Genomic DNA, 68699 nt, shown 5'->3' with positions numbered 1-68699 from the left:
GTGTGTCGCCGCCACCATCGTCCGCATCTTTTTCCTCGATTGCAAATCAGACGTCTAACCCATTGTCACTTGCTGTGGCTAGAGGTGTGTGACTTAGAATTTTGTTTAAAATATCATAATACGGGAGAGTGGCTGTGTTAGATCCACTGGTCGCATTCTGCCTTTTGTTTTTATAATACGCGGCCTTCAGGTTCTTCCAGCGAACGCGAATTTGTTCTCCGGTTCTAGTATATCCGGCCTCGGACATTTCTGTTGTAACGTGCCTAAAATGTCACCGTTACGGTGTTTTCGTCCATCAATAAATTGCATAATATTGAGGTCGCGCAATGTCTCCAACATGACCTCGGTTTCTTGAGCACCCCAAAAGTGCGTGAAATTCTTTGTTTTCTTGTTTGTCGTTGTGGTTTCCGACTTGCTATTTTGTTTCCGGAGTTGTTATTGTGTTTATGGTTTGCCGTTTATTTTTAGATTTGATGTTACGTTTACTAATTTGTCATTTTGATTCTGGATTTGTTATTTGGTTTTCAGATATGTTTTTTGTGTTGCGATTTGTTGTTATGTTTTGCACTTCTCAGCCACCGTAACTATCACTTGGAAGTGAAGACAGAGTAGAATACATTTTACAGAAGGACTGGTTACAACAGGATGTTTGTGGATTTAAATCAGCGACCTGTTGTTTATTGCCTCGACGCTAACCAATAGATCCCTCTGGTACTGACCTTCTTCTGTGGTTTGGCATTCATGCTCTTGCAGACCTCTGGAATTAGGGATTGTGTTATTTTCAGTCTCTGTAAAGCACGCAATTAAAAGAGATGGCTTAAGAACAAACCGACATAAAACTGTCAGAGTTATGTCTGTTTTGTCTTTCCCCCGTTGATCTGTCATTTGGTTTAGCCCTTCGTCATTGTGATTCCCTGCACCTGTCCTTGTAATTATTAGTCATCTGTGTCACCTGTGTTTGTTAATTAGTCTGTCTTTAAGAGTCTGTGTTTGAGTTCAGTTCTTTGTCGGTCCTTCTGTGAATTAGATGTGTGTGTATGTTCCTGCCGTGTTCCTGCCTTGTTCCACTCAGAGATTTATATTAAATATATTGTATTTTGTATATATCGTCTATCGTCTCGTCTACTCCTGCACGCACCCGTGACATAAGGACCGACCAACAACAGTTTACCCGGCACCTCTCCCTGCGTTTATTTTCCGTTTTTGTATCAGTGTTTTATTTTTTTTCCCCTCATGGATGACCCCAACGTCTTCATCATCCTCCTGAAGCAGGGGAAACGCTCTCTCGAGGACCACACCAGAGACTTCATGGTCCTCGCTCCAGCTACGCACTACCCGGACAGCTGCTTGTGCACGTTCTTCCGCAACGGATTAAATGATACCATCAAGACGCAGCTGTCCGGGGAGGGTCCTCGAGAGAGCCTTGCCGGATTTATCGAGTGGGTGCCGGATTCTACATCTGTGACGGTGGATTGCGACGTGGAGCAAGTGAGGGGAATGGAGAGCCCTGCCCACTGCAACACCGCTGGGGGTGAGCTGGACAACTCTGGGGACCTTATTGACTTTTCCGAAGTTTTGGATTATAAATCGTTTGACTTAATAGACTTTGTCACTGAGCCACTGGCTGGCATGAACTTCCCTCCCACCCGCCCTCTTCTATCTGAATCTGCCTGGTCCCCGCTGGTTCCGCCCAGCCGTCCTGAGTCCCCGCTGGTTCCGTCCAGCTGTCCAGAGTCCCGGAGTTCATCTGCCAGTCCCCTTGCTCACCCTCAGCCCACCATCTATGCAGTGGGCTCGCCGCAGGGATGCCAACTCACATCGGTGGCATGGCTGGAGGTTCCCTCAGCTCCGCCTCCAGCCTCTGAGCCCAGATCTCCACCTCGGCCCTCCGACCCTGCGGTTCCACCACGGCTCTCTACGCCCTCAGCTCCACCGTCGCCTGTCGGCCCACCAGCTCCACCGGGCTCCATCGTCCTTCCGGCTCAGCCTTGGTCAGTCATCGACCATCCGCCGCCTCGGGACTCCACTCCTCTGGCTTCGCCTCGTCCCTCTGTCCCTCCGGCTCTGTCAGGCTCCTCCTTCCCGTCCTCTGTCGCTCCGGCTCCGCCGCGGACCTCCGGATCTCCGCCTCCGCCTCGGCCGCCTGAGCCTCCTGTTCCACCTTGGCCCTCCGGTTCCGCGGTGTCGCCCTGGTCCGTCAGCTCTCCACCTCCACCTCGGGTTCCTCTGCCAGCTGCTCTGCCTCTGTCGGTCGGACCCCTGGAGTCGGCGGTCCTTCCTCCACCATGGCTCCTCCCTCCGTCGGCTCCTCCATGGGCTGTCATCCTGGCTGCGATCTGGGTCCTGTTCTCCTGCTTCAGGTCCCTCCTGTGTTCTGCCTGGCTCCTCCCACCGTCGTCGCCCCCTTGGACTGTCTTTTTTGCCCTTTGGACTTTTGTTCTGGTCCTCCTCCGGGGGTTGCGTCCTCCGTCGGAACCCCCTCCTTCAGTGACTCTGGTTTCCTGGTTTTTCCGCCCCTCTCGTTTTTTCTTTTTTCCACGGCGCGAGGACGCGCCTTTCCGGAGGGGGGCGTAATGTCAGAGTTATGTCTGTTTTGTCTTTGGTTTTTCCCATTTGTCTTCCCCCTGTTAATCTGTCATTTGGTTTAGCCCTTCGTCATTGTGATTCCCTGCACCTGTCCTTGTAATTATTAGTCATCTGTGTCACCTGTGTTTGTTAATTAGTCTGTCTTTAAGAGTCTGTGTTTGAGTTCAGTTCTTTGTCGGTCCTTCTGTGAATTAGATGTGTGTGTATGTTCCTGCCTTGTTCCAGCCTTGTTCCACTCGGAGGTTTATATTAAATATATTGTATTTTGTATATATCGTCTATCGTCTCGTCTACTCCTGCACGCACCCCTGACAAAAACACAGATATGATACATTTAATATAATCACTTAAGTTTGAAATTTCAAATCCATTTTACTCACCCTCTGTATTAAAGGTAAGCTCCTCCAAAGATTTTCCTTTGTAGCAATCAGATCCTTTTTCAAGACTCAAAAGCAACTTTCTAACTTTTGCAAGTTGAATTGTATTTTCAGACAGTCTGTAGTACTCGCGGTGCACTCTAATGTCGTGTCCCAGGAATTTGGCCAATTGGTCAAGTTCATTGTTTTTTAAATTCATTATCTGACTCAGAGTTGCTATTTGTTTCCTTAATTTGGTCGACGTAAAGCTGCTGGGGTCTTTTGCACCACACATTTTAGAAAACTTCCTCAAACAATCTGATCCGCGGATGTGCGTTAAAGCCCCCACCCTTGCAAAAACATAAGGATTGGCTTCGTCGATGCCCACTGTGCTCCTGCTTTCATTTAGCATGTCCAAGGACTCAACAATGTCCTTCGTGAGCAGGACAGGTACTTTCTTGCCTCTCTTTCCTCAAATCTCTAATCGAGTCAACTCACTGCACAACTCTCGTTCTAATTTAGTCAGAGATTTTACCACATTTTCATTAGGAGGCTTCACGTTACGAATGCAAGGAGCAATTTGGATGCCTCAACTTCACGTCTCAGATTAAAAAGAATGATTTGACAGAGCAAAGTCTCAGCCAAGATTCTTCAGTCAGCGCCATTCACGATTTCTTTGAGTTATTCTTTTGAGTCCTGCTCCACACTTTTGAGATGCTTTTGTAAAGCCACAACATCTTCCGTGAGAGGGATGGTGTCACCCTTATTCCACTTGCTCTCCTGCAAAGTGTTGAGGGCCTGACTCAAAATGTTGGTACACCAATGACTGTCAATTAGCTTGATTAAGTTTTTCAGCTTCTTCTCAGTGTCTCTGTCCCCTGCCATTAAACTTTGTCCCAAACTAAGCTCACAGGCTTTCTTCAGCGAGTATCCGATCTTCAGAGCAAGAGAGGGGCTTTTAAAGGTATTTAAATTCGGTTGACAGTTGCTCACTGTTTTGCAAGCAGTGATGGCAAGGAGAAAGTTCTCAGGATTACAGAGTTCTGTAACATTCCTCACTTTTTGGGATTTTGCCGTTACTTCAATCACAAAATGATGTACTGATGCTGTGACTTATCATGACCACACTTTGTATAAAGTGAGTCAGCATAGAGACTAATCAAACTGTCCTTCATAAATGTTTCTGTGATTTCATCTTGTCTCATACCTTGGAAGAGAGATCTAATACCAGAAGAGCACTTTGCTGGGGTTGGAATCAGAGAGGCTGCAGCTGATCTCAGTCGCTCACCTTTAGTTTTTTTTTCGCATCCCGCTGTCCCCTACATGTCTTGGAGTGTTTCCAAAGGTCTTTTTTCATGAAGAAGTCCAGACAATCTGGGCAGGGAAGGAAATCATAAATGTCTGCATCTGCAGTTGGTTGTCGCCAAGTGATGATCTCGCCATGTCCGTTTTTTCAAGACTTTGATGTTATGATAATAATTACCCTGGTTCCAAAGCTGTTTAAGAAGAATTCTTCGTTTCTTTGAACATTTGTGAAAACTCAAGGCTTTAGCAACTTCTTATTCACTGGAATGACTTCTCTCAAGATGTCTAGCAATCTTGCCTTGTGCCTTTTCACAGAAAACACAGAACTGTTTTTTGTTCTAAATACGTTTGCCTTCAGGATTTCGCTGACTTCTTTTGATTATCATTTTTCTTGCACTTTTTTGCTTTGCCTTCTAGACTTTTTTAGATGAATGAAATATAGTGTATAGTTTTATAGTCTTTCGAATGGTCTTTTCAACCTCTGTGTCTTCTGAATCAAGGCCATCATCATCAGTAGACTCCTCCGCTGAAGGAACATTCACAATGCTGTTATTTAGGAAAGACCACAATGGTTAAAATATATATATTGCTTAAAAAATAATAATAAATCACTCCATAGTCTATATGTTGCCCCAAAGACAAAACACTTTCAATCCAAAAACGAAATGGGGTCATGTACTGAGAACTCCTCCGGCTTTGCCTTGTCCCTCTTGTCTCTTCCCTGGCTCCTCTCTCCATCTGGTCTGCTCTGGTTCCTCCTGTTGTCTCCCTGGCTCCTCTTGTTCCCTCCCTGGCTCCTCCCTCCATCATCTCCCCCATGGACTCTGTTCGTCATCCTCCTCCCAAGTTCCCACCAATGCCTCCCTCTGTTGTTGTTTCCACGGCGCGAGGATGTGCCTTTAGGATCAGTGGTTCTCAAACCACGTTCCTGGAGGCCCCCCAACACTGCACATTTTGCATCTCTCCTTTGTCTGACACGCCCATTTCAAGACTAGGAGTCTGCACTAATCAGCTAATGATCTGAATCAGGTGTGTTTGATTAAGGAGACATGGAAAATATGCAGTGTTGGGTGGCCTCCAGGATCATGGTTGGGAACCACTGTGTTGGATTATTCCCTGTGGTTTTGTTCATTAATAGTGCATTAGTCATGTGTTCCTGTGCAGTTATTAATTAATGAAGGAACATTATTCTAAAGTGTTAGCCTGTAGGGAACTATTTTCAAACTAATATAATTGTATTGTGAATTTTTCATACTTCATCTTGTACGTTTAGTGGTGGTGTCTCCAAACCAGATGCAACATCCTTGTCCTTACGAGTGTACGTATCAAGTCCAGTAGCTCTTATGGTGTTCAAAGAGGACAAGTGTACCTTATCAATGCTAAATGTTTGGGATCGTGTTTAACTTTCATTTGCTGTATGGTCACTTTTTCTCATATGTGTCACTAAGAGTGACAGCTGAAAGGATTCACCTATAAGTTCTGAATGTAACCTGGCAAATGCCGGTAACTGGTGTCGCATTCCTTCATATTTTGTTGTGTTAAATGCATTTCTAACAAGACATTGTCATGTAGTGATGCAGCTTTTTTTTTTTTACCTCTAAGAAAATTACTTTTAAGATGTTGCTGTTTAGAGACCTTGTTAAATTCCCTGCCACAGGAGTCCTCCTGAGCTTACTGTACTAAACTTGGCTCATTCCTTTATGGATGACTTTTACAATTTTGGCCTGGTGTTTTCAAGTGTGTTCTTTTAAATGGCTGATTAGTCCATGGCGATAAACAGTCATTAAAAACCTTTATCTGCATGTTTGTTGGTTTTCTCTTCATCGGAAAGATGTACTGAGCTTTGCACGTAAATGTGCAAACTGCACAAAAAAAAGGAGAATTACTTCCTACAGCCATGGCTGGACTGGCCATCGGGCATACCTGGCATTTGCCCGGTGGGCCGATGGTGATTTTGTGGGCCTATGTTTTTTTTGTTTGTTTTTTTTTTTAACATATAAACTATTAAAAGGTGGTGGATTGGCCAATTGGTCATGATCGACTCTGGGCTGGACCAATTACAGCCGAGGAGGTTGGATGACCCCTCCCCCTTGCTTGGGCAACGGCTCTCATTGCAGATCACAGACTAAGTTTATTTTCGTTTTGCTTGCTAACTTTTTACAGTCAGTTACATCTCGTAACTCGTACTGCGTACTAGCTAGAATGATGGATTTTCCATGCTACTGGGCGGGTGCTATGATGTTACTGATAGTGAATTTTATTTTGTTCATAAGGTTAGTTTGTAGGGTTATGAACCGCCCCGTAAAAAAACGGAATCGTCCCGTATTCAGAAAAAAATATTACGTGTTCCGTATTGAGGTGAGCGGGAACGCGATTTGTCCCGTACTTCAGCTAGAATGAAAAAAAAAGACAAAGCTGGAGTTATTCTGTCTTTACGCTGCGCAGCTGCTTCTTCTCTCTGCCCCTCCCCTTTCCTGATGCTCCTTCAATCATGAAACTGATCAATGATCAGCTAATGATCGGCTTTTCTGTCACCAGTCCCGTCTCTCTCTCGTTTATTTATCGCCCACTGTGTGCTAGAAAGAGGAAACCAGCGGATGTCGCGCTAAACAGCAGCAGCACGTTTAATAACTTGTTAGAATTGTTTTAATATTACTTTTTAATATGAGCTGATGTTTGCTGGAGCCACAGCTGTAAAAGCTGCTGGTCATAATATCGATTTGGATATCAGGTGAGAGGGAAAAATGAAGATGAAACCAGGAGATGTCCTTACTGAATCGTCAGAGCTGAACAGGTGATGGAGAAACAGGTTTACCTTTTAGGTGACATGAATGAGTTGAAGGGAAGTTATGAACTGTTTCAGAGACACAAATAACACCAGGATCATTTTCTAAAACTGTAGGGGAAATACTTTTCTTTTTTATTCTCATTTAAAATGTCTGGCTTTTAATAAATAATTATTTATTTATAAATAATTATAATTATCTGAATCTTACAACCATTTGGATTTAGTGGTCATAAAATCCATAAATCATTATCATATATAGTAAATATTAAGTGTAATATATATCCTAGTAAGCTATACTTTTTCCTTTGGGAAGGTACCATCTGTGCAGTGTGCAATTCTGTTGAAGAAAGATGTTGAATCTATTTAATTATTGTAGAAAAATAATTGATTTCTGTGCATTTGTTTTACACGTGCATTAAATTAAAGTCGATTAAGCATCATGAGGGTGGGGGGTGGTTCCTATATTTTTTAGGTTGTTTAATATTTGAGTGTTCATTATTGATAGTTCAATAAGCAGAAACTAACTGATGAAACCAAATGATTAGGCTAGAATTCATTGTAAACCCTCTACACTTGTAGATATAATTTAGATTCTTGTGAATGATGATTGCCTGTATTTTGCAAGTATAGAAAGAACCTTTGCATGTTCGTGATACAAAATTAGGACTCAGGTCCTAGTATAATAATAACAATAAGGCTTGATACCAGGAGCTTGAGAAGCCACTGCATTGTTGTGCACCGCCATGACATAATTTAGTGTTTGTGTGTTTCCAAACAATTTAAAATATTTTTGGGCCTTAATGTTATAACTATGGTATGGTATATAACCTTTGATAGTTAAATGTTAAAAATAAACATATTGCATTTGGTACATTATTGTTATATTGATAATATTAGTCATATTTTATTTATGTTTGATATTATTAAACAGTAATTAAGCAATTTTATCACTGATTATTGTAATGCAGTCTTTTGTCACCTTGTTATTAAGCAACTTCTCAAAATCTCAACAAATTGAGAGAGATGGAGCAGAAGAGGGAAATAGAAGAGCAGGAGAGAGAAATGGAGCAAGAGAGAGAGTTGGAAGAGCAGGAGAGTGAGAGCCAGGGCATAGATTACTTTGCTCGCCCTGAACCTGCCATATTATAGGTATTCTTAGATTACCACCCACAGCAGAACACCAGCAGTGCAGTTGTGATGAGGGTGTTCAGCTGTAAAGATGGCACCAGCAGGAAGTGGCTTACTTATTGCAAAGAACACCATTTATTGTTCTGCTTTGTGTGTCTGGCATTTGCAAGGCGGACTGACACCAGCGCATTTATAACAGGCATGAGTGACTGGCGACATGTACATCTGCGCACAGAGGAGCATGAAAAGAGCACTACACACCAGACCTGTGCTGAAGCTTTTTTCCTAAGGTGCTCAAAAGACAACATCAGCAGCTTGTGTGATTGATGCACTTGGCCATCCATTCAGGAGAGCATCGCCAGTGATGTCCAGAAAGCTGGGATGTTCTCTGTTCAGCTAGACACAACCCAAGACATCACAGGTTATGATCAGTGTTCAGTAATCATCAGGTATGTTACTGAGGCTGTGCAGGAGAGGCTTGTCTCCATTGTGAGGTGCAAAGCATCCACGGGGCAGTACTTTGTAAACTTGCTTTCTGGAGTTTTAGAGCATCTGAATCTGGACAAGGCCATGTCCATTGGGAATGCAACAGATGGTGCTTCAAATATGCAGGGCCAGTACAAAGGCGTTTTAGCACCAATGACAGCCCAGTCTCCAACTCATGTGCATGTGTGGTGCTATGCACACATACTTAATCTTGTGCTTGCTGACACGACACAAAGTGTCATTGAAAGTGGATCACTCTTTAATTTACTTAATGACATAGCTGTGTTCATCAAGGAGTCCTATCACAGGGTTAAATCTGTGGGAGAAACAAACCCAAGAAGAGACAAGACACAGATGCCTCAGTCCAATAGGTGAGACATGGTGGTGGGCCAAGCACGATGCCCTCCAAAAAATCTTTGGACATTTTGGAAAACCAGATGATGGCCTCTTCGTTGATGTAGTGCTCACGCTAGAAGCCATTGAAAAGAGGGAAAAAGAGAAACCAGCTGTTCGCGCCAAAGCACAAGGCTTTAAAGTGTCTCTTGAAGCATGAAACTGTCTTAACAGCACAGATATTTCTTAGAGTGTTTGAGCAAACAACTCCTCTGTCGAAGTACCTCCAGTCAAAGGGGATGGACATTCTCTCTGCCCATCATGTGGTGACTGCCACACAAGATAGCCTCAAAAGTATCTCCAGGGACTTCCCAACTGTGAAGGCAGCTGCAGACACATTTGTGAAACAGACAAATTTGAAACTTGATGAGAGGGAGGACAACACAAACATGGAAGTGAAGGCTGCGCTACTTGAAAAGAGACCAAAGAAGAGAAAAAGCATGGCCGGAGAGATGACTGAAGAGTTGCAAATCAATGCTGAGAAATCATATGAGGTGAAAGTGCACAACACCATCCTGGACACAGTGATTGAAGCAATCCACAGACGATTTGTCACACATTGCCCTCTTCTTGCGGATTTGGCATGGTTGGACCCCAGGAAGTTTAGCCAGGTCAGAAAAGTTTCTATGCCTTCAAAACCTCAGCACATGTCTCCTCAAATTTGACAGCAGGGCTACAGTAAATAACCTTCAGTCAGAACTGAAAAGTTTTGCTGGACAGTGGGAAAGGCTTAAGACATCACATGTAGATGACTACAGGACCAGAACAGCAAATTACAGATCTGAAGAATGGGATGAAGAAAGTGAAATTGTGACCAAAAGCTGTGATTCTTGCAAAAATTGCCCACTGTGCTGCTATCAAATTCTCAAGCGGTTCAACATGCTGTCTGATGCCTATCGTCTTCTTGGGCTGGCTTACAAGTACCTGCTCACCCTCTCCCTCACTCAGGTTGCCTGTGAAAGAACATTCTCTACACTCAAGTTCATTAAAAGCAGGCTCCGAAGCAGCCTGTCTGCAAACAGGCTGGAGATGTTTATGCTGATGGCCACTGAAAAGGACATTCTCATGTCATTGGACTCCGACATGGTCATTGACAGGGTAGCTGAGAAGAGTGACCTGCTGAGAAAGCTGCTTTTGTAACCTCTTGAGGTGAAATAAAATGATCAAAACATTCCTAATTATGTATCAGTTATCGGTTTAATTATTTAACATTGCTTGCCGTTTTGTACAGCTAAAATAGGAATGAAAAGTCCAGACAGCCATTTTAAGGCTTAGGTACAGTTTTTCCCAGTGAACTGTTACTCGCCCAGTGTTGCGTCATTGCAATACAGACATATAATTAAGGTAACAGTTAAAAAACAAAACGTTTTTAATAGGACTGACCCATATCAATATTGAATTGGAACAGATTGGATCGGATTGTGTAAATTGATTCTAACTCTTGAGAATCGGAATCCAAGCAGCAGGAGTGGAGCAGGGTTAGGGCCTTCTAAACAGTGGAAATACTCTGCAATAATTAGCTTTTTAACCCCATTCCTGGAGTTCAGAGAGAGCTCTAGTAATATGCTAAAGGTCAATCAAATCTCTGCCACCAATACATTGATTGCAGATTGTCCAAACCTCCAATGTCAAGAAGATAGACCATCTAGCAATTTCACACCACAATTACAGGACAGCCAGTGCACACCAAAACACCAAAGCAAAACAGAATACACAGACAGGTACAATGCACAGCACCTAGAAGGTCAGTTTCATTTGGAAAACTGTCCTGGCTCGCCTGCCGGTGTGTCTAGTTGGCCAGCCTCCCCTATGCCTTCTCACATTGGCCAGCCCTCAGGACTCCCTGCTGCAGGCTCTGATACAAACTTACAACAAGACGACTGTGCTGATAACCACCCACAAGCCAGTCAGTCGAAGAACTGACGAAGAACGAATGATTTCAGCAGTAGAGAAGGCATCCATCCCTGCTCCACAAGTACAAAATGATGATGAAGATGACCTTTTTCTTCGAAGCATTCTACCAGCCCTCAAAAGGCTACCTGCACAAAAGTGGTCAGAGGTGAAATTTCAGATGCATCGTATCATTTATGAAGCTGAGATGGAAATAAATAGGGCAGTTAATTAGTGATAAAAAAAATAAAAAAAGACCCCCCCAAAAAATTATGAAATCTTTGTTTACTCAGTTTTATGTTAACGTATACATACAGGCATACCATATTTTTAATTTGTTATTTTTATTTGTATGGCAAATACTTAAAAAAAAAGACATTTCAATAATATGTGTCCTACTATATGCAATTAATCAGCATGACTGAGCAGAACTCAGAATACTGAAACACATCCATGTTTTGGTAATGTTGTTATATCAGCTTTATCAGAAAAAAGGCTTCCTTCTACACTCAAAAAAACTACTGGGTAATTTTAACTCAATTCGGGGTAAAATATGGAGAAACCCAACCATTGGGTTAAAAATGTAATATAAAAATGTAACCCAACAGCCGTGTTTGTCATTATTTTATCCACATTTGGGTTGAAACAACCCAGCAATTTATAGAGTGTATATCTACCTCAACAGTACTGCTTATAATAACACAACTGATACTGATGCTGAACATTAAATTTTGAAATGTATGGGACTTGTGATCTTAAAGATATTTTGTCTTTTGATATCACTATGGCTTTTGGTCTTACAAAGTTACTAGCTACTCAGCATTTCCACTATTTTGTTATGGAGAGATCACATTTTATGTGATTAAAGTTGACTGTAAAGGTGATTTGAGTTACATTTACAGCCCTTTTAAGTGTAACTGACCAGTGTAAACCACCAAATCAAGAATACATACAATGTATATCACTACAGGTCATTATGAAATATTTGGTATGATGCGGTTGTTGTGGGTGGAAGTAATGAACATAATGTTTTTTTTTTATTATTATATTAAACAATATAATACTAATTATATTAGCGGGAAAAATTATATCCGTCAGATAAGAACAAGATATATTTTATTTTCATGGAATATAAATCATAGCGCGTTTCAGAAGATAAAAACCGCGAGTTGCAGTCCGGAAAATATAACAAATTGTTTTGGGGACCCCAGTTTGAAAACCCCTGTATTAAGACAAAAAAAGTGTAACTTCTTACTGCATATAATAAAAGTAGTGCAGGGGTGCCGTTTAACTGAAAAAAATTAAAAGAATAGGCTAAGCTAGTACGTTATTTTACACATTTGATTTCTTACAGTGTAGAGGTAAAAAAATGATACACAAATAGATACCATATACAAGTTCTTTAATCAATACTGTTTAAACAACCATCATGGTTTAAAATGTAACATAATATAAAGGTGAACAATGTAATAATTAAAAACAAAAAATATATATAAACCAAGAGTGGGAGAAAATCATACAGAAGAAATGAGCTCGAAAGAATTTGGAATGAAATGAGAGTGAGTAAATATATAAGTATAATAAAAAATATAAGTATGAGTTAAATGTTTCCCCAGAACCCTCTGCACACAAATACGTAGAAAATGCATCCCTGATACGAATGGCAACACGTGCAGCATTGTTGCTTCCCAGTCTTGGAGCTTCCTGCAGTGCTGCTGACCCTTCTTTTGGATAAGAAGTAACACATGGGTGGTTTCTGGTCCCTCTTTTAGACATCCTCAGAAAGCTATGGAGGATGCAGGTGGCCTTCACACACACCTCTGCCTTTGCTGGGTTGATAGTAAGCAGACGACGGTACATACGCCATTGGCTTGTTAGTATGCCAAAGGCACACTCCACAGTCAACCTGGCACGACTGAGACGATAGTTAAAAATCCGTTTTTCCCTGGAGAGACTGCACCCAGGAAAGGGACGCAGAAGGTTTCTCTAGAGGGGAAATGCTTCATCCTCCACAAACACATGAGGCAGTTGAGTACAGTGCTGTGATCCTGGTAATGCACAGTCATCTGGGAGATAGAGTGTGCCATTTCTCAGAGCTTACCAAAGGCAGAGTTGGCCAGGGTCCCACTATCACTGTTACGTCCATATCCACCAACATGGATAATACGGAACAGATAGTTGGCATCCACAACTGCAAGAAGCACAAGAGAAAATGTACCCTTGTAGTTATGAAACATAGACCCTGAGTTTGGAGGGGCCTGGATGATAACATGTATGCCATCGATAGAAAACCTGCAGCGATGTTGCTCCATTCCTGTGTGGATGGCACAGGCATATAGTCATCCAACAGGCACTCCCATATAGCCTGGGACACTGCCCCAACAATGTGTGCCACTGTGCTGACACTAGTGATGTGACGTTTGACACCGAAGCTTCGAAGCTTGTATCAAAAAAACCAAAACATCTCACAGTGAAGCACTGTACCGGAGCTTGATTCGTTTTGTCCATAACCACGTGACCTGTGACGTCCGAAGCTTCGTTTTCGCACACAACCACGTGACTGCTTCATATTCTGATTCAAATAACGCGAACCCTTTTGCGCAGGTATCAAGTGTCATTCACTTTTTGTTAAGAATAAATCATAATACGAATAAATATTTACATGTGTAGTTTTGTGCATATTCATTTTGTTGTTATACTTGCTTCACAAGCACTTCTAATTAATACTAATTTTAGTCAAAATTATTCTTAATTTACTTTTAACATATATGCCTACATGAACCATGCTTATACTTGTATCATTTTATTAAAACGTTTATTTACAGATCAATTCGAGTAAAATTACTGTTTTTCTGACATAGTACAAATAGATCTGTTTAATGAAACGGTCCAAAATTGCTTTAAGATCTGGGACGCGAAAGCAACTTTTCCCACCTTTGTCCACAAGATGTCATTAGTGTGCAACATGTTGAAAAGCTTCGAGTAACGAACCTTTTTACGATCCAGTTGAGGGGAAAGCCTCTGTGCTTCGAAAAGCTTCATTTTCCCCATCACTAGCTGACACCCACACGGTAGCTGTAGCAACAGAAATATACACGGTTACAACAGCTGTGCAGTATATTGTCACAGTCTAGGCGGGTTGAGGAGTGGAGATGGAGATGAGAACCGGAGTAAATGAAATATAAAGTTTATTAAGAAAAACACTGAAATTACAAACAAACAAAAACCAGGAGCATGAACAGAGAACATGTAACGTTATCGACGGACAAAGGGGAGTGATTAGACAGAGACTTAAATACACAGAAACGGGGGCGTGGTAACAAACAAGATAATAGGATGACGAGGGGGAAATACAAATATGGGCATGATCAAACCAAATGGAACTAAACACTAGGGGGAGACAAGGACTAAACCATAAGAATGAGAACCATAGGGGAAAAACACTTGGGAAACAGAACAGAACAGGACAAAACACAGACATGATCCTGACATATATGTACTAAAATTAATTTTAAACAAAAGAATTGTTGCTACAACTACCAAAAAAAACATCCATCCATTCAAAACACATCCATCACAGGAATCCCACCTCCCAAAAACACTAACCTAATAAAAAAAAGAAATACCAACATAATACAGCATTAAAAATGAACAAGTCTTTCCGTTTTCTCATCTTTCTAGTAAAAATGCAAAAAACAACAACTTTATTTCAACATTTCATTTAAATCTCTATACTTATGCAAACATAATGGCAAGTATTAACTTTACAAATGTAACACAAATAAATTAATCTGTGTTACAGTGGTGCGTGCAGGACGAGACGAGACGATATTAACAAATAACAATATATTTAATATAAATCTCCAAGAGGAACAAGGCAGGAACACCGAGAGCTTTCACACACATCACAAAACGTTAAGGACTGACAGAGAACTCTTCTTCTTCTTCTTCTTCGTCTTTTTTAATGGCGGGTGGCAACCGGCATTTAAGGTGCATATCCGCCACCTACTGTGCTGGAGTGTGGGCCAGAAATGTAAGCATCTAATCACGGTATGACTCAAAACAAAAAAAAAAAAAAAAAAAAAAAAAAAACCTTTACTTTACCTTCTTCCTACCTTTAATTACTTTACCAATCAATTAAATCCTTTTCATTAAACCAGTTTCTCTTAAAAAGTTAAACAAATCTCCCATTATCTGCTCTCCGATTTTAAAAAGATTTTTAAGGCTCAACATGTTTTCTCCAAACTTCAGTACTTCCTCTTTTAATTTTATCCTTTGTTTTTCATATTTGACACATTCACTAATCACATGTTCCGCTGATTCCTCTCTCCTTCCACAATCACACATACCTGAAGGGTGCTTTTTTAATAAATACATAGTTTTATTTAATCCAGTATGTCCTAATCTCAACCTCGAAATAATGCTACTTTCTCTAGCACATCGACCTGTAGGTTTCCTTTTCCCCACTTCTTGCATAATATTGTATAAATGCCGCCCTTTCTTTCCTTCATCCCATTGTCTCTGCCATGTCTTCATAACATTTTCCTTTATTTTAACTTTAACTTCAGCTTTACTTACTGCCACTTTTGTAATTCTGTCAAGTTTCAAAGCTTGCTTAGCCAACATATCTGCTGTTTCATTTCCTTCAATCCCCCTATGAGCTGGAATCCACATAAATCTGACCGCTGCATTAATATGCTGCAGTCTGTATACAGTCTCATATATTTCGTACACAATATCAAGTCTGTTATTAGATGATACCGACTGAAGAGACATTAATGATGATAGGCTATCAGAGCAAATTAAAACCTTGGCAATTTTGTTTTGTTCCACCCACTGTAATACCCTTAAAATAGCTAACATTTCCACAGTAAATACTGTCAGATGATCAGAGGTTCTTTCCTTAACATTTACCTTTAGTTCTGGAATAGTGAATGCAAAACCGGTAAAACCACTCTTAGGATCTTTTGAGCCATCCGTAAATGCAGCTATAAATGAATTATATATAGACCTTATTCTATCCTCCACTTTTTCAACCCAGTTTCCTTTCCCATTAAGTCTTTTTATTTCTCCTTGAATATAGAAGTCTATAATTAGTGGTGAAAACAACCAAGGCGGCGTCCTTGAACAAGGAACAGTAGGACTGAACTTACTCTCCTGCAATTTCATTTCAATTGCTATTTTACTAGATGCCCAAGCAAAGCATTCTGTCTTAGCCTTCCCACTTTCCCAACAAGGGGTAAGACACTTAACTGTAGGATGCCATCTTTCATTATGACCTTTTAGATTGGCCCAATAATTCATCATCAGTTGCTCAAATCTTAAGCTTAATGGTAGCTCACCCACCTCCACTTGCAATGCGCAAGCCGGTGAGGACCTTATTGCTCCACAACAAATTCGCAGTGCTTGATTTTGTATACTTTCCAGTTTCTTTAGTGTTGTTTTCGACGCAGATCTAAACACTATACTTCCATATTCCATCACTGGTCTTATTAAAGCCACATACACCCCTCTTAAGGCTCCTTTACTAGAACCCCACTCTATCCCAGTTAAGCACCTCATTATATTTAAAATCTTCTTACACTTTTCCTCTACTTTCCTTACCTGCTCTGTCCAAGTTAGTTTAGAGTCAAATGTTACCCCTAAAAACCGAAAGGAATTTACCGGCTCAATTTGATTTCCATACAGTAGCACCTTAGCATCTTTATCCCTCTTTTGAGTAAAAACCATCATCTTTGTTTTTTCCACTGAAAATTTAAAACCCCATGCATAAGACCATTCTTCAATTAAACCTACTGCTTCCTGTATCTTCTCTTGTACTAAAAGTAAGTTCTTGCCATTTTTCCACAGGGCAGCGTCATCAGCAAATAATGACTTCCCAATATCATACTTTATTTTACTAAAAATATCATTGATCATAATAGAGAAAAGTAATGGGCTTATCACACTACCCTGCGGGGTCCCATTATCTACTTTAAATTTATTAGACACTGAAGCACCAATTTTAACCTGAATATACCTTTCAAATAGAAAACTTTTGACCCAATTAAAAGCTCTTCCCTTAATACCCATTTTATCTAATTTAATCAGTAGCCCCTCTTTCCATACCATATCATAAGCTTTTTCCACATCCAAGAAAACTGCCATAACCGATTCCTTATTTATCAAAGCTTTTCTAATTTCTGTTTCCAAACAAACCACAGGGTCCATTGTTCCCCGTCCTTTCCTAAAACCACTTTGGTAGGGGGATAAAAGACATTTACTTTCTATATAAAATGTCATTCTTTCTACAATCATCCGTTCCATAATTTTCCCCACATGCGACGTTAGGGCAATGGGCCTGTAGTTTGCTGGATTTGTTGGATCCTTACCTGGTTTTAGCAGCCATATCACCCTGTAGCCCAAGATTGGTCACCCACTGAAGCTAAGCAGGGCTGAGCCTGGTCAGTACCTGGATGGGAGACCTCCTGGGAAAAACTAGGTTGCTGCTGGAAGAGGTGCTAGTGAGGCCAGCAGGGGGTGCTCACCCTGTGGTCTGTGTGGGTCCTAGCACCCCAGTATAGTGACGGGGACACTATACTGCCAAAAAAAGCACCGTCTTTCGGATGAGACGTTAAACTGAGGTCCTGACTCTCTGTGGTCATTAAAAATCCCAGGATGTCTTTCGAAAAGAGTAGAGGTGTGACCTCGGCATCCTGGCCAAATTTACCCATTGGCCTCTGACCATCATGGCCCCCGAATCATCCCCATATTCCGATTGGCTTCATCACTCTGTCTCCTCTCCACCAGTAAGCTGGTGTGTGGTGGGCGTTCTGGCGCACTATGGCTGCCGTCGCATCATCCAGGTGGATGCTGCACACTGGTGGTGGATGAGGAGATACCCCTGACACTGTAAGCGCTTTGAGTGTCTAGAAAAGCGCTATATAAATGTAATGAATTATTATTATTATTATTATTATTATTTTTTACTATAGGTATAATAATAGCCTCTTTCCAACTTATTGGTAATCTCCCTTCTTCCCAGCTCTTATTATATAAACCTAACAGTTTCATTTGCATTAAAATTCCAAACTGTTTCAACATCCTATAATGACAGAGAACTCAGGAAACAAACAGACTTATAAAGACAGACTAATAATTACAGACAGGTGACGGGGATCGAGACAAACGAGGGCTAAACCAAATCACACAGATCAACGGGGGGAGAACAAAAGAAAGAAACCAATGACATAAACAGACAGAACTGTGACACTATGTAATCTCAACTAAAATGTAGTAAGCAAACTTGATTAACAATTAATTAGTAACTTTTTTATATAGTATATACTAGCTGAAATTTATATTGAACACATATGTCTTTTGAAGAATTGATGAATTCCCACGGTACATATTTTAGTGTAAAGTGGGAAGTCCGTTTTTCAATTAACAAGTAAATACATATAGGCCCTGTAACATACAAATCAAAAATCACATAAAATAATGGCTATTCACCGTAGGCAAATGGCAAGGCATTCAGCTGGGGGAATTGCCGCACAAAACGACGTATTCTGCATCGCTATGCTGGGTGCCAGTTTGGTCAGCGGCTCATCAAACTCTGTCTTGTTCATAACGCTGAAACAAGACACCGTCGAAACGAAGTTCCTGTACCAAACGGTGGTATTCGCCGTATGACCCGCGCCACCGGCAAATAGGATGTACCCAGAAACGATGGCGGCGGTGCCGTCTCCTTCTCATATGAAGTACACTGATAATTACTATCTTCGTAATATAGTTCATGATCACAAGTGACAAACTCTGGTGGATGCCATTTTATAACTCAGCATTTCCGCCCCAAATTGTCTTATTTAATTAGTCTAGTTCTTTAGAAGGTGTGTATAAGAAACGTGTATGATAGGCTGATCTTTTATCAGTCCTGGTATTACATTTTATTATTTTTAATAATTTATGTTATGAACATTATTATAGCATGTTATTATTATTCTGCATGCAATCATTAGGACAAATTTAAAAACAGTCAATCATAGGTATAAATTCTCTATACTTTTCATTATAGCAATGAAGCGAAAAAAGAGTGGTGTGTTCATTTATTTTACATATGTGTTAGGGGTGCGTGCAGGACGAGACGATATTTACAAAATACAATATATTTAATATAAATCTCTAAGAGGAACATTCACACACATCTAGTAACGAAAAGGACCGACAAACAACTGAACTCAAACACAGATTCTTAAAGACAAACCAATTATCAAACACAGGTGACACAGATGACTAATAATTACAAGGACAGGTGCAGGGAATAACAATGATAGGCTAAACCAAATCACACAGATAAACGGTGGGGAAGACAAATGGGAAAAACCAAGGACAAAAACAGACAGAACTGTGACAATATGATTAAAGCCTTTTATTTTTGGCTTGTTTTACTCTTGTGTGTTTTATTAAGGGCTATCTGTAAAGGCTACGTTTAATGAATGAATTATAGGTTGTACCTAGATGGCGCCAATAAAGTGTTTAGTTTGCGAACTGCCGTTAAAAGGCGAGGATGAAACGCAAACAGGGTGTAAACGTTGTTTTTCTGAGGCGTGCTCTGCCCTAAATTTGACACACCCTAAAGCAGTGGCGTTGTAGCGTTGCCAGCGGCACTGAGCGCAAATTTGACACTGTAGTGTGAACGCAAGCTGGCAAGAGAATGTAATGTCTTGACTTCTAATTCTTCCTCCACACTGCCATAACCTTAACCCATCTGTTTAATATGCAGAACACAAAAAAGTTGATAATATATTAAATGCTACAATCCAAAAACTTTTTGTTGTGTTTTTATTTTTCAGTCCAGCCTCCCTGGCTAATGCAAAACATACATTACACAATGAAATATGTTAAGTTACTGTTATATTAAATTAAATTACAGATTAATATACACACTAATATAAACTAGAAGCTAAAGTTCGATGACAAACTTTAAATGTTGGCTTGGAGAGCCAAACCGAGCAGCCTTGGGGCAAAAGAGCCAGAGCACTTGTGTGTCCGGTGTTCTTGTGCTGCCCCGCTGCGAAAATGCACCCTTGCTATTTCATATTCTAATAAAAAAGCAGACTAGGCTGTGACAACAGGCTCATCAAAGTAGGCTAGCTGGATATGAAACATTTTTTGTATTGTTTTCATATGCTTGTAATTGTTTTCCCTGTTTGCTATTTCAAAGTGCTGTGATCTAAATGAATCACTGTAAAAATACAGTTTGAATTGAGATCTTGAAGGATTAGTTATCCTGTGGGCCCCTCTTTTGGACATTACCATTATTGCCTTCATCTCTGAATCATTTTAACATTGCAGTTTTCATATTGATCCGTGTTAGAGCAATAAATAAATGCATACATAAATATATAACAGAAGCCAAGACAAATTAACGATTTTTTTAATGGAGTAACATTGAAGACAGAAAGCAGAATGCGGCCGCTCTAAATGTTGAAATCCTATATAATGATCCACATCCGATTTATTTCTCAACAGTTCATGTTCACTTGAGACATAAACCATTGTTTTCGATTATATTCGTTAAGCTATGATTTATTTTGAAATGATCTTGTCTGTGTTTGTCCGAGAGAAGTGTTTCTTATTGGCAGAAGCAGGATTAATGTAATGTGGAGCGCGTGCGTCAAAGCCACGACGCGTTGCTGTGCAGTTGACCACACAAGCAGAAATAAGCAAGCATTTAACCTTTTTAATATATTAATCTACTATTATTGTGTTGAATCGCTGGAGTGTTTGTATTTAAATACCTTTAAAAGACGTGCAAATGATGTAGTATTTTACAGATGTTAGTTATATTTTGTTTAGAAACACTGGGATAACACAGTAAGTAAATCTTCCTGTATGGGTTTAAAAGAAATAGTACTTTTGTCATGTCTATTGTAATATTATCTGTGGTGGATGGTATTACAATATACTTTCTTAGTTATTGCCATTCTGTTTCTTCATCAAGTATGCATAGACTTTATAAAATAAATGCTAAGAATTGTTTAAAACATTCTTTTAGGACCGTAAGTGAGGGTGTAACTTCTGTGTTGTTTATTACTTTTGTTCCTAATAAAAAGTTTAACTGCACTCACAAGTGAATCTCAAGTTATTTTGCGTGATAGTTAAATATTCAAAATACGCTACAAAAAATAAATAAAAATAAAAATTATATATATATATATATATATATATATATATATATTAGGGGTGGGCATAGATTAATTTTTTTAATCTAGATTAATCTAGATTAAATCTTGGAATTAATCTAGATTAATCTAGATTAAAATGGCTAATTTGAATTCTGCTGAAGGCATTCAGAATATGTGTGCTACCCAAATAATGACTAAAAGTAAGTCTGTGAGAATGGATCATAAAGCTCATAAAGCTGTTCTATGATAATTTGTTGATGAAAATAAATTATGTTCAATTAGATGTACTTGTGTTTACTAACTAACTAACAATGAAATTATTTTTTCTACCTATTAGATTGTGTTTTTTTAACGTCAACACCTACCCAACCCATTACATGTCACACCGTACTTTTATTTTGACAGGTTGCCGTAAAGTTTCTGTGTATACAGTATGATATGATGCTAGTTTTCTCAAATGAAATGGTAAAAGTGACACTCACAGCAGTTTGGGAGATTGAGTTTATCTGTTCATGTGATATGAAAATGCCAAAAATTACCGGGAGCGTCACGTGTGTTTCAGTATGCGTGTAGTAAAAGCTCGCCTCCGCCATTCATACATACAGCTAGGCAAACGGAACATACCGGATTCATATTAAAACGGTCTTTTTGCATTTCAGTTTTCACATACACTAGTCCATATCGCGATTTGAATTAAGTGACAGACCAACATTTGATTTATGAATCCAAAAAACGACGAATTTACGTGGCATTTCGCTATAGTATGAATGGAGGACGACGCGATCCCGTCTGTGTTTTGGCGGAGGAGACGTAAACGCGCGACCATATTCTATAGTCTTTGGTATACATCCGCGTTAAACTATCAAGGTGAAAGTCATCATAGCTTGCGTAGTTTAGACCCAGCTCCCAACCCAAATTTGAGAATAGATTAACGGCGATATTTTTTTTATCGCACGATAAGAGTTTCACGTTAACGCAGCACGTTAACGCCGATAACGGCCCACCACTAATATATATATATATATATATATATATATATATATATATATATTAGGGCCGGGACTCGATTAAAAAATTTAATCTAATTAATTAGAGGCTTTGTAATTAATTAATCGAAATTAATCGCATTTTAATCGCATATAAATATTTGACCTGAGAACAGTGAAAATTAAGATTTTTACATGGATTTTTAGTATACAATTGAATAATGACTGAATACATAAGCTTAAGCAACAAAATATTGTTTATTTTTGTTCAACCAAGTCCAACAGACCAGTGCAATATTGCCATTAAGTGTAGCAAGAGGCACGTTCTTTAACAAGTCTTTCATGCCGAGAACTCTGCTCTTGTCTTTGCTTAATTATGCATTTAAACGTTAATGACCAAACCTATCATTATAAATGTTGCTGCACATGGAATATAACGCCGATAACATTTAAAAAATATTTTTTATCGGGTTACACACTGATTATTTATCACTCAAACCCCTTTCTCTACCTGTCCGTTGGTCGCGCATATCCTCCATGTTTGTAGTTTTTTTTAACACTTTTTATGCGTGTTTGTAGTTCTAATCGAATCCTCGTTCACGGCGCAGTGTGTTGCGGGCAATATTAGCTGTTAAGAGTGTGCATTGATCGTTAAGTAGTAGACCATCCGGGAATCTTTGGAATAATTTTTTAAACATACTACGATTTGGGACATACAATACTATTTAGGACGGACGCAGCTTGTCTAAAGGCTAGTTGGTGCTCCAGTATAATCGGTCCGCGGAATCTCATCCAGTAAGAAACGTTCCGCGGTGCAAAACTAAGTGCAATTAAAATGCGTTAAAAAATTTTAACGCGTTATTTTTGTGTAATTAATTAATCTAAATTAACGCGTTAAAGTCCCGGCCCATATATATATATATCTTCTCAGGTGTGAATCACAGCATTATTCATGATGATTCACGCCGTCTAAACAAGCCATTCAGCCATTCTAAACAAAAAGTGTCTTCAAAAATTTAAATCAATATACTGTTTTGTGTAAATGAGTGAACGAGATGATTTTCACATCATTTGATAGAAAAAACTCTAGCCTACCACATCCAGTTCTCAAAAGTCTTGTGAACAAATATTATGTGTGTGTTTCATGACCTTATTTCAGTGACTTCAAAAATTTAGTTTTTCACTAAGCACGCATAAACGTTGTTTTCTCAAAAACTCAAAAATGTACATTCATGCTGCTTACATATTTTTGTAGTCCAATTTGTGCTGATTACAATGTATTTAGATTTAGGCCATTACAATGTTTTTAGGATACTGAAAAAAGCACAAATGTCAAGGCATGTCAAAACTTCTTCAGGGCCCCAAAACACCCTCAGACCAGTTTTGGGCCACTTCAGGGCCATCATTCTTTGTGGTACTTGGGCTGAGGGAAAAGTGATTGTGTGGCCCAGATGGGCCAGAAAACATTTGCTATGTGGGATATGTCTATTATTTTTACTTTAAACAACAACATTACATTTAAATATGCATACATGTCTTTGAAATATATGTAGCATTACTGAAATTGAAAAGAACAGCTTTAAATTTACTCTATTATACTAATCTGTGTAAATGTCTGTATTTTAATAGGTTTTAATGCATGTAAAAATTGTCCAGCTAGACAGCAAGGGACACAACATCATGAGGGATGGAACTTTTCTTGAGAAAACCATTTATACAGTAGCTGACAAGACATCCTCAGCAGTCACAAGTCACAATCTGGGGGGAACACTGCATCAAAATTGGACAATGGTACAACATGACCAACATCACGATGAGACAATTCATTCATAAACCATGTCTCAGTACAAAAAAGAGACACAGAGATTACAGCCATCTCATCTCAAGGCACTGCAATCTTTCTTCCCTCAACAACTTTCAACAATGAAAACTGAAATAATTGGTGCAAAAAAAAGAGCACTTACATATGCCCACTAAACCACCTTATTGGTAACAAAATTTGAACAAACTGCAATAGAAGTTAAAACTAATGGTAATCTGACACCGAAATCAACGTCTGACATTTTTAAAGCAAACATGTAAGCCCTGTCCCAAATCGCATCCTAAACCCTCACAGTCTTCCTTTAAATCCACACAATGATTTAATTATTAGATATTTTAACTAGAAAAAAATACTAAGTAAGATTACCTTTTTTTCAGGCAGTGTACAAGCTGCCTGAATGCTGCTGTGCAAATTCTTTGACTGTATTTCGAACATGGAGCTGACCTTCATCCCAACCTCCGGTTTTCACAGCAGTCCATTAGGGCCCTGATTGCTGCCTTGAAATCCGATTCCAAGCATGGGTGGGAAAAGGATATCGAGGTGCTGGTGTTATGGCTACTGGCTGACCCATGCAGGGTGGTGTCATTGGCCTTTGACATCCTCAAGTCCTCTACTGGCTGACCCATGCAGGGTGGTGTCATTGGCCTTTGACATCCTCAAGTCCTCTGTGCACAGAGCAAGCAGGAGCAGTCACTGGGACAACCTGGAGGCAGTGGGAGGAAGTTTTGTCCAGCAGGCTGGGTCTCCAGCTTTCCATTTAGTAGCTGGTGTAATAGATGGCTGTCCCATCTGCATCAAACCACCAGCAAGTGTTGCCCAATGCTACTTAAAAAGGAAGGTGTCCAATTCTATCCAGTTACAAGCATCACTGACCACCAGGGGAAATTCCTCAGTGTGTGCTGAAGAACAGCCCTGTTTACACTGGCCGCCTGTATCCACCTGCAGGAAAGTGCATCCTCAGAGATGGCAGTACATGTCTATCGTAAATATATCAAAACTTAATTTTCTTTTGCGTCCTTAGATTCCAGATTTTCAGATAGTTGTATTTTGGCCAAATATTGTCCTATCCTAACAAACAATACATCAAAGGAAAGCTTATTTATTCAGATGATGTAAAAAAAAAAAATTACCCTTATTTTTGCAGTTTTGTTGTCCAGGGTCACATGGACACTATGTTCATGTGCTTAAGTGCAAATGTTTAAACAACCTTTCACGTTTTCATGTTCATTGTTCACACATTTTGCAAGTTTTAAGCATTTAAAATTAGGGTCAAGGTTATTAGCTCTACTTGTTTATGAGTAGGTGCACTCTTATTAGAGAGAAAAGTTGGAAACTTGCTAAACTTGAAGGCAAACTTGTTTTAAACTTTGTCTTCACGGTATTGTTGTATTTTAAAATTATAAAGTTTTATAAATATAATAAATGTTTTTGAATTGGCAGGTGGCAATGGGAAAAGAAAGACTTAAAATTTTCTCTCCCTCTTCAAGATGAGCTATGTCTTTATCCAATGACTAATGATTGATAGTCATCTTAGATTGTACCAACATTAGAGCCCAAAGAGTCAGCTCAAAGGTACTGAATTCTGAAATTATATCTCCATCACCTGTTCGCTTTCAGATAGAGCAGCGCTTACTACACAGAGCTGTAATTCACTGACAAACTTGATATCATCTGCATGGTTTTGCGCTGCTTGTCAGTGAATTAACACTCTGTGCTCTCAGCAAAAGGGGGACCAACAATATTAGGAAGGTGGTCATAATGTTATGCCTGATTGATGTATTTGAAATCACACACCATGTAAACCCAAATTGATAGTAGTATTTGTTGTTCTTTTAAATTATAGCCTATTCAAAGTCACATTGAATGGTTTTAAAGATATGCCCATTTGAATTATGGCCATCTGCTCTCTTTTTCCAATTGAAAACATGAAAAAAAAAAAAAAAGTTTTTTGGGGCTGATTTTAGCTTTTTTTTGTGCCCACATTCTTCTTCAGTCAGTTACACAAGCAAATTTAATAAAATAATTAATGGATTATGTTGTTAAATTGCATTTATATAGAAAAACCCTGGACGGGCTCAAACAAAGATGGCTTTTAGCTCTTTTGGCCCTATCAGTGACTCGTGCGCTTCGAGCCTTCTTTGTTGACCCCGAAAGCCAGCCTCTGCTGCCTGCGTTGTTGGTATAGTTTAACTGGCACCGCACCCGTACGAAAAATGGAGGTGGCAGAAAGGAGCTCAGTGAACAAAATGCCTGCCGTGACCCGGATTCGAACCGGGGTTGCTGTGGCCACAACGCAGAGTACTCTCCACTATATGATCACGGCGCCCCACTGGCTCACATCTGGTGGTGCCGGCCGTCCGAATTGAAAAAAAAAGGACTAGCGGCGCTTTTTATTACTGTGGAGAGAGGGCACACAAATCCGTGCTAGGGACACGGAAGAAAAGGCCACGGCCACTTCTCCTCAGCACCGGCGAAGAACGTAGTCAGCAGGATTCGAACCTGCACGGGGAGACCCCAATGGATTTCTAGTCCATCGCCTTAACCACTCGGCCACGACTACAGCGGCCCCGATGTCCTCTGTCCCGTTGTCAACCTCAAAGTTGGCTGAAAAAACAATGAACTGGCTACCGCTTTACTGAAATCGCCTAGCATAAAACTCCTAAAGGGGAAAACAGCCCACCACAAGCAACGAAACATTCATGAAGGGGCAGCATAGCAAACACTCTATGTGAACTCTGTCACATCTTTAAGCGTACGCCGCCACACGGCAGAGCTGCAAGCCAGCACGACTGCAAGCTGAGGGCGACAACAAGAAGATGGCCCTTCGCCCGAACAGGGACAGGGACTTGAACCCTGGACCCTCAGATTAAAAGTCTGATGCTCTACCGACTGAGCTATCCAGGCTCTTGTGTTTTGTGCGCCTCTTACTTTTTATATAAGAACACTTTCTCCACAAGCCGCCCAGCAGAAGCTCACTTGCCACAGGAGCTACGGGACAAAGGCCGCACGCAATTATGTCAGAGAGAGCGAAGGCCAAAGGCCTTGGAAGGCCCACCCGCCGTCGCAAAAAGCTAAAGGCAAAAGGGGGAATGCCCGACCGTAGTCGGCAGGGTTCGAACCTGCGCGGGGAGACCCCAATGGATTTCGAGTCCATCGCCTTAACCTCTCGGCCACGACTACGCCTGCATGTGGACCGCCTGCTCTCTTGTCTCGAGGCGGGCAGCACAGGATGCCGCCGAGCTTCAGGCACAAAATCCAACTGAAGGGTGAGTTGGCAAAAAGAAGCTGGACGTCCCCGTCGCTCAAGGACAAAGGGCTGCCATGACCCGGATTCGAGCATTCTTTTCTGACCGCTTAAATCTGGCACCGAGCGCCTGCGTTGGTGGTATTGTGGTGAGCATAGCTGCCTTCCAAGAAGTTGACCCGGGTTTGATTCCCGGCCAACGCACAGTTTTCGGCTGCGGTTGACCTCGAAGCAGAACTCCTTCTGTGACCTCTGTCTGCACCAAAAGCTTTTGGATGAGTCGTTCAACAGCAGCAAAGAACTAGGTCTCCTCTTTGGGGAATCTAACCCCGGTCTTCCACGTGACAGGGTGAGATACTGTCCACCATACTAACAAAGAGTTGCGCTTGCTGTTCTTCGCTCCCAGCACACGCGACTGCACCCAACTTGCCAAAATGAGCCCCTACTCCATGAAATACCAGATTGACCCGCCACGAGCTAAAGTCTCTCAATATCTTGAATGCTACACATTACAGTGGGTCATTATTTGGACCGCTTTATTTCATTTAATATTTTTTTTTGGCCTCTAATACGGGGGCATGAAAAAAGAGATGACATTACCTTGATCGGGTTTGTGAATACTGGGTGAGGGAAGGGACTTTCGTAACTTTTACTTCTCCCATTTGGAGTGAGGGGGGTGACGAAAATCATGTTGGCAGGTGTCGGCACCCTAGATTACCCTTGGTGAGCGTAGTGGTTTACCACAGTGAGCGCACAGGTCCAAGGGCATAGAGACACATCTCGAGTTTCTTGTCATCAGCGCATAAATCTTTCACCTTTTATTAAAGATTTCCATGGAGGGGAACCTTTGCGAGTGACCTGTATTTTTGGGGGCTCTGCTCACAGCAGAGCTACACTAGAGTGTCAAGAGCAGAGTCAATCTGGCCACCCGCCAGCGTGCAGTGGAACGAAGCACGCCTCGTCGTGGTCTGTGTTTGCAGCCTTTGCGCTTCCAGCTTCGCAGCTACAAATTTCTTTAGCCAGCATGGAAAGACAGCGCTCTCTCGTCCATGACGGGAGAAAAACCCTGGACGGGCTCAAACAAAGATGGCCTTTAGCTCTTTTGGCCCTATCAGTGACTCGTGCGCTTCGAGCCTTCTTTGTTGACCCCGAAAGCCAGCCTCTGCTGCCTGCGTTGTTGGTATAGTTTAACTGGCACCGCACCCGTGCGAAAAATGGAGGTGGCAGAAAGGAGCTCAGTGAACAAAAAGCCTGCCGTGACCCGGATTCGCTGCGGCCACAATGCAGAGTACTCTCCACTATACGATCACGGCGCCCCACTGGCTCACATCTGGTGGTGCCGGCCGTCCGAATTGAAAAAAAAAGGACTAGCGGCGCTTTTTATTACTGTGGAGAGAGGGCACACAAATCCGTGCTAGGGACACGGAAGAAAAGGGCCCGGCCACTTCTCCTCAGCACCGGCGAAGAGCGTAGTCGGCAGGATTCGAACCTGCGCGGGGAGACCCCAATGGATTTCTAGTCCATCGCCTTAACCACTCGGCCACGACTACGGCGGCCCCGACGTCCTCTGTCCCGTTGTCAACCTCAAAGTTGGCTGAAAAAACAATGAACTGGCTACCGCTTTACTGAAATCGCCTAGCATAAAACTCCTAAAGGGGAAAACAGCCCACCACAAGCAACGAAAGATTCATGAAGGGGCAGCATAGCAAACACTCTATGTCAACTCTATCACATCTTTAAGCGTACGCCGCCACACGGCAGAGCTGGACCGGCACGACTGCAAGCTGAGGGCGACAACAAGAAGATGGCCCTTCGCCCAAACAGGGACAGGGACTTGAACCCTGGACCCTCAGATTAAAAGTCTGATGCTCTACCGACTGAGCTATCCAGGCTCTTGCGTTTTGTGCGCCCCTTACTTTTTATATAAGAACACTTTCTCCACAAGCCGCCCAGCAGAAGCTCACTTGCCACAGGAGCTACGGGACAAAGGCCGCACGCAATTACGTCAGAGTGAGCGAAGGCCAAACCACCGTCGCAAAAAGCTAAAGGCAAAAGGGGGAATGCCCGACCGTAGTCGGCAGGGTTCGAACCTGCGCGGGGAGACCCCAATGGATTTCAAGTCCACCGCCTTAACCTCTCGGCCACGACTACGCCTGCATGTGGACCGCCTGCTCTCGTCTCGAGGCGGGCAGCACAGGATGCCGCCGAGCTTCAGGCGCAAAATCCAACTGAAGGGTGAGTTGGCAAAAAGAAGCTGGACGTCCCCGTCGCTCAACGACAAAGGGCTGCCATGACCCGGATTCGAGCATTCTTATCTGACCGCTTAAATCTGGCACCGAGCGCCTGCGTTGGTGGTATTGTGGTGAGCATAGCTGCCTTCCAAGAAGTTGACCCTGGTTCGATTCCCGGCCAACGCACAGTTTTTGGCTGCGGTTGACCTCGAAGCAGAACTCCTTCTGTAACCTCTGTCTGCACCAAAAGCTTTTGGATGAGTCGTTCAACAGCAGCAAAGAACTAGGTCTCCTCGTTGGGGAATCTAACCCCGGTCTTCCACGTGACAGGGGGAGATACTGTCCACCATACTAACGAAGAGTTGCGCTTGCTGTTCTTCGCTCCCAGCACACGCGACTGCACCCAACTTGCCAAAACGAGCCCCTACTCCATGAAATACCAGATTGACTCGCCACGAGCTAAAGTCTCTCAATATCTTGAATGCTACACATTACAGTGGGTCATTATTTGGACCGCTTTATTTCATTTAATATTTTTTTTGGCCTCTAATACGGGGGCATGAAAAAAGAGATGACATTACCTTGATCGGGTTTATGAATACTGGGTGAGGGAAGGGACTTTCATAACTTTTACTTCTCCCATTTGGAGTGAGGGGGGTGACGAAAATCATGTTGGCAGGTGTCGGCACCCTAGATTACCCTTGGTGAGCATAGTGGTTTACCACAGTGAGCGCACAGGTCCAAGGGCATAGAGACACATCTCGAGTTTCTCGTCATCAGCGCATAAATCTTTCGCCTTTTATTAAAGATTTCCGTGGAGGGGAACCTTTGCGAGTGACCTGTATTTTTGGGGGCTCTGTTCACAGCAGAGCTACACTAGAGTGTCAAGAGCAGAGTCAACCTGGCCACCCGCCAGCGTGCAGTGGAACGAAGCGCGCCTCGTCGTGGTCTGTGTTTGCAGCCTTTGCGCTTCCAGCTTCGCAGCTTCAAATTTCTTTAGACAGCATGGAAAGACAGCGCTCTCTCATCCATGACGCGAGAAAAACTCTGGACGGGCTCAAACAAAGATGGCCTTTAGCTCTTTTGGCCCTATCAGTGACTCGTGCGCTTCGAGCCTTCTTAGTTGACCCCGAAAGCCAGCCTCTGCTGCCTGCGTTGTTGGTATAGTTTAACTGGCACCGCACCCGTGCGAAAAATGGAGGTGGCAGAAAGGAGCTCAGTGAACAAAAAGCCTGCCGTGACCCGGATTCGCTGCGGCCACAACGCAGAGTACTCTCCACTATACGATCACGGCGCCCCACTGGCTCACATCTGGTGGTGCCGGCCGTCCGAATTGAAAAAAAAAGGACTAGCGGCGCTTTTTATTACTGTGGAGAGAGGGCACACAAATCCGTGCTAGGGACACGGAAGAAAAGGGCCCGGCCACTTCTCCTCAGCACCAGCGAAGAGCGCAGTCGGCAGGATTCGAACCTGCGCGGGGAGACCCCAATGGATTTCTAGTCCATCGCCTTAACCACTCGGCCACGACTACGGCGGCCCCGACGTCCTCTGTCCCGTTGTCAACCTCAAAGTTCGCTGAAAAAACAATGAACTGGCTACCGCTTTACTGAAATCGCCTAGCATAAAACTCCTAAAGGGGAAAACAGCCCACCACAAGCAACGAAACATTCATGAAGGGGCAGCATAGCAAACACTCTATGTGAACTCTATCACATCTTTAAGCGTACGCCGCCACACGGCAGAGCTGGACCGGCACGACTGCAAGCTGAGGGCGACAACAAGAAGATGGCCCTTCGCCCGAACAGGGACAGGGACTTGAACCCTGGACCCTCAGATTAAAAGTCTGATGCTCTACCGACTGAGCTATCCAGGTTCTTGCGTTTTGTGCGCCCCTTACTTTTTATATAAGAACACTTTCTCCACAAGCCGCCCAGCAGAAGCTCACTTGCCACAGGAGCTACGGGACAAAGGCCGCACGCAATTACGTCAGAGTGAGCGAAGGCCAAACCACCGTCGCAAAAAGCTAAAGGCAAAAGGGGGAATGCCCGACCGTAGTCGGCAGGGTTCGAACCTGCGCGGGGAGACCCCAATGGATTTCAAGTCCATCACCTTAACCTCTCGGCCACGACTACGCCTGCATGTGGACCGCCTGCTCTCGTCTCGAGGCGGGCAGCACAGGATGCCGCCGAGCTTCAGGCGCAAAATCCAACTGAAGGGTGAGTTGGCAAAAAGAAGCTGGACGTCCCCGTCGCTCAACGACAAAGGGCTGCCATGACCCGGATTCGAGCATTCTTATCTGACCGCTTAAATCTGGCACCGAGCGCCTGCGTTGGTGGTATTGTGGTGAGCATAGCTGCCTTCCAAGAAGTTGACCCGGGTTCGCTTCCCGGCCAACGCACAGTTTTTGGCTGCGGTTGACCTCGAAGCAGAACTCCTTCTGTGACCTCTGTCTGCACCAAAAGCTTTTGGACGAGTCGTTCAACAGCAGCAAAGAACTAGGTCTCCTCGTTGGGGAATCTAACCCCGGTCTTCCACGTGACAGGGGGAGATACTGTCCACCATACTAACGAAGAGTTGCGCTTGCTGTTCTTCGCTCCCAGCACACGCGACTGCACCCAACTTGCCAAAACGAGCCCCTACTCCATGAAATACCAGATTGACTCGCCACGAGCTAAAGTCTCTCAATATCTTGAATGCTACACATTACAGTGGGTCATTATTTGGACCGCTTTATTTCATTTAATATTTTTTTTGGCCTCTAATACGGGGGCATGAAAAAAGAGATGACATTACCTTGATCGGGTTTATGAATACTGGGTGAGGGAAGGGACTTTCATAACTTTTACTTCTCCCATTTGGAGTGAGGGGGGTGACGAAAATCATGTTGGCAGGTGTCGGCACCCTAGATTACCCTTGGTGAGCGTAGTGGTTTACCACAGTGAGCGCACAGGTCCAAGGGCATAGAGACACATCTCGAGTTTCTCGTCATCAGCGCATAAATCTTTCACCTTTTATTAAAGATTTCCGTGGAGGGGAACCTTTGCGAGTGACCTGTATTTTTGGGGGCTCTGCTCACAGCAGAGCTACACTAGAGTGTCAAGAGCAGAGTCAATCTGGCCACCCGCCAGCGTGCAGTGGAACGAAGCGCGCCTCGTCGTGGTCTGTGTTTGCGGCCTTTGCGCTTCCAGCTTCGCAGCTACAAATTTCTTTAGCCAGCATGGAAAGACAGCGCTCTCTCGTCCATGACGGGAGAAAAACCCTGGACGGGCTCAAACAAAGATGGCCTTTAGCTCTTTTGGCCCTATCAGTGACTCGTGCGCTTCGAGCCTTCTTTGTTGACCCCGAAAGCCAGCCTCTGCTGCCTGCGTTGTTGGTATAGTTTAACTGGCACCGCACCCGTACGAAAAATGGAGGTGGCAGAAAGGAGCTCAGTGAACAAAAAGCCTGCCGTGACCCGGATTCGAACCGGGGTTGCTGCGGCCACAACGCAGAGTACTCTCCACTATACGATCACGGCACCCCACTGGCTCACATCTGGTGGTGCCGGCCGTCCGAATTGAAAAAAAAAGGACTAGCGGCGCTTTTTAGTACTGTGGAGAGAGGGCACACAAATCCGTGCTAGGGACACGGAAGAAAAGGGCCCGGACACTTCTCCTCAGCACCGGCGAAGAGCGTAGTCGGCAGGATTCGAACCTGCGCGGGGAGACCCCAATGGATTTCTAGTCCATCGCCTTAACCACTCGGCCACGACTACGACGGCCCAGATGTCCTCTGTCCCGTTGTCAACCTCAAAGTTGGCTGAAAAAACAATGAACTGGCTACCGCTTTACTGAAATCGCCTAGCATAAAACTCCTAAAGGGGAAAACAGCCCACCACAAGCAACGAAACATTCATGAAGGGGCAGCATAGCAAACACTCTATGTCAACTCTATCACATCTTTAAGCGTACGCCGCCACACGGCAGAGCTGGACCGGCACGACTGCAAGCTGAGGGCGACAACAAGAAGATGGCCCTTCGCCCGAACAGGGACTTGAACCCTGGATCCTCAGATTAAAAGTCTGATGCTCTACCGACTGAGCTATCCAGGCTCTTGTGTTTTGTGCGCCTCTTACTTTTTATATAAGAACACTTTCTCCACAAGCCGCCCAGCAGAAGCTCACTTGCCACAGGAGCTACGGGACAAAGGCCGCACGCAATTACGTCAGAGAGAGAGAAGGCCAAAGGCCTTGGAAGGCCCACCCGCCGTCGCAAAAAGCTAAAGGCAAAAGGGGGAATGCCCGACCGTAGTCGGCAGGGTTCGAACCTGCGCGGGGAGACCCCAATGGATTTCAAGTCCATCACCTTAACCTCTCAGCCACGACTACGCCTGCATGTGGACCGCCTGCTCTCGTCTCGAGGCGGGCAGCACAGGATGCCGCCGAGCTTCAGGCGCAAAATCCAACTGAAGGGTGAGTTGGCAAAAAGAAGCTGGACGTCCCCGTCGCTCAACGACAAAGGGCTGCCATGACCCGGATTCGAGCATTCTTATCTGACCGCTTAAATCTGGCACCGAGCGCCTGCGTTGGTGGTATTGTGGTGAGCATAGCTGCCTTCCAAGAAGTTGACCCGGGTTCGCTTCCCGGCCAACGCACAGTTTTTGGCTGCGGTTGACCTCGAAGCAGAACTCCTTCTGTGACCTCTGTCTGCACCAAAAGCTTTTGGATGAGTCGTTCAACAGCAGCAAAGAACTAGGTCTCCTCTTTGGGGAATCTAACCCCGGTCTTCCACGTGACAGGGGGAGATACTGTCCACCATACTAACAAAGAGTTGCGCTTGCTGTTCTTCGCTCCCAGCACACGCGACTGCACCCAACTTGCCAAAACGAGCCCCTACTCCATGAAATACCAGATTGACTCGCCACGAGCTAAAGTCTCTCAATATCTTGAATGCTACACATTACAGTGGGTCATTATTTGGACCGCTTTATTTCATTTAATATTTTTTTTGGCCTCTAATACGGGGGCATGAAAAAAGAGATGACATTACCTTGATCGGGTTTATGAATACTGGGTGAGGGAAGGGACTTTCATAACTTTTACTTCTCCCATTTGGAGTGAGGGGGGTGACGAAAATCATGTTGGCAGGTGTCGGCACCCTAGATTACCCTTGGTGAGCGTAGTGGTTTACCACAGTGAGCGCACAGGTCCAAGGGCATAGAGACACATCTCGAGTTTCTCGTCATCAGCGCATAAATCTTTCACCTTTTATTAAAGATTTCCGTGGAGGGGAACCTTTGCGAGTGACCTGTATTTTTGGGGGCTCTGCTCACAGCAGAGCTACACTAGAGTGTCAAGAGCAGAGTCAATCTGGCCACCCGCCAGCGTGCAGTGGAACGAAGCGCGCCTCGTCGTGGTCTGTGTTTGCGGCCTTTGCGCTTCCAGCTTCGCAGCTACAAATTTCTTTAGCCAGCATGGAAAGACAGCGCTCTCTCGTCCATGACGGGAGAAAAACCCTGGACGGGCTCAAACAAAGATGGCCTTTAGCTCTTTTGGCCCTATCAGTGACTCGTGCGCTTCGAGCCTTCTTTGTTGACCCCGAAAGCCAGCCTCTGCTGCCTGCGTTGTTGGTATAGTTTAACTGGCACCGCACCCGTACGAAAAATGGAGGTGGCAGAAAGGAGCTCAGTGAACAAAAAGCCTGCCGTGACCCGGATTCGAACCGGGGTTGCTGCGGCCACAACGCAGAGTACTCTCCACTATACGATCACGGCACCCCACTGGCTCACATCTGGTGGTGCCGGCCGTCCGAATTGAAAAAAAAAGGACTAGCGGCGCTTTTTAGTACTGTGGAGAGAGGGCACACAAATCCGTGCTAGGGACACGGAAGAAAAGGGCCCGGCCACTTCTCCTCAGCACCGGCGAAGAGCGTAGTCGGCAGGATTCGAACCTGCGCGGGGAGACCCCAATGGATTTCTAGTCCATCGCCTTAACCACTCGGCCACGACTACGACGGCCCAGATGTCCTCTGTCCCGTTGTCAACCTCAAAGTTGGCTGAAAAAACAATGAACTGGCTACCGCTTTACTGAAATCGCCTAGCATAAAACTCCTAAAGGGGAAAACAGCCCACCACAAGCAACGAAACATTCATGAAGGGGCAGCATAGCAAACACTCTATGTGAACTCTATCACATCTTTAAGCGTACGCCGCCACACAGCAGAGCTGGACCGGCACGACTGCAAGCTGAGGGCGACAACAAGAAGATGGCCCTTCGCCCGAACAGGGACTTGAACCCTGGACCCTCAGATTAAAAGTCTGATGCTCTACCGACTGAGCTATCCAGGCTCTTGTGTTTTGTGCGCCTCTTACTTTTTATATAAGAACACTTTCTCCACAAGCCGCCCAGCAGAAGCTCACTTGCCACAGGAGCTACGGGACAAAGGCCGCACGCAATTACGTCAGAGAGAGAGAAGGCCAAAGGCCTTGGAAGGCCCACCCGCCGTCGCAAAAAGCTAAAGGCAAAAGGGGGAATGCCCGACCGTAGTCGGCAGGGTTCGAACCTGCGCGGGGAGACCCCAATGGATTTCAAGTCCATCACCTTAACCTCTCAGCCACGACTACGCCTGCATGTGGACCGCCTGCTCTCGTCTCGAGGCGGGCAGCACAGGATGCCGCCGAGCTTCAGGCGCAAAATCCAACTGAAGGGTGAGTTGGCAAAAAGAAGCTGGACGTCCCCGTCGCTCAACGACAAAGGGCTGCCATGACCCGGATTCGAGCATTCTTATCTGACCGCTTAAATCTGGCACCGAGCGCCTGCGTTGGTGGTATTGTGGTGAGCATAGCTGCCTTCCAAGAAGTTGACCCGGGTTCGCTTCCCGGCCAACGCACAGTTTTTGGCTGCGGTTGACCTCGAAGCAGAACTCCTTCTGTGACCTCTGTCTGCACCAAAAGCTTTTGGATGAGTCGTTCAACAGCAGCAAAGAACTAGGTCTCCTCTTTGGGGAATCTAACCCCGGTCTTCCACGTGACAGGGGGAGATACTGTCCACCATACTAACAAAGAGTTGCGCTTGCTGTTCTTCGCTCCCAGCACACGCGACTGCACCCAACTTGCCAAAACGAGCCCCTACTCCATGAAATACCAGATTGACTCGCCACGAGCTAAAGTCTCTCAATATCTTGAATGCTACACATTACAGTGGGTCATTATTTGGACCGCTTTATTTCATTTAATATTTTTTTTGGCCTCTAATACGGGGGCATGAAAAAAGAGATGACATTACCTTGATCGGGTTTATGAATACTGGGTGAGGGAAGGGACTTTCATAACTTTTACTTCTCCCATTTGGAGTGAGGGGGGTGACGAAAATCATGTTGGCAGGTGTCGGCACCCTAGATTACCCTTGGTGAGCGTAGTGGTTTACCACAGTGAGCGCACAGGTCCAAGGGCATAGAGACACATCTCGAGTTTCTCGTCATCAGCGCATAAATCTTTCACCTTTTATTAAAGATTTCCGTGGAGGGGAACCTTTGCGAGTGACCTGTATTTTTGGGGGCTCTGCTCACAGCAGAGCTACACTAGAGTGTCAAGAGCAGAGTCAATCTGGCCACCCGCCAGCGTGCAGTGGAACGAAGCGCGCCTCGTCGTGGTCTGTGTTTGCGGCCTTTGCGCTTCCAGCTTCGCAGCTACAAATTTCTTTAGCCAGCATGGAAAGACAGCGCTCTCTCGTCCATGACGGGAGAAAAACCCTGGACGGGCTCAAACAAAGATGGCCTTTAGCTCTTTTGGCCCTATCAGTGACTCGTGCGCTTCGAGCCTTCTTTGTTGACCCCGAAAGCCAGCCTCTGCTGCCTGCGTTGTTGGTAAAGTTTAACTGGCACCGCACCCGTGCGAAAAATGGAGGTGGCAGAAAGGAGCTCAGTGAACAAAAAGCCTGCCGTGACCCGGATTCGCTGCGGCCACAATGCAGAGTACTCTCCACTATACGATCACGGCGCCCCACTGGCTCACATCTGGTGGTGCCGGCCGTCCGAATTGAAAAAAAAAAGGACTAGCGGCGCTTTTTATTACTGTGGAGAGAGGGCACACAAATCCGTGCTAGGGACACGGAAGAAAAGGGCCCGGCCACTTCTCCTCAGCACCGGCGAAGAGCGTAGTCGGCAGGATTCGAACCTGCGCGGGGAGACCCCAATGGATTTCTAGTCCATCGCCTTAACCACTCGGCCACGACTACGGCGGCCCCGACGTCCTCTGTCCCGTTGTCAACCTCAAAGTTGGCTGAAAAAACAATGAACTGGCTACCGCTTTACTGAAATCGCCTAGCATAAAACTCCTAAAGGGGAAAACAGCCCACCACAAGCAACGAAAGATTCATGAAGGGGCAGCATAGCAAACACTCTATGTCAACTCTATCACATCTTTAAGCGTACGCCGCCACACGGCAGAGCTGGACCGGCACGACTGCAAGCTGAGGGCGACAACAAGAAGATGGCCCTTCGCCCAAACAGGGACAGGGACTTGAACCCTGGACCCTCAGATTAAAAGTCTGATGCTCTACCGACTGAGCTATCCAGGCTCTTGCGTTTTGTGCGCCCCTTACTTTTTATATAAGAACACTTTCTCCACAAGCCGCCCAGCAGAAGCTCACTTGCCACAGGAGCTACGGGACAAAGGCCGCACGCAATTACGTCAGAGTGAGCGAAGGCCAAACCACCGTCGCAAAAAGCTAAAGGCAAAAGGGGGAATGCCCGACCGTAGTCGGCAGGGTTCGAACCTGCGCGGGGAGACCCCAATGGATTTCAAGTCCACCGCCTTAACCTCTCGGCCACGACTACGCCTGCATGTGGACCGCCTGCTCTCGTCTCGAGGCGGGCAGCACAGGATGCCGCCGAGCTTCAGGCGCAAAATCCAACTGAAGGGTGAGTTGGCAAAAAGAAGCTGGACGTCCCCGTCGCTCAACGACAAAGGGCTGCCATGACCCGGATTCGAGCATTCTTATCTGACCGCTTAAATCTGGCACCGAGCGCCTGCGTTGGTGGTATTGTGGTGAGCATAGCTGCCTTCCAAGAAGTTGACCCTGGTTCGATTCCCGGCCAACGCACAGTTTTTGGCTGCGGTTGACCTCGAAGCAGAACTCCTTCTGTAACCTCTGTCTGCACCAAAAGCTTTTGGATGAGTCGTTCAACAGCAGCAAAGAACTAGGTCTCCTCGTTGGGGAATCTAACCCCGGTCTTCCACGTGACAGGGGGAGATACTGTCCACCATACTAACGAAGAGTTGCGCTTGCTGTTCTTCGCTCCCAGCACACGCGACTGCACCCAACTTGCCAAAACGAGCCCCTACTCCATGAAATACCAGATTGACTCGCCACGAGCTAAAGTCTCTCAATATCTTGAATGCTACACATTACAGTGGGTCATTATTTGGACCGCTTTATTTCATTTAATATTTTTTTTGGCCTCTAATACGGGGGCATGAAAAAAGAGATGACATTACCTTGATCGGGTTTATGAATACTGGGTGAGGGAAGGGACTTTCATAACTTTTACTTCTCCCATTTGGAGTGAGGGGGGTGACGAAAATCATGTTGGCAGGTGTCGGCACCCTAGATTACCCTTGGTGAGCATAGTGGTTTACCACAGTGAGCGCACAGGTCCAAGGGCATAGAGACACATCTCGAGTTTCTCGTCATCAGCGCATAAATCTTTCGCCTTTTATTAAAGATTTCCGTGGAGGGGAACCTTTGCGAGTGACCTGTATTTTTGGGGGCTCTGTTCACAGCAGAGCTACACTAGAGTGTCAAGAGCAGAGTCAACCTGGCCACCCGCCAGCATGCAGTGGAACGAAGCGCGCCTCGTCGTGGTCTGTGTTTGCAGCCTTTGCGCTTCCAGCTTCGCAGCTTCAAATTTCTTTAGACAGCATGGAAAGACAGCGCTCTCTCATCCATGACGCGAGAAAAACTCTGGACGGGCTCAAACAAAGATGGCCTTTAGCTCTTTTGGCCCTATCAGTGACTCGTGCGCTTCGAGCCTTCTTAGTTGACCCCGAAAGCCAGCCTCTGCTGCCTGCGTTGTTGGTATAGTTTAACTGGCACCGCACCCGTGCGAAAAATGGAGGTGGCAGAAAGGAGCTCAGTGAACAAAAAGCCTGCCGTGACCCGGATTCGCTGCGGCCACAACGCAGAGTACTCTCCACTATACGATCACGGCGCCCCACTGGCTCACATCTGGTGGTGCCGGCCGTCCGAATTGAAAAAAAAAGGACTAGCGGCGCTTTTTATTACTGTGGAGAGAGGGCACACAAATCCGTGCTAGGGACACGGAAGAAAAGGGACCGGCCACTTCTCCTCAGCACCAGCGAAGAGCGCAGTCGGCAGGATTCGAACCTGCGCGGGGAGACCCCAATGGATTTCTAGTCCATCGCCTTAACCACTCGGCCACGACTACGGCGGCCCCGACGTCCTCTGTCCCGTTGTCAACCTCAAAGTTCGCTGAAAAAACAATGAACTGGCTACCGCTTTACTGAAATCGCCTAGCATAAAACTCCTAAAGGGGAAAACAGCCCACCACAAGCAACGAAACATTCATGAAGGGGCAGCATAGCAAACACTCTATGTGAACTCTATCACATCTTTAAGCGTACGCCGCCACACGGCAGAGCTGGACCGGCACGACTGCAAGCTGAGGGCGACAACAAGAAGATGGCCCTTCGCCCGAACAGGGACAGGGACTTGAACCCTGGACCCTCAGATTAAAAGTCTGATGCTCTACCGACTGAGCTATCCAGGTTCTTGCGTTTTGTGCGCCCCTTACTTTTTATATAAGAACACTTTCTCCACAAGCCGCCCAGCAGAAGCTCACTTGCCACAGGAGCTACGGGACAAAGGCCGCACGCAATTACGTCAGAGTGAGCGAAGGCCAAACCACCGTCGCAAAAAGCTAAAGGCAAAAGGGGGAATGCCCGACCGTAGTCGGCAGGGTTCGAACCTGCGCGGGGAGACCCCAATGGATTTCAAGTCCATCACCTTAACCTCTCGGCCACGACTACGCCTGCATGTGGACCGCCTGCTCTCGTCTCGAGGCGGGCAGCACAGGATGCCGCCGAGCTTCAGGCGCAAAATCCAACTGAAGGGTGAGTTGGCAAAAAGAAGCTGGACGTCCCCGTCGCTCAACGACAAAGGGCTGCCATGACCCGGATTCGAGCATTCTTATCTGACCGCTTAAATCTGGCACCGAGCGCCTGCGTTGGTGGTATTGTGGTGAGCATAGCTGCCTTCCAAGAAGTTGACCCGGGTTCGCTTCCCGGCCAACGCACAGTTTTTGGCTGCGGTTGACCTCGAAGCAGAACTCCTTCTGTGACCTCTGTCTGCACCAAAAGCTTTTGGACGAGTCGTTCAACAGCAGCAAAGAACTAGGTCTCCTCGTTGGGGAATCTAACCCCGGTCTTCCACGTGACAGGGGGAGATACTGTCCACCATACTAACGAAGAGTTGCGCTTGCTGTTCTTCGCTCCCAGCACACGCGACTGCACCCAACTTGCCAAAACGAGCCCCTACTCCATGAAATACCAGATTGACTCGCCACGAGCTAAAGTCTCTCAATATCTTGAATGCTACACATTACAGTGGGTCATTATTTGGACCGCTTTATTTCATTTAATATTTTTTTTGGCCTCTAATACGGGGGCATGAAAAAAGAGATGACATTACCTTGATCGGGTTTATGAATACTGGGTGAGGGAAGGGACTTTCATAACTTTTACTTCTCCCATTTGGAGTGAGGGGGGTGACGAAAATCATGTTGGCAGGTGTCGGCACCCTAGATTACCCTTGGTGAGCGTAGTGGTTTACCACAGTGAGCGCACAGGTCCAAGGGCATAGAGACACATCTCGAGTTTCTCGTCATCAGCGCATAAATCTTTCACCTTTTATTAAAGATTTCCGTGGAGGGGAACCTTTGCGAGTGACCTGTATTTTTGGGGGCTCTGCTCACAGCAGAGCTACACTAGAGTGTCAAGAGCAGAGTCAATCTGGCCACCCGCCAGCGTGCAGTGGAACGAAGCGCGCCTCGTCGTGGTCTGTGTTTGCTGCCTTTGCGCTTCCAGCTTCGCAGCTTCAAATTTCTTTAGACAGCATGGAAAGACAGCGCTCTCTCATCCATGACGCAAGAAAAACTCTGGACGGGCTCAAACAAAGATGGCCTTTAGCTCTTTTGGCCCTATCAGTGACTCGTGCGCTTCGAGCCTTCTTTGTTGACCCCGAAAGCCAGCCTCTGCTGCCTGCGTTGTTGGTATAGTTTAACTGGCACCGCACCCGTACGAAAAATGGAGGTGGCAGAAAGGAGCTCAGTGAACAAAAAGCCTGCCGTGACCCGGATTCGAACCGGGGTTGCTGCGGCCACAACGCAGAGTACTCTCCACTATACGATCACGGCACCCCACTGGCTCACATCTGGTGGTGCCGGCCGTCCGAATTGAAAAAAAAAGGACTAGCGGCGCTTTTTAGTACTGTGGAGAGAGGGCACACAAATCCGTGCTAGGGACACGGAAGAAAAGGGCCCGGACACTTCTCCTCAGCACCGGCGAAGAGCGTAGTCGGCAGGATTCGAACCTGCGCGGGGAGACCCCAATGGATTTCTAGTCCATCGCCTTAACCACTCGGCCACGACTACGACGGCCCAGATGTCCTCTGTCCCGTTGTCAACCTCAAAGTTGGCTGAAAAAACAATGAACTGGCTACCGCTTTACTGAAATCGCCTAGCATAAAACTCCTAAAGGGGAAAACAGCCCACCACAAGCAACGAAACATTCATGAAGGGGCAGCATAGCAAACACTCTATGTCAACTCTATCACATCTTTAAGCGTACGCCGCCACACGGCAGAGCTGGACCGGCACGACTGCAAGCTGAGGGCGACAACAAGAAGATGGCCCTTCGCCCGAACAGGGACTTGAACCCTGGATCCTCAGATTAAAAGTCTGATGCTCTACCGACTGAGCTATCCAGGCTCTTGTGTTTTGTGCGCCTCTTACTTTTTATATAAGAACACTTTCTCCACAAGCCGCCCAGCAGAAGCTCACTTGCCACAGGAGCTACGGGACAAAGGCCGCACGCAATTACGTCAGAGAGAGAGAAGGCCAAAGGCCTTGGAAGGCCCACCCGCCGTCGCAAAAAGCTAAAGGCAAAAGGGGGAATGCCCGACCGTAGTCGGCAGGGTTCGAACCTGCGCGGGGAGACCCCAATGGATTTCAAGTCCATCACCTTAACCTCTCAGCCACGACTACGCCTGCATGTGGACCGCCTGCTCTCGTCTCGAGGCGGGCAGCACAGGATGCCGCCGAGCTTCAGGCGCAAAATCCAACTGAAGGGTGAGTTGGCAAAAAGAAGCTGGACGTCCCCGTCGCTCAACGACAAAGGGCTGCCATGACCCGGATTCGAGCATTCTTATCTGACCGCTTAAATCTGGCACCGAGCGCCTGCGTTGGTGGTATTGTGGTGAGCATAGCTGCCTTCCAAGAAGTTGACCCGGGTTCGCTTCCCGGCCAACGCACAGTTTTTGGCTGCGGTTGACCTCGAAGCAGAACTCCTTCTGTGACCTCTGTCTGCACCAAAAGCTTTTGGATGAGTCGTTCAACAGCAGCAAAGAACTAGGTCTCCTCTTTGGGGAATCTAACCCCGGTCTTCCACGTGACAGGGGGAGATACTGTCCACCATACTAACAAAGAGTTGCGCTTGCTGTTCTTCGCTCCCAGCACACGCGACTGCACCCAACTTGCCAAAACGAGCCCCTACTCCATGAAATACCAGATTGACTCGCCACGAGCTAAAGTCTCTCAATATCTTGAATGCTACACATTACAGTGGGTCATTATTTGGACCGCTTTATTTCATTTAATATTTTTTTTGGCCTCTAATACGGGGGCATGAAAAAAGAGATGACATTACCTTGATCGGGTTTATGAATACTGGGTGAGGGAAGGGACTTTCATAACTTTTACTTCTCCCATTTGGAGTGAGGGGGGTGACGAAAATCATGTTGGCAGGTGTCGGCACCCTAGATTACCCTTGGTGAGCGTAGTGGTTTACCACAGTGAGCGCACAGGTCCAAGGGCATAGAGACACATCTCGAGTTTCTCGTCATCAGCGCATAAATCTTTCACCTTTTATTAAAGATTTCCGTGGAGGGGAACCTTTGCGAGTGACCTGTATTTTTGGGGGCTCTGCTCACAGCAGAGCTACACTAGAGTGTCAAGAGCAGAGTCAATCTGGCCACCCGCCAGCGTGCAGTGGAACGAAGCGCGCCTCGTCGTGGTCTGTGTTTGCTGCCTTTGCGCTTCCAGCTTCGCAGCTTCAAATTTCTTTAGACAGCATGGAAAGACAGCGCTCTCTCATCCATGACGCAAGAAAAACTCTGGACGGGCTCAAACAAAGATGGCCTTTAGCTCTTTTGGCCCTATCAGTGACTCGTGCGCTTCGAGCCTTCTTTGTTGACCCCGAAAGCCAGCCTCTGCTGCCTGCGTTGTTGGTATAGTTTAACTGGCACCGCACCCGTACGAAAAATGGAGGTGGCAGAAAGGAGCTCAGTGAACAAAAAGCCTGCCGTGACCCGGATTCGCTGCGGCCACAACGCAGAGTACTCTCCACTATACGATCACGGCGCCCCACTGGCTCACATCTGGTGGTGCCGGCCGTCCGAATTGAAAAAAAAAGGACTAGCGGCGCTTTTTATTACTGTGGAGAGAGGGCACACAAATCCGTGCTAGGGACACGGAAGAAAAGGGCCCGGCCACTTCTCCTCAGCACCGGCGAAGAGCGTAGTCGGCAGGATTCGAACCTGCGCTGGGAGACCCCAATGGATTTCTAGTCCATCGCCTTAACCACTCGGCCACGACTACGGCGGCCCAGACGTCCTCTGTCCCGTTGTCAACCTCAAAGTTGGCTGAAAAAACAATGAACTGGCTACCGCTTTACTGAAATCGCCTAGCATAAAACTCCTAAAGGGGAAAACAGCCCACCACAAGCAACGAAACATTCATGAAGGGGCAGCATAGCAAACACTCTATGTGAACTCTATCACATCTTTAAGCGTACGCCGCCACACGGCAGAGCTGGACCGGCACGACTGCAAGCTGAGGGCGACAACAAGAAGATGGCCCTTCGCCTGAACAGGGACAGGGACTTGAACCCTGGACCCTCAGATTAAAAGTCTGATGCTCTACTGACTGAGCTATCCAGGTTCTTGTGTTTTGTGCGCCCCTTACTTTTTATATAAGAACACTTTCTCCACAAGCCGCCCAGCAGAAGCTCACTTGCCACAGGAGCTACGGGACAAAGGCCGCACGCAATTACGTCAGAGTGAGCAAAGGCCAAACCACCGTCGCAAAAAGCTAAAGGGGGAATGCCCGACCGTAGTCGGCAGGGTTCGAACCTGCGCGGGGAGACCCCAATGGATTTCAAGTCCATCACCTTAACCTCTCGGCCACGACTACGCCTGCATGTGGACCGCCTGCTCTCGTCTCGAGGCGGGCAGCACAGGATGTCGCCGAGCTTCAGGCGCAAAATCCAACTGAAGGGTGAGTTGGCAAAAAGAAGCTGGACGTCCCCGTCGCTCAACGACAAAGGGCGGCCATGACCCGGATTCGAGCATTCTTATCTGACCGCTTAAATCTGGCACCGAGCGCCTGCGTTGGTGGTATTGTGGTGAGCATAGCTGCCTTCCAAGAAGTTGACCCGGGTTCGCTTCCCGGCCAACGCACAGTTTTTGGCTGCGGTTGACCTCGAAGCAGAACTCCTTCTGTGACCTCTGTCTGCACCAAAAGCTTTTGGATGAGTCGTTCAACAGCAGCAAAGAACTAGGTCTCCTCGTTGGGGAATCTAACCCCGGTCTTCCACGTGACAGGGGGAGATACTGTCCACCATACTAACGAAGAGTTGCGCTTGCTGTTCTTCGCTCCCAGCACACGCGACTGCACCCAACTTGCCAAAACGAGCCCCTACTCCATGAAATACCAGATTGACTCGCCACGAGCTAAAGTCTCTCAATATCTTGAATGCTACACATTACAGTGGGTCATTATTTGGACCGCTTTATTTCATTTAATATTTTTTTTGGCCTCTAATACGGGGGCATGAAAAAAGAGATGACATTACCTTGATCGGGTTTATGAATACTGGGTGAGGGAAGGGACTTTCATAACTTTTACTTCTCCCATTTGGAGTGAGGGGGGTGACGAAAATCATGTTGGCAGGTGTCGGCACCCTAGATTACCCTTGGTGAGCGTAGTGGTTTACCACAGTGAGCGCACAGGTCCAAGGGCATAGAGACACATCTCGAGTTTCTCGTCATCAGCGCATAAATCTTTCACCTTTTATTAAAGATTTCCGTGGAGGGGAACCTTTGCGAGTGACCTGTATTTTTGGGGGCTCTGCTCACAGCAGAGCTACACTAGAGTGTCAAGAGCAGAGTCAATCTGGCCACCCGCCAGCGTGCAGTGGAACGAAGCGCGCCTCGTCGTGGTCTGTGTTTGCTGCCTTTGCGCTTCCAGCTTCGCAGCTTCAAATTTCTTTAGACAGCATGGAAAGACAGCGCTCTCTCATCCATGACGCAAGAAAAACTCTGGACGGGCTCAAACAAAGATGGCCTTTAGCTCTTTTGGCCCTATCAGTGACTCGTGCGCTTCGAGCCTTCTTTGTTGACCCCGAAAGCCAGCCTCTGCTGCCTGCGTTGTTGGTATAGTTTAACTGGCACCGCACCCGTACGAAAAATGGAGGTGGCAGAAAGGAGCTCAGTGAACAAAAAGCCTGCCGTGACCCGGATTCGAACCGGGGTTGCTGCGGCCACAACGCAGAGTACTCTCCACTATACGATCACGGCACCCCACTGGCTCACATCTGGTGGTGCCGGCCGTCCGAATTGAAAAAAAAAGGACTAGCGGCGCTTTTTAGTACTGTGGAGAGAGGGCACACAAATCCGTGCTAGGGACACGGAAGAAAAGGGCCCGGCCACTTCTCCTCAGCACCGGCGAAGAGCGTAGTCGGCAGGATTCGAACCTGCGCGGGGAGACCCCAATGGATTTCTAGTCCATCGCCTTAACCACTCGGCCACGACTACGACGGCCCAGATGTCCTCTGTCCCGTTGTCAACCTCAAAGTTGGCTGAAAAAACAATGAACTGGCTACCGCTTTACTGAAATCGCCTAGCATAAAACTCCTAAAGGGGAAAACAGCCCACCACAAGCAACGAAACATTCATGAAGGGGCAGCATAGCAAACACTCTATGTGAACTCTATCACATCTTTAAGCGTACGCCGCCACACGGCAGAGCTGGACCGGCACGACTGCAAGCTGAGGGCGACAACAAGAAGATGGCCCTTCGCCCGAACAGGGACTTGAACCCTGGATCCTCAGATTAAAAGTCTGATGCTCTACCGACTGAGCTATCCAGGCTCTTGTGTTTTGTGCGCCTCTTACTTTTTATATAAGAACACTTTCTCCACAAGCCGCCCAGCAGAAGCTCACTTGCCACAGGAGCTACGGGACAAAGGCCGCACGCAATTACGTCAGAGAGAGAGAAGGCCAAAGGCCTTGGAAGGCCCACCCGCCGTCGCAAAAAGCTAAAGGCAAAAGGGGGAATGCCCGACCGTAGTCGGCAGGGTTCGAACCTGCGCGGGGAGACCCCAATGGATTTCAAGTCCATCACCTTAACCTCTCAGCCACGACTACGCCTGCATGTGGACCGCCTGCTCTCGTCTCGAGGCGGGCAGCACAGGATGCCGCCGAGCTTCAGGCGCAAAATCCAACTGAAGGGTGAGTTGGCAAAAAGAAGCTGGACGTCCCCGTCGCTCAACGACAAAGGGCTGCCATGACCCGGATTCGAGCATTCTTATCTGACCGCTTAAATCTGGCACCGAGCGCCTGCGTTGGTGGTATTGTGGTGAGCATAGCTGCCTTCCAAGAAGTTGACCCGGGTTCGCTTCCCGGCCAACGCACAGTTTTTGGCTGCGGTTGACCTCGAAGCAGAACTCCTTCTGTGACCTCTGTCTGCACCAAAAGCTTTTGGATGAGTCGTTCAACAGCAGCAAAGAACTAGGTCTCCTCTTTGGGGAATCTAACCCCGGTCTTCCACGTGACAGGGGGAGATACTGTCCACCATACTAACAAAGAGTTGCGCTTGCTGTTCTTCGCTCCCAGCACACGCGACTGCACCCAACTTGCCAAAACGAGCCCCTACTCCATGAAATACCAGATTGACTCGCCACGAGCTAAAGTCTCTCAATATCTTGAATGCTACACATTACAGTGGGTCATTATTTGGACCGCTTTATTTCATTTAATATTTTTTTTGGCCTCTAATACGGGGGCATGAAAAAAGAGATGACATTACCTTGATCGGGTTTATGAATACTGGGTGAGGGAAGGGACTTTCATAACTTTTACTTCTCCCATTTGGAGTGAGGGGGGTGACGAAAATCATGTTGGCAGGTGTCGGCACCCTAGATTACCCTTGGTGAGCGTAGTGGTTTACCACAGTGAGCGCACAGGTCCAAGGGCATAGAGACACATCTCGAGTTTCTCGTCATCAGCGCATAAATCTTTCACCTTATATTAAAGATTTCCGTGGAGGGGAACCTTTTCGAGTGACCTGTATTTTTGGGGGCTCTGCTCACAGCAGAGCTACACTAGAGTGTCAAGAGCAGAGTCAATCTGGCCACCCGCCAGCGTGCAGTGGAACGAAGCGCGCCTCGTCGTGGTCTGTGTTTGCTGCCTTTGCGCTTCCAGCTTCGCAGCTTCAAATTTCTTTAGACAGCATGGAAAGACAGCGCTCTCTCATCCATGACGCGAGAAAAACTCTGGACGGGCTCAAACAAAGATGGCCTTTAGCTCTTTTGGCCCTATCAGTGACTTGTGCGCTTCGAGCCTTCTTTGTTGACCCCGAAAGCCAGCCTCTGCTGCCTGCGTTGTTGGTATAGTTTAACTGGCACCGCACCCGTACGAAAAATGGAGGTGGCAGAAAGGAGCTCAGTGAACAAAAAGCCTGCCGTGACCCGGATTCGAACCGGGGTTGCTGCAGCCACAACGCAGAGTACTCTCCACTATACGATCACGGCACCCCACTGGCTCACATCTGGTGGTGCCGGCCGTCCGAATTGAAAAAAAAAGGACTAGCGGCGCTTTTTAGTACTGTGGAGAGAGGGCACACAAATCCGTGCTAGGGACACGGAAGAAAAGGGCCCGGCCACTTCTCCTCAGCACCGGCGAAGAGCGTAGTCGGCAGGATTCGAACCTGCGCGGGGAGACCCCAATGGATTTCTAGTCCATCGCCTTAACCACTCGGCCACGACTACGGCGGCCCAGACGTCCTCTGTCCCGTTGTCAACCTCAAAGTTGGCTGAAAAAACAATGAACTGGCTACCGCTTTACTGAAATCGCCTAGCATAAAACTCCTAAAGGGGAAAACAGCCCACCACAAGCAACGAAACATTCATGAAGGGGCAGCATAGCAAACACTCTATGTGAACTCTATCACATCTTTAAGCGTACGCCGCCACACGGCAGAGCTGGACCGGCACGACTGCAAGCTGAGGGCGACAACAAGAAGATGGCCCTTCGCCCGAACAGGGACAGGGACTTGAACCCTGGACCCTCAGATTAAAAGTCTGATGCTCTACCGACTGAGCTATCCAGGTTCTTGTGTTTTGTGCGCCCCTTACTTTTTATATAAGAACACTTTCTCCACAAGCCGCCCAGCAGAAGCTCACTTGCCACAGGAGCTACGGGACAAAGGCCGCACGCAATTACGTCAGAGTGAGCGAAGGCCAAACCACCGTCGCAAAAAGCTAAAGGCAAAAGGGGGAATGCCCGACCGTAGTCGGCAGGGTTCGAACCTGCGCGGGGAGACCCCAATGGATTTCTAGTCCATCGCCTTAACCACTCGGCCTAAAACAGGGCAAAAGGGACTGCTATGGGTGGGGGAAAAGAAAAAATGAGAAAAAAACAAGGGGAAAAGGAAAATGAGGGAAAAAAAATAAAGGGGAAGTGAAAATTTAAAATCTATTGGAATTCCAACCCCAACTTTTTTTACCCTTTAACTTACTTTAACAAATTACAGAAAAATACATATTTCTACATATTTTACATAATCACAAAACAACTATTCAATTTAGTAAAATTGAAATAATAAAACAAAAAACATATTTCCAAAAAAATGTTTTATTTCAACAGCTAAAATATTGACATATGACAAATTACACTCTATATATGCATTACATGCTCCTTTTCAAAAATCTTAAGTCTCCAAGCACGCTGTCGGTTCTGAGGAGGTGGTGCAGCTGATGGCTGCTGGCCTTGCGGAAGGGAAGACCAATCCTGAGATTGCGGTGCTGGAGCTGATGACTGTTGGACCGGCGGAAGGGAAGACCATTGCTTCTGAAAATAATTTTTATTTAATCAAGTATGAGCTCCATACTTGATTTTACTATGAGCCAAAACCTAATGTATAAAATGTTACTCAGCAAACTGTTCTCTTTTATTGTCTAAAGATTCAATAAACCTTTACATCTAAAATATTTTTTATTTATTGATACACAACTAATCATTTTCCTGACTAATATAAAACAGGGCAAAAGGGACTGCTATGGGTGGGGGAAAAGAAAAAATGAGAAAAAAACAAGGGGAAAAGGAAAATGAGGGAAAAAAAATAAAGGGGAAGTGAAAATTTAAAATCTATTGGAATTCCAACCCCAACTTTTTTTACCCTTTAACTTACTTTAACAAATTACAGAAAAATACATATTTCTACATATTTTACATAATCACAAAACAACTATTCAATTTAGTAAAATTGAAATAATAAAACAAAAAACATATTTCCAAAAAAATGTTTTATTTCAACAGCTAAAATATTGACATATGACAAATTACACTCTATATATGCATTACATGCTCCTTTTCAAAAATCTTAAGTCTCCAAGCACGCTGTCGGTTCTGAGGAGGTGGTGCAGCTGATGGCTGCTGGCCTTGCGGAAGGGAAGACCAATCCTGAGATTGCGGTGCTGGAGCTGATGACTGTTGGACCGGCGGAAGGGAAGACCATTGCTTCTGAAAATAATTTTTATTTAATCAAGTATGAGCTCCATACTTGATTTTACTATGAGCCAAAACCTAATGTATAAAATGTTACTCAGCAAACTGTTCTCTTTTATTGTCTAAAGATTCAATAAACCTTTACATCTAAAATATTTTTTATTTATTGATACACAACTAATCATTTTCCTGACTAATATTACTTAGAGCGATATTGCCACTTTGATAATTATAAGTGATTGCTTATCCATTTGTCGTTTTCTGTATAGATTATAAATAAACAAATATATAAATAAAATATTATAATATATAAAATATAAATAACCTGATATTTATTTGCTACCACCTCCACCCTAGTACATCCCTGCATCTTTCAAATCTATTCTATCCTATTCCATTCTATCATCTATAGCACAACTGTACATACCACTTATGTATTTCTAAATTGATTTGTCTATTTATATTTACATATGTGTACTTTTTTATTCTCATCTTATTTTTATTGTCTGTGTGATGTTGTCTCTATGTACTGGAAGCTAATGACACTGAAACAAATTCCTTGTATGCACAAGCATACTTAGTATCAGAAAGAGTTTTATTGCCAAGTATGCAAGGAATTTGTTTCAGTGTCATTAGCTTCCAGTGTGTATGTGTGTGTGTGTGTATATATATAATATGATGGATGTTTAACTAAATAAATGTTTTAATATGATACAAATGGTAGTCTACATAGCTTTTTTAACACTTAAGAGTTTTTCTGAACAATATTTCAGGCTTTACAGCACAAATCAAAAGCATTCTTCTGTTACAAAAAAAAAAAAGATTAGTATTCTGTTGAGATTAAACCATATTGTCAAACGAAGCCATGTCAGGTAGCGTTACCGCTTCTCTATCACGTTATACTGTAACTTACTCACCTGCACACAGTCCAAAAACGTCCAGTTTATTAGATGTGTGTGATTAAGGAATTAATTAAAACTGTCTCGCGTCACGCTGTGATGAAGGTCAGTGTACAACGACAAGTGCGTTTTGCCACTTGAACATTTTATAGATTTAGTCACATGACAATGTTTCGACCAATGGCTTTTTTGCCCCGTTTGGCCAATGGCCGCTGAGCGATGTTCGGAACTGTTAGGACTTAGACCAGTGATTGTTAGGAATGTTAGGACTTGTGTTAGGATTGTTAGGACTTGTGTTAGGACTTGTTCCGAATGTTTTAGGACTTGTAACAAATGTTTAGGAATAGTTAGGCCGGCTGATCACTGGAAGGTACGGCCTCCTCGTCGTATTACGTGCCGTCTTTTATTTAGCACTCCCGATTCAGATCATCAGCTCATTAGTAGAGAACTCAAAGAACTGAACTGAGTGTGTTAGATAAGGAGGACACACAAAAAGTTCAGCATGGGGTCCCCAGGACCTAGATTAAGGTCCAGTGCTAAAGGAACCGAACGGCAAGGATGGGATTAGCAGTCCATCGCCATAACCACTCGGCCTCCCCGCTCCCTTGCTGACTGCGCGATCATTGCTGGTTGAAAACTTTACCCAATACCCCGCCAGGATGACTTGAAATACAGTCAGCCTTGGCAATTTTTGCTAGCCTCTCTGGAGGCTTAGAGTATTGTTGAGAAAAAATGGCCTTGTTTCGTTTAGGTTTTGTTTCTCGTCGAAAAGGTGTCTGCTGATGATTGAGCGCCAGAGCCAGAAGGCTTGTTGTTTTGTAAATATGTCCTCAAGACGGGTATCATTAAACTGCAGCGCAATTACAGCTCACCGTTACCCATCGTAAACAGGTTGGGCCTGTCTGGTCCGGTGGGCTCTCAGTGGCGCTAAAGCTTCCAGTGCATGTCGAGCACAATGTATTAGCCTTCCACCGCCTTAACCGCTGGACCACCTCGTCATCTTGCGTGGTTTCTTTGTTTAACGCTCCTGAACCATGTGCATGTGGATGCCTTCTTCGTCTTTTGTTTCAGCCGCCGAGGGCCTGTTTTCCACTGAGGCCCTGCGTCAAACTCCCTATGAGACACAATCGAACGTTAGTAGTAACCTCCGATTACGGCCGAATGTGGATTCTGCTCGGACGACGGGGCACCGGTACATCCTTTGTAGCTTTGGCTTGTTAGCCAAACGCTACAGCAGTTTGCCATTTCCCATGAAATCATCCTTGATTTCCTTAAGAAAGGTGCCCCAAATTGGTGGAAAATCACATCTCAACCATACGCTGTCCAAAGCATTGACCCGCCTTCACGCGGCAAAACAGAACGTGTTGTTGGCCCGCACTGCTGGGTCAAACTGCGCTTCCCAAAAACAGATTGGGTCAAAACCGACAGAAGAAAACTCTAAGCCTGCTCTAAGCCCTACCCACGGGGAGGGCTCGACAGTCTCGCACAACGCGAGAGCCTCCGTTTCGCCTGTGTAATTTGGGGGCCGATGAAAACTGGGTCCGACCCGGTGAAGAAGCCCACGACCAGCTTGGCTAGCTCAGTCGGTAGAGCATGAGACTTTTAATCTCAGGGTCGTGGGTTCGAGCCCCACGTTGGGCGGCTCTGTTGACTCTCTTTCTTCCCAAAAGGGTGGCGGGCTCCAGCGTGCCCATTCGCCGCGCAGGCTGAGTGGATTTTGCGAGCTCCGGAAACATCTTCCAAAACAGATGTCGCTGTTAGTGCGGGCAATTTTAATCCCTATCACTAACCCTAACCCTTGCTTTTACACCGGTGATCCGGCGGCAGCAAGCAACAGCGGCTGTCTCTGTGGCGCTACCTGGAGCAGGATTCATTCTAATTCATGTAAAAAATCAGACGAACGGAACATCTAATAACTTTTCAAAGTAAGTAATGCATGTTTGCTTCTTTCTTCATATGTGTTTACAGTGTTCTCAATTGGTAACTCGTTACGTTTTCGTCCGTCGTTCATCCGTTTTTGTGTGTTCATAAACTTTTGACTCGCGACTTGTGAATGAAACAATGTTAGTTTGCCTCTAATCTTCCTTATTAAACTCCATTTACACGTTCTGAAGTTCAATTTAAATGGGAAAAAAAACGTGTTTCAGCTGTAAATGTAGTCATTCTTTATGACAATTTACCGTGTTTTTACTGTAGTGAATCGTAGTAACCATGTTGACCGATATAAAGTTGGTTCGATGTTTGATATTTAACATATGTCAGAGATTCAGCCTGGGAAATCTTCAATAGTTCTTTAACGATTGAGCACAATGACAAGAAACATATTACGTTCTAACTGTTTCCAAATGTAGAAGAGAACACACAATATGTTTTATTAATTTTAATCTGCCTTAAGGTATTGTAACTGATAGAGTTTATAATGTAATAGTGCAGGATAGGGACCGTCTGCAAAGTGCAAAACGCAGAGCAAAAAGCACAATTATTTCATCTAAATGCTTCACTTGTGAAATGTATAAAACATACATTTCAAATTTAAGGGGTGTGTCTTATTACTGGTTCATAAAAGAACATTTAGATATATGTCTTATTCAAAGATCTATAGCGCAACAAAAGTTATTGAAATGAAACCATTGAGAAAAAGCTTGTAAACATGACAAATATTGTGCAGTTTAACGCCCCCTAGAGGAAGATACTGAACTTGTTTTGACCAAATTTGACACTTAGGAGTTTAAATTAATTAATTTTAGAATGCACACAGTTTGATATGTAAACTCCAGGTGGTGTGTCTTGTTACTTGTTCAAAGATCAATATTTACAGCCATCTTTCATTATCAAATGTAAATCAGGATGTATGCTATTGAATTCAATTTGAATCTGTTAACACATTCATTTTTGAAACATACAGTTTTGCCAGCTCAATTTCAAAGCCTGTGTCTTGATACTGGTTCATAGACGAAAAATTAAATGTTGGTTTTATTCACAAAACTACAACACAGCACATGATATTGAAATATCAACGAGTAGGTCAATGTAAAGTGCATAGCCTTCGTTCTTCCATCTTAAATTCAAAGAATGTGTCTTATGACTGATTCCTAGGAGAACATTTTGATGTTGTTTTTAATCATGTAACTATAATAGAACACATACTATTGAACATGAAAGCACTACATCATTTAGTTAAAAATAAGTTCAAGCTTCTGTCTCAGCTTCAAAGGCTGTGTATTGTTACAGATTTCATAAAGGACATTTTGCAGTAATTTTCATTGTCAAAAGTGATGCAGAAGTCACGCTATTGATATTAAAATATAGCAAAACCTTCAAAAGAGTGTCCTGTATTACTGCCCCCTAGAGGAACATACTTCTATTTTTTACTGAGTTTGACATTCAAACTATTTAAATAAATTCATTTAAAATGCATACAGTTTTCTGTCTCGACTTCAAAGGCTGTGTCTTGTTCCTTGGATCTAAAAGAGGATTTCCATGCAGGTTTTACTGTCATATGTAAACCAGGATACATGCTATTGAATTCAGTTCAAATCTGTGAATAAATTCATTTAAAAGATTGCAGTTTTCTTTCGTCAAATCTTAAGTGTGTGTCTTATGACTGATTCCTAGGAGAACATTTTGATGTTGTTTTTAATCATGTAACTATAATAGAACACATACTATTGAACATGAAAGCACTACATCATTTAGTTAAAAATAAGTTCAAGCTTCTGTCTCAGCTTCAAAGGCTGTGTATTGTTACAGATTTCATAAAGGACATTTTGCAGTAATTTTCATTGTCAAAAGTGATGCAGAAGTCACGCTATTGATATTAAAATATAGCAAAACCTTCAAAAGAGTGTCCTGTATTACTGCCCCCTAGAGGAACATACTGCTGTTTTTTTTTTTTTTTTTTTTTTTTTTTTTTTTTACTGAGTTTGACATTCAAACTATTAAAATAAATTCATTTAAAATGCATACAGTTTTCTGTCTCGACTTCAAAGGCTGTGTCTTGTTCCTTGGGTCTAAAAGAGGAATTCCATGCAGGTTTTACTGTCATATGTAAACCAGGATACATGCTATTGAATTCAGTTCAAATCTGTGAATAAATTCATTTAAAAGATTGCAGTTTTCTTTCGTCAAATCTTAAGTGTGTGTCTTATGACTGATTCCTAGGAGAACATTTTGATGTTGTTTTTAATCATGTAACTATAATAGAACACATACTATTGAACATGAAAGCACTACATCATTTAGTTAAAAATAAGTTCAAGCTTCTGTCTCAGCTTCAAAGGGTGTGTCTTGTTACAGATTTCATAAAGGACATTTTGCAGTAATTTTCATTGTCAAAAGTGATGCAGAAGTCACGTTATTGATATTAAAATATAGCAAAACCTTCAAAAGAGTGTCCTGTATTACTGCCCCCTAGAGGAACATACTGCTGTTTTGACTGAGTTTGACATTCAAACTTAAAAATTAATTTAAAATCAGTACTGTCTTCTATCCTAACTGCAAAGGCTGTGTCTGGTTACAGATTTCATAAAGGACATTTTGAAGTAATTTTCATTGTCAAAAGTGATGCAGAAGTCACGCTATTGATATTAAAATATAGCAAAACCTTCAAAAGAGTGTCCTGTATTACTGCCCCCTAGAGGAACATACTGCTGTTTTCTTTTTTTTTTTTTTACTGAGTTTGACATTCAAACTATTAAAATAAATTCATTTAAAATGCATACAGTTTTCTGTCTCGACTTCAAAGGCTGTGTCTTGTTCCTTGGATCTAAAAGAAGATTTCCATGCAGGTTTTACTGTCATATGTAAACCAGGATACATGCTATTGAATTCAGTTCAAATCTGTGAATAAATTCATTTAAAAGATTGCAGTTTTCTGTCGTCAAATCTTAAGTGTGTGTCTTATGACTGATTCCTAGGAGAACATTTTGATGTTGTTTTTAATCATGTAACTATAATAGAACACATACTATTGAACATGAAAGCACTACATCATTTAGTAATAAATAAGTTCAAGCTTCTGTCTCAGCTTCAAAGGCTGTGTCTGGTTACAGATTTCATAAACGACATTTTGCAGTAATTTTCATTGTCAAAAGTTATGCAGAAGTCACGCTATTGATATTAAAATATAGCAAAACCTTCAAAAGAGTGTCCTGTATTACTGCCCCCTAGAGGAACATACTGCTGTTTTGGCTGAATTTGACATTCAAACTTATAAATTAATTATAATCAATACAATTTTCTATCCTAACTGCAAAGGTTGTATCTTGTTACTAGTTTTTAGAAAAACATGTTGATGGCGGTTTTAGTCACAGAACCCTAATAGAACACATAATATTGAAAATTAAACCAATGCATGAAGTAGTTTAAAATAAATAGTTTGACATTCAAACTTATAAATTTATTTAAAATCAATACAGTATTCTATTTCAAATTCAAAAAGTGTGTCTTGTTTTTGATTTCCAAATTAACATTTAAATTCAGGGTTGACTGTCATACGTCATTCAGGAGACATGGTATTGAATTAAATGTTAAAAAATCCCTTTATTTGTCTTGAGTAGTTATTCATAGAACTGTAAGTCAGACTAAGTCCTAGTAGTGAAGTCAAATGAACCCTTTGTACTCTACGACAGCCAGCAAAGGTTTATATTTATTTATTGTTTACCAACTGTTACTTAGAATAAAAAAAAATAATTGTTACCCTCCAAAATAAACAATTTAAATAGATAAATAAATACAGTATTTAATTAATTTAAAAAAATAATAAGTAATTCTCATTTTTCACGTTTGTTAGTTGCCCTCATCCAATAATTGTAATTATTGAACATGATTTTTGCTGTTTAAATACCTTCTGTAATGGTTTATTATTATTATTATTAATAATATTTTTTTAATTTCAGTGTTCATTGAGCAGTATCATTTTCTGTTTAATAAATTTTCTATATTACATATCACTGAAATAACACATGGGACCATCCTCAATATTAAATAGTTTTTTTTTTTGGAATGTTCCTCTAGGGCCAGTAATACCGGACACTCTTTGAAAGGCTCTGCAAGTTATTTTTTAAATGCCAAATTGCCAATAGTTACTTCTGCAACGGTTTTGACAATGAAAACTACTGCAAAATGTTCTTTATAAAATCTGTAACAAGACAAAGTCTTTAAAGCGGGGATAAAAGATTGTATTTATTTTAAACAAATTTATGTATTGCTTCATTTTCAATAGTATGGATCAGATAAAAATGTTTCATATTCTAAAAGATTTATTTTTACAAATGTTTATTGATAACATTGTTAGAGGATAATGAGGATAATGTTCTAACATTGTAATACAGATTTCCATCACACTAGATGTGGACTTACATTGCTCAGATGTCAAATTCTGATTGAAAGTGAAAACCCAATCTTGATGTCAAGCTCCAGCGTCATTAAATATCTCCAAAAAAAGCATTACCAGCTTAACTTATTAGAAACCAGAATGTCATACATTTACACAAGTTTATTGAAATGAACAGAGGTTTAGATGTTGATTGAAAGTGATGGTTTGGTTTGATGTCACCGTTAGGGTGAAAAGTGTTTGCTTTAGTTGGGCAATTTGCCTCTTTTGTTTTTGTTTCTTTGTGGCTGTAACTGTGATTGTTATTGCAAATGTCATCAGATGATGCTGACGACTTGCTGTTGTTAACTAGTTCAATCTCTGCAATTAAATTTATAATATATATATGGTTTGTATACATGTATAGGCTATATATTGTATACAAATATATATGGTTGATTGTATTTATATATATATTTCAGAAAAACTGTATTTTTACTACAAACCATTCATGAATCACTGTGAGCTCCTGAATGCTTGGACACACAAACATCAAGAATCACTGTATGAATCTCAACAATGGTGACATGCTTCATGTCGCAATGCATTCTGGGAGCCATGGTTGCGTTTTATATGATGCAGCCAGAACACATAGCAGTATGAAGCATGTCACCATTGTTGAGCTTCATACACTGATTCTTGATGTTTGTGACAAATAAATGAGTTTATTTTCAAATAACTGAATGTTTTTTATTGAAATTCTGCTGAACCAGTCTTCAGAACTATTGAGAAACCACAATGTGCAAGTATGTCACTTCAGCTAAAAATCAGATCATTATCACTGGACCATATTTACTCATGCTGCTTTTGCCATAACAAACATAACTACAGCAGCTACAGGAAATACAAAAAAATCAGGAGTCAATTTTGTTCAACTAAAGCAAACACTTCTCACCATAATGGTAACATCAAACCAAACTATTACTTTAAAGTAGACATCAAAATTTGGCTTCTGAGCAACATTTGAGTCTGCATCCAATATCCAATGTAAAGGTTCCCACTTAAATCTATTAAAATGTTAGAGGACAATGTTGTTATAAATAAACATTTGTAGAATGTATTGTATTTAGCCTTTTATGAGAATAATCTGGGAACTAAAATAAAACTTGCCATTGAAAACATAACCAGATTAAAGCTGCAAGCAGCGATGGTAGGGCCCTCGCACTCGGGCTCACCGCCAATCGGTGGCGAATGGTGGGCACTATGCTATTAACACAGTAAATGTAGGAGGAATATGTCAAAGTCATTGATATGTGCCAATCTTCCTGCTGCCAGCTGGTGGCGCTATGCCTATAACTGAATATTGGCATGCAGATGTGTTCAGGCCAGTGCTTTCATGAAACATATGAAGTTTGGTGAAGCTTGAACATGGCGTGCTTGAGTGTAAGTCATGACATATCCTGCTGCCAACAGGTGGCGCTATTACGAAATATTGGCTTTTAGATGTCTTCAGGCCAGGACTATTGGCAAACATGTCAAGTTTGGTGCAAATTGTACATTGCATGCTTATGTTAGTGTAAAACAAGTAATTTGCTGTTGCCAGCTGGTGGCGCTATGACTATAACTAAATACTGGCATGTAAATGTATTCAGGCCAGGACTCTTATCAAACATATTAAGTTTGGGGCTGATTGGACATTGCATGCCTGAGTTACAGTAACTTCCTGTTTCATTGCATTAAGAGTATGCTTTAGCACTTAGCTAAATGTTGCTAACATGTTTCTAGCATGTTGCTACCCTATTTAACACTTGTTGATATTTTTAAAATGTTGCTTGGCATCCACAACAGTATTAAACATGTGACTTCCTGTTGCCAGCAGGTGGCACTATGACTATAACTGAATATGGGCATTGGCTTGTGTTCAGACCAGCACTCTTATCAAACATATTAAGCTTGGGTCAGATTGGACATTGTATGCATGAGTTACACTTATTTTTCTTTGTATTAATATCATGCTTTAGCTCTTAGCTAAGTGTTGCTAGCATGTTTTAACATGATTCTAGCATGATGCTAGCCTATTTAAAACTCGCTAAAGCTTTTTAATATGTTGCTAGGAGTCCGTAACACCATTAAACATCACTTCCTGTTGTCAGCAGGTGGCGCTGTGACTATAACTGAATATGGGCATGTATATATCTTCAGGCCAAGAGTCTTATCAAACATGTGAAGTTTGGGGCTGATTGGACATTGCATGCCTGAGTTACAGTAACTTCCTGTTTTATGTCTTTAACAACATGCTTTAGCACTAAGTAAGTGTTGCTAGCATGTTTGAGTACGTTTTAAACTAGTTTAGCACTCAATGGCTTTTTTAGTGTGTTGCTAATAGTGTGTCACAGTGTTAAACATGTCACTTCCTGTTGACAGTAGGTGGCGCTATAACTATAACTGAATATTGGCATGTAGATATCTTCAGGCCAGGACTGTTATCAAACATGTGAAGTTTGGGGCTGATTGGACATTGCATGCCTGAGTTACAGTAACTTCCTGTTTCATTGCATTAAGAGTATGCTTTAGCACTTAGCTAAATGTTGCTAACATGTTATAGCATGTTTCTAGCATGTTGCTACCCTGTTTAACAGTTGTTGAATTTTTTTAAAATGTTGCTAGGCATCCACAACAGTATTAAACATGTGGCTTCCTGTTGACAGTAGGTGGCGCTATCACTATAACTGAATACGGGCATGGGCGTGTGTTTAGGCCAGGATTCTTATCAAACATGTTAAGTTTGGGGCTGATTGGACATTGTATGCCTGAGTAACTTCCTGTTTCATTGTATTATTAGCATGCTTTAGCATATTAGCTAAGTGTTGCTAGCATGCTTTATTATTTTTGTAGCATGTTGAATATTAAGTTTGGGTCAGATTCAACATTATATACATGAGTTACAGCAATTTCCTTTTGTATTTGTATTAATAGCATGCTTAAGCTCTTAGCTAAGTGTTGCTAGCATGTTTTAGCATGTTTGTAGCATGTTGCTAGCCTATTTAAGACTTGTTAACGCTTTTCAATATGTTTCTAGGAGTCCGTAACAGTGTTAAACATGTCATTTCCTGTTGTCAGCAGGTGGCGCTATGACTATAACTGAATATGGGCACTGACGTGTGTTCAGGACCGGACTGTCATCAAACATGTGAAGTTTGAGGCAGATCGGACATCGTATGCCTGAGTTATAGCAACTTCCTTTTTCATGGCGAAACATCAAAGTTTGTCCGGCCGCCACGGACACGCCCTTTGACGAAAACTCTAAAGCTTCGCAATTTAACATCGCAAAGGCCTTATGATGACACTCAGCAAATTTGAAGATGATCGGATAAAAACTGTAGGAGGAGTTCGTTAAAGTATGAGGCCTGAAAATGGCAAAAACTGCACAAAAATCGTACAGGAAATTCAATATAACGGACTTCCTCTTGGGTTTCGGATGTTGCACCAGGAGACTTTTTTGTAGGTATTGGTGTGTTACATATGTGTACCGAGTTTCGTACATGTACGTGAAACGTAGCTCGAGGGGCACTCCGTTGAAATTTTATAGGTGGCGCTATCGAGCCATTTTGCCACATCCACTTTTGAAAACGATATCAGATGTAAATTTTCGCCAGGTCTGATGCGTGTGCAAAGTTTCGTGAGTTTTCGGGCATGTTTAGGCCCTCAAAAAGACTTTTCATTTTGGAGAAGAAGAAGAAGAATAATTAAAGCTGCAAGCAGCGATGGTAGGGCCCTCGCACTCGGGCTCACCGCCGATCGGTGGCGAATGGTTGGCACTATGCTATTAACTCAGAAAATGTAGGAGGAATATGTCAAAGTCATTGATATGTGCCAATCTTCCTTCTGCCAGCTGGTGGCGCTATGCCTATAACTGAATATTGGCATGCAGATGTGTTCAGGCCAGTGCTTTTATCAAACATATGAAGTTTGGTGAAGCTTGAACATGGCATGCTTGAGTGTAAGTCATGACATATCCTGCTGCCAACAGGTGGCGCTATTACAAAATATTGGCTTTTAGATGTCTTCAGGCCAGGACTATTGGCAAACATGTCAAGTTTGGTGCAAATTGTACATTGCATGCTTAAGTTAGTGTAAAACAAGTAATTTGCTGTTGCCAGCTGGTGGCGCTATGACTATAACTAAATATTGGCATGTAAATGTATTCAGGCCAAGACTCTTCTCAAACATATTAAGTTTGGGGCTGATTGGACATTGCATGCCTGAGTTACAGTAACTTCCTGTTTCATTGCATTAAGAGTATGCTTTAGCACTTAGCTAAATGTTGCTAACATGTTTCTAGCATGTTGCTACCCTATTTAACACTTGTTGATATTTTTAAAATGTTGCTGGGCATCCACAACAGTATTAAACATGTGACTTCCTGTTGCCAGCAGGTGGCACTATCACTATAACTGAATATGGGCATGGGCTTGTGTTCAGACCAGGACTCTTATCAAACATATTAAGCTTGGGTCAGATTGGACATTGTATGCATGAGTTACACTTATTTTTCTTTGTATTAATATCATGCTTTAGCTCTCAGCTAAGTGTTGCTAGCATGTTTTAACATGACTCTAGCATGATGCTAGCCTATTTAAAACTTGCTGACGCTTTTTATTATGTTGCTAGGAGTCCGTAACACCATTAAACGTCACTTCCTGTTGTCAGCAGGTGGCGCTGTGACTATAACTGAATATGGGCATGTATATCTCTTCAGGCCAGGACTCTTATCAAACGTGAAGTTTGGGGCTGATTGGACATTGCATGTCTGAGTTACAGTAACTTCCTGTTTTATGTCTTTAACAACATGCTTTAGCACTAAGTAAGTGTTGCTAGCATGTTTGAGTACGTTTTAAACTAGTTTAGCACTCAATGGCTTTTTTAGTGTGTTGCTAATAGTGTGTCACAGTGTTAAACATGTCACTTCCTGTTGACAGTAGGTGGCGCTATAACTATAACTGAATATTGGCATGTAGATATCTTCAGGCCAGGACTGTTATCAAACATGTGAAGTTTGGGGCTGATTGGACATTGCATGCCTGAGTTAGAGTAACTTCCTGTTTCATTGCATTAAGAGTATGCTTTAGCACTTAGCTAAATGTTGCTAACATGTTATAGCATGTTTCTAGCATGTTGCTACCCTGTTTAACAGTAGTTGAATTTTTTTAAAATGTTGCTAGGCATCCACAACAGTATTAAACATGTGGCTTCCTGTTACCAGCTGGTGGCGCTATGACTATAACTGAATACGGGCATGGGCGTGTGTTTAGGCCAGGATTCTTATCAAACATGTTAAGTTTGGGGCTGATTGGACATTGTATGCCTGAGTTAGAGTAACTTCCTGTTTCATTGTATTATTAGCATGCTTTAGCATATTAGCTAAGTGTTGCTAGCATGCTTTATTATTTTTGTAGCATGTTGAATATTAAGTTTGGGTCAGATTCAACATTATATACATGAGTTACAGCAATTTCCTTTTGTATTTGTATTAATAGCATGCTTTAGCTCTTAGCTAAGTGTTGCTAGCATGTTTTAGCATGCTTGTAGCATGTTGCTAGCCTATTTAAGACTTGTTAACGCTTTTCAATATGTTTCTAGGACTCCGTAACAGTGTTAAACATGTCATTTCCTGTTGTCAGCAGGTGGCGCTATGACTATAACTGAATATGGGCGCTGACGTGTGTTCAGGACCAGACTGTCATCAAACATGTGAAGTTTGAGGCAGATCGGACATCGTATGCCTGAGTTATAGCAACTTCCTTTTTCATGGCGAAACATCAAAGTTTGTCCGGCCGCCACGGACACGCCCTTCGACGAAAACTCTAAAGCTTCGCAATTTAACATCGCAAAGGCCTTATGATGACACTCAGCAAATTTGAAGGTGATCGGATAAAAACTGTAGGAGGAGTTCGTTAAAGTATGAGGCCTGAAAATGGCAAAAACTGCACAAAAATCGTACAGGAAATTCAATATAACGGACTTCCTGTTGGGTTTCGGATGTTGCACCAGGAGACTTTTTTGTAGGTATTGGTGTGTTACATATGTGTACCGAGTTTCGTACATGTACGTGAAACGTAGCTCGAGGGGCACTCCGTTGAAATTTTATAGGTGGCGCTATCGAGCCATTTTGCCACACCCACTTTTGAAAACCATATCAGATGTAAATTTTCGCCAGGTCTGATGCGTGTGCAAAGTTTCGTGAGTTTTCGGGCATGTTTAGGCCCTCAAAAAGACTTTTCATTTTGGAGAAGAAGAAGAAGAAGAAGAATTAAAGCTGCAAGCAGCGATGGTAGGGCCCTCGCACTCGGGCTCACCGCCGATCGGTGGTGAATGGTGGGCACTATGCTATTAACACAGAAAATGTAGGAGGAATATGTCAAAGTCATTGATATGTGCCAATCTTCCTTCTGCCAGCTGGTGGCGCTATGCTTATAACTGAATATTGGCATGCAGATGTGTTCAGGCCAGTGCTTTTATCAAACATATGAAGTTTGGTGAAGCTTGAACATGGCATGCTTGAGTGTAAGTCATGACATATCCTGCTGCCAACAGGTGGCGCTATTACAAAATATTGGCTTTTAGATGTCTTCAGGCCAGGACTATTGGCAAACATGTCAAGTTTGGTGCAAATTGTACATTGCATGCTTAAGTTAGTGTAAAACAAGTAATTTGCTGTTGCCAGCTGGTGGCGCTATGACTATAACTAAATATTGGCATGTATATATCTTCAGGCCAGGACTCTTATCAAACATGTGAAGTTTGGGGCTGATTGGACATTGCATGCCTGAGTTACAGTAACTTCCTGTTTCATTGCATTAAGAGTATGCTTTAGCACTTAGCTAAATGTTGCTAACATGTTTCTAGCATGTTGCTACCCTATTTAACACTTGTTGATATTTTTAAAATGTTGCTTGGCATCCACAACAGTATTAAACATGTGACTTCCTGTTGCCAGCAGGTGGCACTATGACTATAACTGAATATGGGCATGGGCTTGTGTTCAGACCAGGACTCTTATCAAACATATTAAGCTTGGGTCAGATTGGACATTGTATGCATGAGTTACACTTATTTTTCTTTGTATTAATATCATGCTTTAGCTCTCAGCTAAGTGTTGCTAGCATGTTTTAACATGATTCTAGCATGATGCTAGCCTATTTAAAACTTGCTGACGCTTTTTATTATGTTGCTAGGAGTCCGTAACACCATTAAACATCACTTCCTGTTGTCAGCAGGTGGCGCTGTGACTATAACTGAATATGGGCATGTATATATCTTCAGGCCAGGACTCTTATCAAACGTGAAGTTTGGGGCTGATTGGACATTGCATGTCTGAGTTACAGTAACTTCCTGTTTTATGTCTTTAACAACATGCTTTAGCACTAAGTAAGTGTTGCTAGCATGTTTGAGTACGTTTTAAACTAGTTTAGCACTCAATGGCTTTTTTAGTGTGTTGTTAATAGTGTGTCACAGTGTTAAACATGTCACTTCCTGTTGACAGTAGGTGGCGCTATAACTATAACTGAATATTGGCATGTAGATATCTTCAGGCCAGGACTGTTATCAAACATGTGAAGTTTGGGGCTGATTGGACATTGCATGCCTGAGTTACAGTAACTTCCTGTTTCATTGCATTAAGAGTATGCTTTAGCACTTAGCTAAATGTTGCTAACATGTTATAGCATGTTGCTACCCTATTTAACACTTGTTGATATTTTTAAAATGTTGCTGGGCATCCACAACAGTATTAAACATGTGACTTCCTGTTGCCAGCAGGTGGCACTATGACTATAACTGAATATGGGCATGGGCTTGTGTTCAGACCAGGACTCTTATCAAACATATTAAGCTTGGGTCAGATTGGACATTGTATGCATGAGTTACACTTATTTTTCTTTGTATTAATATCATGCTTTAGCTCTCAGCTAAGTGTTGCTAGCATGTTTTAACATGATTCTAGCATGATGCTAGCCTATTTAAAACTTGCTGACGCTTTTTATTATGTTGCTAGGAGTCCGTAACACCATTAAACGTCACTTCCTGTTGTCAGCAGGTGGCGCTGTGACTATAACTGAATATGGGCATGTATATATCTTCAGGCCAGGACTCTTATCAAACGTGAAGTTTGGGGCTGATTGGACATTGCATGTCTGAGTTACAGTAACTTCCTGTTTTATGTCTTTAACAACATGCTTTAGCACTAAGTAAGTGTTGCTAGCATGTTTGAGTACGTTTTAAACTAGTTTAGCACTCAATGGCTTTTTTAGTGTGTTGCTAATAGTGTGTCACAGTGTTAAACATGTCACTTCCTGTTGACAGTAGGTGGCGCTATAACTATAACTGAATATTGGCATGTAGATATCTTCAGGCCAGGACTGTTATCAAACATGTGAAGTTTGGGGCTGATTGGACATTGCATGCCTGAGTTACAGTAACTTCCTGTTTCATTGCATTAAGAGTATGCTTTAGCACTTAGCTAAATGTTGCTAACATGTTATAGCATGTTTCTAGCATGTTGCTACCCTGTTTAACAGTTGTTGAATTTTTTTAAAATGTTGCTAGGCATCCACAACAGTATTAAACATGTGGCTTCCTGTTGACAGTAGGTGGCTCTATCACTATAACTGAATACGGGCATGGGCGTGTGTTTAGGCCAGGATTCTTATCAAACATGTTAAGTTTGGGGCTGATTGGACATTGTATGCCTGAGTTAGAGTAACTTCCTGTTTCATTGTATTATTAGCATGCTTTAGCATATTAGCTAAGTGTTGCTAGCATGCTTTATTATTTTTGTAGCATGTTGAATATTAAGTTTGGGTCAGATTCTACATTATATACATGAGTTACAGCAATTTCCTTTTGTATTTGTATTAATAGCATGCTTTAGCTCTTAGCTAAGTGTTGCTAGCATGTTTTAGCATGTTTGTAGCATGTTGCTAGCCTATTTAAGACTTGTTAACGCTTTTCAATATGTTTCTAGGAGTCCGTAACAGTGTTAAACATGTCATTTCCTGTTGTCAGCAGGTGGCGCTATGACTATAACTGAATATGGGCACTGACGTGTGTTCAGGACCGGACTGTCATCAAACATGTGAAGTTTGAGGCAGATCGGACATCGTATGCCTGAGTTATAGCAACTTCCTTTTTCATGGCGAAACATCAAAGTTTGTCCGGCCGCCACGGACACGCCCTTTGACGAAAACTCTAAAGCTTCGCAATTTAACATCGCAAAGGCCTTATGATGACACTCAGCAAATTTGAAGATGATCGGATAAAAACTGTAGGAGGAGTTCGTTAAAGTATGAGGCCTGAAAATGGCAAAAACTGCACAAAAATCGTACAGGAAATTCAATATAACGGACTTCCTGTTGGGTTTCGGATGTTGCACCAGGAGACTTTTTTGTAGGTATTGGTGTGTTACATATGTGTACCGAGTTTCGTACATGTACGTGAAACGTAGCTCGAGGGGCACTCCGTTGAAATTTTATAGGTGGCGCTATCGAGCCATTTTGCCACACCCACTTTTGAAAACCATATCAGATGTAAATTTTCGCCAGGTCTGATGCGTGTGCAAAGTTTCGTGAGTTTTCGGGCATGTTTAGGCCCTCAAAAAGACTTTTCATTTTGGAGAAGAAGAAGAAGAAGAAGAAGAATAATAAACGGAGCAATTCCAATAGGGTCCTCGCACTGTAGTGCTCGGGCCCTAATAAACGGAGCAGATTCAATAGGGTCCTCACACCATCGGTGCTCGGGCCCTAATAAACGGAGCAGATCCAATAGGGTCCTCACACCATCGGTGCTCGGGCCCTAATTAAAGCTGCAAGCAGCGATGACCGGGCCCTCGCCGTCTGTGCAGTCGCCATCCCGATAGCATCAGGAAAACGGTGCCCAGTTGGCACATGCATTCACAGTAACCCTTTGGACTAACCCTTACTGTCTCTCCTCCTGCAGAGCAGAGTGAGATCAGATATGTTTTTTTTTTCTTTCATTCGTGGAGTTTTGTATAATTATGAAATGAACTGTGTTTGATCAGAATGAATAGTTATTTGTATGAAAAAAGTTTCAAAGAGTTAGGATGCTGCACTTTAAATATATAATAAATCATTGAAAATTGAAAATGGAAAATGAAATTTTAAGCACGCTATCTGCCTTAAATATCACAGGAAACAAATATTTTAATGTATTTTTTATTTTTATTTATTTGCCATGGCAACAGCATTTGATGCATCTGGGCTTTTACATTATTCTGATGAAATCGAGTACAAATATATTGTTCGTTGTTTGTTCGTGTTTGTTAGTTCATTAGCCATTGTTAACAAAAGAGACCCTATTTTAAATAGTTACCATGTTTTATGGTCTACAAGCATTTTTAAATATTATTTTAATAATCTATAAGCATCTGTGAAATAATTATAAACAAATATATTAAAAATAAATACATATTAACTTAGTTGATTTTTTGTTTGGCCTTTTTGTATTTGTTTCTCATTCTAATTAAGTGAACTGAGCATTATAGTGTCATACTTATAAGATTGTTTGTTCTACCAGTGAGAGTGTATATATATGTATTTAAATCAAATAATTTTCCCTTAAAAGATAAAAAAAAGATTTTAATGCTCTTTAAGCACCTATACAAAATAATTATGTAAAAGTACACTGACAGTACAGTCTATATCAACTGATTCTATGGATTATTGTCATTCTTATACACTGACAATGAGCTAAATAGCATTAGAGGTCAAACGATTCCTTATCTTATGAGGACCTCTAGTGTTCATCCCTGGTATTAGAGCTTTAATTTGACAAATTTAAATGACACTTTTAATGTTTTTGGGGCCTCTGAGCATGATAACATTTTGAAACTACACGTATATCCTAAGGATTTCTTGTTCTTTATATGTAAAAAGTTTTGATGAGTTAGAATAATGCAATTTAAAGATAAATGAAAATATCTCTTCATCTTTTTTATTGTTACTTTCATAAATCACCACATCAACACCGTTCAA

General features: G+C 43.3%; 36 non-coding genes and 1 pseudogene across 36 annotated transcripts; 11 read left to right on the top strand and 26 right to left on the bottom strand.

The window, feature by feature from the left end:
* Positions 1–26384: 26384 nt before the first annotated feature.
* On the bottom strand, positions 26385–26466 carry trnas-aga (transfer RNA serine (anticodon AGA)). Its single transcript has one exon. It is a non-coding gene; the product is annotated as a tRNA-Ser (tRNA).
* A 538-nt stretch (positions 26467–27004) lies between these two features.
* trnas-cga (transfer RNA serine (anticodon CGA)) lies at positions 27005–27086 on the bottom strand. Its single transcript has one exon. It is a non-coding gene; the product is annotated as a tRNA-Ser (tRNA).
* An 841-nt stretch (positions 27087–27927) lies between these two features.
* Positions 27928–28042, top strand: LOC141291229 (U5 spliceosomal RNA). The gene has a single exon (XR_012340300.1). It is a non-coding gene; the product is annotated as a U5 spliceosomal RNA (small nuclear RNA).
* A 576-nt stretch (positions 28043–28618) lies between these two features.
* trnas-aga (transfer RNA serine (anticodon AGA)) lies at positions 28619–28700 on the bottom strand. The gene has a single exon. It is a non-coding gene; the product is annotated as a tRNA-Ser (tRNA).
* A 519-nt stretch (positions 28701–29219) lies between these two features.
* On the bottom strand, positions 29220–29301 carry trnas-uga (transfer RNA serine (anticodon UGA)). Its single transcript has one exon. It is a non-coding gene; the product is annotated as a tRNA-Ser (tRNA).
* An 838-nt stretch (positions 29302–30139) lies between these two features.
* On the top strand, positions 30140–30254 carry LOC141290845 (U5 spliceosomal RNA). Its single transcript, XR_012340232.1, has one exon. It is a non-coding gene; the product is annotated as a U5 spliceosomal RNA (small nuclear RNA).
* Positions 30255–30830: 576 nt separating this feature from the next.
* Positions 30831–30912, bottom strand: trnas-aga (transfer RNA serine (anticodon AGA)). The gene has a single exon. It is a non-coding gene; the product is annotated as a tRNA-Ser (tRNA).
* Positions 30913–31431: 519 nt separating this feature from the next.
* On the bottom strand, positions 31432–31513 carry trnas-uga (transfer RNA serine (anticodon UGA)). Its single transcript has one exon. It is a non-coding gene; the product is annotated as a tRNA-Ser (tRNA).
* An 838-nt stretch (positions 31514–32351) lies between these two features.
* Positions 32352–32466, top strand: LOC141291194 (U5 spliceosomal RNA). The gene has a single exon (XR_012340295.1). It is a non-coding gene; the product is annotated as a U5 spliceosomal RNA (small nuclear RNA).
* A 360-nt stretch (positions 32467–32826) lies between these two features.
* trnah-gug (transfer RNA histidin (anticodon GUG)) lies at positions 32827–32898 on the bottom strand. The gene has a single exon. It is a non-coding gene; the product is annotated as a tRNA-His (tRNA).
* Positions 32899–33053: 155 nt separating this feature from the next.
* trnas-aga (transfer RNA serine (anticodon AGA)) lies at positions 33054–33135 on the bottom strand. Its single transcript has one exon. It is a non-coding gene; the product is annotated as a tRNA-Ser (tRNA).
* A 530-nt stretch (positions 33136–33665) lies between these two features.
* trnas-uga (transfer RNA serine (anticodon UGA)) lies at positions 33666–33747 on the bottom strand. Its single transcript has one exon. It is a non-coding gene; the product is annotated as a tRNA-Ser (tRNA).
* An 838-nt stretch (positions 33748–34585) lies between these two features.
* Positions 34586–34700, top strand: LOC141291187 (U5 spliceosomal RNA). Its single transcript, XR_012340294.1, has one exon. It is a non-coding gene; the product is annotated as a U5 spliceosomal RNA (small nuclear RNA).
* Positions 34701–35060: 360 nt separating this feature from the next.
* trnah-gug (transfer RNA histidin (anticodon GUG)) lies at positions 35061–35132 on the bottom strand. Its single transcript has one exon. It is a non-coding gene; the product is annotated as a tRNA-His (tRNA).
* A 155-nt stretch (positions 35133–35287) lies between these two features.
* On the bottom strand, positions 35288–35369 carry trnas-aga (transfer RNA serine (anticodon AGA)). Its single transcript has one exon. It is a non-coding gene; the product is annotated as a tRNA-Ser (tRNA).
* Positions 35370–35632: 263 nt separating this feature from the next.
* trnak-uuu (transfer RNA lysine (anticodon UUU)) lies at positions 35633–35705 on the bottom strand. Its single transcript has one exon. It is a non-coding gene; the product is annotated as a tRNA-Lys (tRNA).
* A 194-nt stretch (positions 35706–35899) lies between these two features.
* On the bottom strand, positions 35900–35981 carry trnas-uga (transfer RNA serine (anticodon UGA)). Its single transcript has one exon. It is a non-coding gene; the product is annotated as a tRNA-Ser (tRNA).
* Positions 35982–36819: 838 nt separating this feature from the next.
* Positions 36820–36934, top strand: LOC141291181 (U5 spliceosomal RNA). The gene has a single exon (XR_012340293.1). It is a non-coding gene; the product is annotated as a U5 spliceosomal RNA (small nuclear RNA).
* A 577-nt stretch (positions 36935–37511) lies between these two features.
* On the bottom strand, positions 37512–37593 carry trnas-aga (transfer RNA serine (anticodon AGA)). The gene has a single exon. It is a non-coding gene; the product is annotated as a tRNA-Ser (tRNA).
* A 519-nt stretch (positions 37594–38112) lies between these two features.
* On the bottom strand, positions 38113–38194 carry trnas-uga (transfer RNA serine (anticodon UGA)). The gene has a single exon. It is a non-coding gene; the product is annotated as a tRNA-Ser (tRNA).
* Positions 38195–39032: 838 nt separating this feature from the next.
* Positions 39033–39147, top strand: LOC141290839 (U5 spliceosomal RNA). Its single transcript, XR_012340229.1, has one exon. It is a non-coding gene; the product is annotated as a U5 spliceosomal RNA (small nuclear RNA).
* Positions 39148–39723: 576 nt separating this feature from the next.
* trnas-aga (transfer RNA serine (anticodon AGA)) lies at positions 39724–39805 on the bottom strand. Its single transcript has one exon. It is a non-coding gene; the product is annotated as a tRNA-Ser (tRNA).
* A 519-nt stretch (positions 39806–40324) lies between these two features.
* On the bottom strand, positions 40325–40406 carry trnas-uga (transfer RNA serine (anticodon UGA)). Its single transcript has one exon. It is a non-coding gene; the product is annotated as a tRNA-Ser (tRNA).
* Positions 40407–41244: 838 nt separating this feature from the next.
* LOC141291174 (U5 spliceosomal RNA) lies at positions 41245–41359 on the top strand. The gene has a single exon (XR_012340292.1). It is a non-coding gene; the product is annotated as a U5 spliceosomal RNA (small nuclear RNA).
* A 360-nt stretch (positions 41360–41719) lies between these two features.
* Positions 41720–41791, bottom strand: trnah-gug (transfer RNA histidin (anticodon GUG)). Its single transcript has one exon. It is a non-coding gene; the product is annotated as a tRNA-His (tRNA).
* Positions 41792–41946: 155 nt separating this feature from the next.
* On the bottom strand, positions 41947–42028 carry trnas-aga (transfer RNA serine (anticodon AGA)). Its single transcript has one exon. It is a non-coding gene; the product is annotated as a tRNA-Ser (tRNA).
* Positions 42029–42558: 530 nt separating this feature from the next.
* On the bottom strand, positions 42559–42640 carry trnas-uga (transfer RNA serine (anticodon UGA)). Its single transcript has one exon. It is a non-coding gene; the product is annotated as a tRNA-Ser (tRNA).
* An 838-nt stretch (positions 42641–43478) lies between these two features.
* Positions 43479–43593, top strand: LOC141291161 (U5 spliceosomal RNA). Its single transcript, XR_012340289.1, has one exon. It is a non-coding gene; the product is annotated as a U5 spliceosomal RNA (small nuclear RNA).
* Positions 43594–44169: 576 nt separating this feature from the next.
* Positions 44170–44251, bottom strand: trnas-aga (transfer RNA serine (anticodon AGA)). Its single transcript has one exon. It is a non-coding gene; the product is annotated as a tRNA-Ser (tRNA).
* A 512-nt stretch (positions 44252–44763) lies between these two features.
* trnas-uga (transfer RNA serine (anticodon UGA)) lies at positions 44764–44845 on the bottom strand. Its single transcript has one exon. It is a non-coding gene; the product is annotated as a tRNA-Ser (tRNA).
* Positions 44846–45683: 838 nt separating this feature from the next.
* LOC141291152 (U5 spliceosomal RNA) lies at positions 45684–45798 on the top strand. The gene has a single exon (XR_012340288.1). It is a non-coding gene; the product is annotated as a U5 spliceosomal RNA (small nuclear RNA).
* A 360-nt stretch (positions 45799–46158) lies between these two features.
* On the bottom strand, positions 46159–46230 carry trnah-gug (transfer RNA histidin (anticodon GUG)). The gene has a single exon. It is a non-coding gene; the product is annotated as a tRNA-His (tRNA).
* Positions 46231–46385: 155 nt separating this feature from the next.
* On the bottom strand, positions 46386–46467 carry trnas-aga (transfer RNA serine (anticodon AGA)). Its single transcript has one exon. It is a non-coding gene; the product is annotated as a tRNA-Ser (tRNA).
* A 530-nt stretch (positions 46468–46997) lies between these two features.
* trnas-uga (transfer RNA serine (anticodon UGA)) lies at positions 46998–47079 on the bottom strand. The gene has a single exon. It is a non-coding gene; the product is annotated as a tRNA-Ser (tRNA).
* An 838-nt stretch (positions 47080–47917) lies between these two features.
* On the top strand, positions 47918–48032 carry LOC141291222 (U5 spliceosomal RNA). The gene has a single exon (XR_012340299.1). It is a non-coding gene; the product is annotated as a U5 spliceosomal RNA (small nuclear RNA).
* Positions 48033–48619: 587 nt separating this feature from the next.
* Positions 48620–48701, bottom strand: trnas-aga (transfer RNA serine (anticodon AGA)). The gene has a single exon. It is a non-coding gene; the product is annotated as a tRNA-Ser (tRNA).
* Positions 48702–51960: 3259 nt separating this feature from the next.
* On the top strand, positions 51961–52048 carry LOC141286712 (U4 spliceosomal RNA; annotated as a pseudogene).
* The last annotated feature ends 16651 nt before the right edge of the window (positions 52049–68699 follow it).

This window comes from Garra rufa, chromosome 1 (genome assembly GCF_049309525.1).
Source record: "Garra rufa chromosome 1, GarRuf1.0, whole genome shotgun sequence".
Lineage (NCBI taxonomy): Eukaryota > Metazoa > Chordata > Actinopteri > Cypriniformes > Cyprinidae > Garra > Garra rufa.
This window is presented reverse-complemented; position numbering and strand designations above follow the sequence as displayed.